The sequence below is a fragment of the Bos javanicus genome, chromosome 19, assembly GCF_032452875.1.
Source record: "Bos javanicus breed banteng chromosome 19, ARS-OSU_banteng_1.0, whole genome shotgun sequence".
Taxonomy (NCBI): domain Eukaryota; kingdom Metazoa; phylum Chordata; class Mammalia; order Artiodactyla; family Bovidae; genus Bos; species Bos javanicus.
The window spans coordinates 56,663,524-56,731,864 of NC_083886.1; the positions used below are offsets into that span (position 1 = coordinate 56,663,524).

A 68,341-nucleotide genomic window follows, 5' to 3' on the forward strand; every position below is an offset into this window, starting at 1 on the left:
AGAGTGTGAATCCAGGTCGGAGTTCTGCTGGGCGGAAAGCCAGGAACACAGAGAGAGTAGCTCTCAGATTATGAATGACCCCCAGGGGCCTGGCTGGAAAGGAAAGAAAGCTTCAGGGAGAGAACTGATGTGCCGGCAGACAGTGGAGGGGCGAGGACACAGGAGGCTGCAGACGGGAAGGAGAACCCCATGTGGTGGATAGGAAGCTCTGGTCTTAGTGGGGTATTACCTTTTAAAAATATATGTATATATTTCTTTATTGGTCTGTGCAGGATCTTAGTGGCAGCATGCAGAATCTTTTTAGTTGTGGCACAGGGGACCTTTAGTTGTGGTATGTGGTATCTAGTTCCCTGACCAGGGATCAAACCTGGGCCCCCTACATTGGAAGCTCAGCGTCTTAGCCACTGGACCACCAGGGAAGTCTTGAGGTACTTGTCTTTTAGGCACTGGAGATGGACCCAAATCCTTAATACGGATGTGCTTGTGTGCGTGTTAAGTCACTTCGGTGGTGTCTGACTCTTCACGACCCTATGGACTGTAGCCTTCCACGCTCCTCTGTCCATAGGATTCTCCTGGCAAAAGGCCTGGAGTGGGTTTCCATGTCCTCCTCCAGGGGATCTTCCCCACCGGGGGATCAAACCCCAGTCTCCTGCGTTGCAGGTGAATTCTTTACCGCCTGACCACAAGGGGCTGGGGGTAGGTTTGAGACTTAGGAACTTAGAGGTCTGATGTTTTATCAGCCCCTGAGGAAATGGGAGAAGGTGCAGATCAAGGGATAAGTAACAGAGACAGGTATTTGGGGGGTGGAAAACCATAAAGATTAAAAGACTTGAAATCATCAATTTAAGTCGGTCTGACAGGAGGGTAGCCAGGGGCAGCATTTTTTAAATAGTGTGAACTGAGCCTGAAGGACTTGCTCCTGCCGGAGAGCAGAGGCTCCACGAAGTTTTCCCAGTAAGCCTTGCAATTAGACAGATACCTGTTGCTGCACCCAGGCTTATCCTTTACATGAGAATTGGGGAGGGGTTGGGGGTGGGTGAGTTGCAGTTGCCTGTCATCCTCGCATTTGTTGACAGTTCAGGGTCTAGGGTATTTCACAGGTTTCTGGGGCCAGGATGATGTCCACTGGAGAATACAGTGTCTCATCTACCGCTTACCCCTGGAAAGGCTCTGCTTCCGGTGCACGGGAGCCCGGGCTTCCCCGGGCCTTCCTGATGACACCTGAGCCTCTGCTACACCTTTCAGGTGTCTCTGGGCTGCTGAGATCTCCAGGTTGCCCCGGGGTTGTAACAGGGACGCATAGTGACTGAGGGCTCTAGCCAGTCAATAAACTAGAGAGACGGACAACCTCAGCTCTCCCGCCCTTCCCATCCCGGGCAGGCCCCCTGCCCCACCCCCTCCAATTCCAGCCGGGGTCTGAGCGGTTGGGGTTTAACCCTGCATGCTCCCCGCCCCTCCCACGAGCCTCGGGTGCCGGGAAGCCGCGAGCCCAGGGGGCCCCCGAGGGCGCAGTGTGCGGCCCAGGCGGCAGGTGGCGGCGTCTCCCCGCGCCCCGCGGCCCCACAGAACCCCCGGACCGCGCGCACGCACGCCCTTCACGGTACCGGGAAGCGCCCTGCCCAACACCGGCTCGCGGCGTCTCTGGGCTGGGCCGTCCAAGTCCGGAGGACAGAGGGTAGCGCCTGAGAGGCGCGGGCAGCTCTGGGTGCCGGCGCGACACTCTCGCCTCCGGGACCCGCCGCACAGCCCCCAAGGGTGCGGCGGCGTCCGGAGGCCGGGAGCCGACAGAGGAAGAAAGGCGGGGCGGGGAGGGGCGGCGGGGCCGGGCGGGGCCGGACGGCCGACTCCGGGAGTCGAGCCCAGCGCACCCGGGCCTCTCCTCTCCGCCCGGGTCGGCTGCCCACGGGACGCCCTCGGGCCAAGGCTGCATGGGGCTCCAGCGTGGCCGGCTCTTCTGGCCGCTGCTCCTGCTCGCGGCTGTCTGCTCCGGGATCCTGGTCGCCCTGTACTCCTCGGCGGTGGAGTTGCACCTGGGGCCCCGAACCGAAGCCAGGTAGGAGCTGCCGCGCGGGACCTGTCCGGAGGGTGCAGGGGACGCGGGGACTCGGGCTGCGGCCCTTTGTACCCAGAGCCTCCACCCCGGCGTTAAACTCGTGCTGCCGGGGGTCCCACAGCTGCTGCTGTATCCAAGAGGAACTTCGCCCCTTGCTCACCGGAGATCCACTCCCGACAGCTTTCTGCTGACTTCCCTCCGGCCCTAATTAGAAACCCTTTCATCTGTCCTACTTTGGCTTGGACATCGGATTCAGATAAAATCAGTCCCGGCTTTCCACGGATTGTCCCTCGCTAACCTCACATTTCTCAGATTCTACTTTGGGGGCGGGGACCCAAGTCTCCCAGATCCAGCGTTGCGCGCGGCTCCTCAGTCCGGCGGCGGCAGGTCGCGCCTCTCCGGCTCGCTGTGGTCCCTGCCCTCCCCGCGCCCGGCTCGCTTCTCTCCTCCCGCTCTGTTCCGTTGTTTATTTTGATAAGCCCCGTCCGGGCGCGATCCGGTGAAGAGGTGGACTGCGGCCCACCTTGGGCTCCATCCAAGTTTCCCTCCCTGAGCTGCTCCTGCTGCGCTCCGCTCCCCCTGACCCTGGGCACCTTCCTTTCATTTGGTGCCCCAGGAGGAGAAACCTGAGAGCCTGCCTTTGGTAGGTCACGGTTCCAGTTACTGAAGAAACCTTAAAAGGGATTTAGCTTTACTTCTGGAAGGTGGACCGAGCTGTGCCCAGCGTTTGGATTTGTGAGGCCCCATGGGTACCTACAGTCTGCTGCAGAGGCCTCTGGGCCCTGGCTTTCCCTTCCCAGTGCTTTTCGATCCACACAGTCCTCACTAAAGGGAATGAAGTCAGAATTAATGTCTGCTCTCAGGAATGGGGCTCTCCAGGTGGCTCAGTGGTAGAGAATCTGCCTGCCAAGCAGGAGACCCAGGTTCAATCCCTGGGTCAGGAAGATCCCCTGGAGAAGGAAATGGCAACCCACTCCAGTATCCTTGCCTGGGAAATCCCAAGGACAGAGGAGCCTGGCGGGCTATAGTCCATGGAGTCGCAAAAGAGTCAGACACTCAGACAGGACTTCGCGACTAAAACACAAAACCAAAAACATTCAGGAAACAAAGTCAAAGGGCACCCAGTGTTACAAAACAATATGAAACACGCTTGCCATTGATTATGTGTCCCCTCCCTTTAGAAACAAAGGTGTTCTAGCTGGCAACACCTGAAGTTAACTTTGCCTCCTTGGAGTCAGACATTGCATAAGGAAAAGGACTGAAAAGAACTGAGGGTATTAAGAAAGGAGATCCGTATCAGTTTTCTGTAAAGATGTTTTGAAACACATTTATTTGAACATCCTTCAAAAGTAACTAATACCACTATAAATATGAGGTTGACTGAACATCCATTATACCTCAACAAAGCTTTTTTAAAAGACTTTTCATGTTTTAAAAATCTAGTACGACTTGTCCATATCCTTGATGTTTTGGTGATGTTTGCATTTTAGCTAAACCCCAGGGGCCAGGTCCAGACTCAGCCTCATTAGGAGCTGGACAAGCAGAGGGGCAGGTGGGATGGAAATCTGAGCAGGGCGAGTAAGCTATGTAACCCTCCCTCACCTGGGGATCAAAAGCAGCCCTCCCGGGCTACGGTGGGGAGTCCAGGGGAAGCCGAGTGCTGGGACCAGGCCTGGCACACCGGAGATGGGAGATGAGGCTCTCCTTGCAGGTTAGAGGGTGGAATCGGTCCAATCAGTAGTTCCTGGGCTTGGGATTTCTAGACTTGTTTTAGAGTGGGTTGCCATTTCCTCCTCCAGGGGATCTTCCTGACCAAACCCATTGTCTCCTGCATTTACCGCTGAGCCTTTGGAGAAGCCTTATTCCCACGGTGGTGTCTAAAAGCCTTTGGATTCCCGGGGTGGGGGGTGTCGGGGGAGTCTCTTGAGCAGAAGGGTTGCTCTGGAGAGGAGCTGGCCTTCCTGAGACCCGAGCGATTCAGGGCTCCCTCCTGTTTCTATTCCACGCATTCAGCAGTTCCTCTGTCAGATTCCAAGCCTGGCTGGCATGTTAGAATCACTGGGGAGGAAGGGATGGCAGTGGGGGGAGGGGGGTTGAATCACCGGAGACCCAGAACCAACCGATCAGAATTCTGGTGTTTTTCAAAAGTTCCCTGGGGGTTCCTGAAGGCCACCTGCGCTGAGCACCACGGTGCCAGTTCCTCCTCTGAGAGGAGCTACAGGGTTTTGTGGTTGGCTGATCTGGGTTGAGTGGAGGATAGGATCGCCCTGCTTTTTCTGGCCTGCTCTTCCAAAGTCTTTCACAAACCCTGAAGGCAGGTGGGTCCAGATGCCCTTGTGGCTCAAACGGTCTTGGTGCCTAGAAGCAAGTCACTGGAAGCCTTTGTTTCCTTCGAAACTGCTGACCTCAGATCCTCCCCACCTGCTCCCTCGGGGTTGTAGGGGAGGTGGGAGGAGTCTGGGAATAGCCTGACTACCCTCTTGAATGGATAGGGGCTCCTGTTCCTTCCTGTTTGCCCTCTGCCCAGGTGGCTCAGTGGTAAAGAAAGTTACTGCTATTGTAGGAGCTGCGGGTTTGATTCCTGGGTCAGGAAGATCCCCTGGAGAAGGAAATGGCAACCCACTCCAGTATTCTTGCCTGGAAAATCCCATGGACAGAGGAGCCTGATATGCTACATACAGTCCATAGGGCCGCAAAGAGTCAGACACAACTAAGCGCGTGTGCGCCACACACACACACACACACACACACACACACATTGGTGCAGGGACCACCTAGCACCTAGCAGGTGGGTGTAGGGCAGTAACCTAGACCCTTACCTCCCTCCAGAAGGGTCAGTGTCGTTGAGGCTGTCACAGGGTCCCTTCCCTTTGCCCTTTAGGTAACAATAGCTAATATTTAGAAGACACTTCTTACATAAGATAACACAGACTCTGTTTGAAGGCTCCCGACAAGAATGCAGGCAGGGCTTTACTGGGGCCCCTGCGGGCGGCAACGGGAAGGAAACCCAATGCCAATTTTTCTTGCTTGCTCCCTGGGGGTGGGGCGGGGCTCGGTGAGTTGGTTCCTTCTACAGGATGACAGTAGGGGTGGGTCCAGGGGGTCAGGCCAGAGAGGTGGCTTAGGTGGCCCGCCCACCCCCTTAGTGGTGCCACGTGCCAGGTCAATGTGCATACCTGCTTCTGCTCAGATTTTGGTCTTTCTGTATCTCTCTTGTTCATAATTTGCCCCAGCCACCGCATGTACTCAGTTACTTTTAGTCCCTTGTAGTTTATTTTGCATTTTGTTGCTCAAGGAGACGTTTGTCCAAGTGCAAGCACTGCAGCAAAGGGTCCCAGGCCCCAGCCTGTCTCAATCTGACCATCTGCATACCTGCATGATCATCCCTGCTGAACAGACACAGACACTGAGCTTCTGAGAAGTTCAGTGGCTTCCAGAGATCCTGGAACCCAAACCCACGGTGTCGGGCTTTGGCCCCACCCCTTTCTCCAGGTGAAGGGGGCCCAGGGCACTCGGGATCTAACACCTGTTTTGCGGGCCTTAACAGGGAGACCGCTTAGATGGTCACGAGCCCAGGCCGCTGGCAATCTTTCCTATTTTATATTTTCATGTCTTAACCACCATCTCGCTGTTCCCATACATTCCACATTTCAGCCACTTGCCAAGGGGCTAGGCAGAACATAATAAGGTGATAATATTTTGTGCCCAAAGAGAAAGAGATGAGCAAGAATCAGAGCATAGGGGAAAAAATAAAAAAATCAGACCCTGATGGACGATCAGCCTCCAGAGTTACCAGATGAGCACGCTCCGGGGGCAGGTCAGACCCCGGCTTTACTTCCGCCTTCTCCCCCAGGAACACCACGTCATCATCTCAAGCTTTCTTTGGACCCAAGGCACCGAATTCTAGGACACGAAAGGTACAGTGGCGGGCCACCCTGTGGCGGGGTACAAGGGGAAAGAAAAATGGGAATGAGACCATTCTTACGAGCCTACTGGGCGGGAGCTCTCTGGAAACCCCCCTCCCTCCTCTCCTCCCACCCCGGCTACATCCCCCTCCCCACCCAGGGAATGGAGCACAGAACTGAGGGGCCAGCCAGCGCTCTTTAGACCTGACCACTGAGGTCCCTGCACCCCAACAGCAGAGAAACATGGCCCCATCTTTACTCCCTGGGGTATAACCAGCAGAAAAGTTCTTGCAAATCTTGATTTATCTTTAAAAGTTCTCTGACTTTTACATTCTACACCTCAAAATGTCTTTTTACTGTAAAACTCACATTTAAACTGTTAGCATGCATGCGTGCTAAGTCACTTCAGTCGTGTCAGACTGTTTGCAACCCTATGGGCTGTAGCCCTCTGTCCATGGGATTCTCCAGGCAAGAATACTGGAGTGGGTCGCCATGCCCTCCTCCAGGAGATCTTGCCCACCCAGGGATCGAACCCGCATCTCTTACGTCTCCTGCATTGGCAGGTGAGTTCTTTACCACTAGCACCACCTGAGAAGCCCTGTAAACTGTTTACCATGAAGTAAACACCAAGCCCAGGGGCCTGTCTGCTCTGTCACAGAGCACAGTGACCGTGGCCTTACAGGCCATCTCAAGCACTTTACCTGCGTTCTCTCACTTACACCTGTCGGCAAGGTCGGGAGGCAGCTTTTGCAGTAAAATGAGGCACAGAGATACCCTGCTCAGGTTACCCATGGAAAAGAGGTGGCACAGGGATTCAGGCCTCTCTTGGACCCCCGGGCTGGGTCTGAACTCCCGAGCAACATGCCCTCACCCTCTGTGCAGGCTGCAGTCAAGCGGGATGATGACTATGTAGTTCTGGCCTGGTCCCGGTTTAAGAGTTGTTTTTCATGCCCAAGACACTGGAACTTGATAACTGAGGTCTCATGGGGGCAAGATCTCACCACATGCAAGACTGAGCAACTGCAAAGCTGTAAGCGGCAGAGCGAGCTCCCCTCGGCAGGTGATGGAGACCCCACCCCCCCCACCCCCCGCCCCAAGAACAGAGATCAGGTGGACACTTGGCGGACTGGCTAAAGAAAGTCTTCAAGCGTCTTAAAGCACTTGGCCAGGTCATCTTTACTTTTCCTAAAGTCCTTTCACCTTGAGCTGCTGCTGCTAAGTCGCTTCAGTCGTGTCAGACTCTGTGCGATCTCATAGACAGCAGCCCACCAGGCTCCCCCATCCCTGGGATTCTCTAGGCAAGAACACTGGAGTGGGTTGCCATTTCCTTCTCCAATGCAGGAAAGTGAAAAGTGACAGTGAAGTCGCTCAGTCGTGTCCGACCCTCAGCGACCCTATGGACTTCAACCTTCCAGGCTCCTCCGTCCATGGGATTTTCCAGGCAAGAGTACGGGAGTGGGGTGCCATTGCCTTCTCCTACTTGATGCTAATTGACATATTTCCTCACCTGGTTTAAAAACAAAAAGATTTGAGCTTTTGTCTTTTGGATATATATGACATGGGGGAAAAAAAATGAAGAAGTAGGTAAAGGAAAAATAAAGGTAAGAAAGTTAGACAATGTCAGATAAGTGCGTGAAAAATATGCCAGAGGGTGTCAGAGATGGGCTCTGAGCTTCCCTGTGACAACAGCAAAGAAGGAAAGCTTGCCACCCTGTCCATGAGATAAAAGCAAGCCAGCTGCCCAAGCAAAGTGCGCCTTTCTGGATATGGAGACCTGAAGATTTTTCTCTTGGAGCCTTGTAAAGGAGACCCTGGAAAACACCCCTATGATGAACTGAAGAGGAGTGAGACTGATGTAGTCAGTTCAGCTTAATGCTTGCTTTTAAAGCATGAATTTGGTCCATAAAGATTGCTGTGGGAGTAAAACAAGTTGAGCAGAACCCAAATTTCGTGTGTGTTTATCAGTGATTTTGTCAGCCAGAACACTGGTAAATGCAGAAAACCATACTGCACCAAAGGGAATCATGTAGGAATACCCAAAAGGCACGCACATGCACACTTCAGACAGCCATCTGCTTCATCGCATGTTTAATAACCGGCTTCCCACCACTTCACGATAACTCCCAAACTGCCACCCTTCCGAAGCCCACATCCCCAAGAATGTGTCAGTTCTTTTCCAAGGTCAAGTGCCATATTTTGAGAACTATTTATATATTTCTTGGGCTTCTCTGGTGACTCAGACAGTAAAGAATCTGACTGCAATGCAGGAGACCTGGGTTTGGTCCCTGGGTCGGGAAGATCCCCTGGAGAAGGTAATGGCTACCCACTCCAGTATTCTTGCCTGGAGAATCCCCTGGACAGAGGAGCCTGGTGGGCTACAGTCCATGGGGTTGCAAAGAGTAGGACACAACTGAGCGACTAACATTTTCACTTTTCTAGATGTTTCCTAACCAGTGAATGTGTGTAAAACTGCTTCTATCTTCATTTTATGCATCACTGATCAAGTTTTTTGAGTTTCTGCTGCTCATAGTCCCTTTTCCCAAAAGCCCTGTGGTTTGGGTTGCGGTTCTGCATGATGGTTTTTAGGCATTCATATGTCACATAACAGCAGAAATGACTGTACTCTTTCCCACGTTGTCCTTTGATGAAACCAACGTCTTAACCAAGACCCCCTTCAGTGGAAGAATAGCCCTGACCAGACCGGGGCTGCTCAGGAATCTAACACGGGGGTCTGGGGGTAGAGGGGGGCTGGGGCCTGTCTGGTACGCGTGCTCTCCTTCAAGGCCGCTGGGTGCGGAGGCCCCTGCGTGCGGAGGCCCCTGCAAGGCTTCCTTTGCTGCTGGCACCAATGACCACCAACTTGGGAGCCTTAAAACAAGAGAAATGGAGTCTCTCACAGTTCTAGAGGCCAGAAGTCTGAAGTCAGGTATCCAGCAGGGCCAGCCGCCCTCTGAAGTCTCCAGGGAAGAATCTCTCCTGGCCTCTTCCAGCTTATGGGGGCTCTAGCTGTCCCCTGGCTTGCAGCTTCATCACTCACTCTCTGCCCCCGACCCCCGCCATCAGCACGTGCCTTCTTTGTATGATTTTATTTTTGTTTATTTATTTTTGGCCGTGCGGCGTCTTCGTTGCTGCATGGGCCCTCCTCTAGTGGTGGTGAGCGAGGGCCACTCTCTAGCTGCGGTGCACGGGCTTCTCGTTGCGGTGGCTTCGAGGCAGAACACAGACTCTAGGGCGTACACACTTCAGCCACTGCGGCCCATGGGCTCCGTAGTTGTGGCTGCCGGGCTCTAGAGCACAGGCTCAATAGTTGTGGAGCACAGACTTCACTGCTCCACGGCATGTGGGATCTTCCCGGATCAGGGGATCGAATCCATGTCTCCTGCACTGGCAGGTGGATTCTTTACCCCTGAGCCACCACGGGAAGCCTAGCACATGCCTTCTTATAAGGATACCAGTCATTGAATTTAGGGCCCACCTTAGTACATTAGAAGTTATACTCCATTTATGTGTGTGGCTCAGTCACTTCAGTCGTGTCTGACGCTTTGCAACCCTATGGACTGTAGCCAACCAGGTTCCTCTGTCCATGGGATTCTCCAGGCTGGAGTGTGTTGCCTAGCCCTCCTCCAGGGGATCTTCCCAACACAAGGATCAAACCCGCGTCTCCTTCACCTTTTTGCATTGCAGGCAGATCCTTTACTGCTGAGCCACCTTACGGTATAATCTCACCTGACTGATTACATCTGCAAAGACCCTCTTTCCAAATAAGGTCACATTCTGAGGTTTGGGGCAGACATAAATTGGGAGAGGGGACATTATTCAACTCAAAATAGGCACCGGCTGGTCAAAGACATCACAGATCTTCCCAGTAGCCCTTTCCATGTGAACCCTACTGCAGCAAGGACGGCCAGGGCAAGGGTTTGGACCCAGGCTGATGGATTCCAAGGCCTGGGGTGGACCTCCTCCAATACAGGGCAGGCAGCTCTTACCCATTTGTGGGAAAGTGCCCTCAAGTTCCCCCCAAGTGTGAGGTAAAGTAGTAGGCCAGAGCCATCAGGCCCCAGAGACGTGGCATCCAGGGAGAAGGGCTGGGCAGGGTAAATCCAGAAAGCTCTCTGACCCCTACCAGGCCACTGCGTACAGGCCAGCTTGGCTGGCACATCTAGGGGGTGGCCCAAGGCTGGAGAGGGGAAGGGCAGCACTTCCCTCCCAGCCCTCTTGTGGGGTATGCGGGCTCCCTGGAAGGTTCCTACCCACCCTACCTTCTAGAACAGCCCTCGGGGACTTCCCTGGGGGTCCTTCGGCTTCCCTGGTGAGTTTGATCCCTGGGTGTGGGAAGATCCCACCCAGGAGAAGGAAATGGCAACCACTCCAGTATTCTTGCCTGGAGAATCCCATGGATAGAGGAGCCTGGCAGGCTACAGTCCATGGGGTCACAAAGAGTGGGACAGAACTGAGCAACTAACACTGGGGTCCAGTGGTTAAGAATCCGCCTGGCAGTGTAGGGCACGTGGGTTCCATTCCTGGCTGGGCAAGTGGGATTCCCACATACCTCAGGGCAGCTAGGCCCACAGTGCCACTGGAGAGCTCTCATGCCACACCTAGAGAGGACTGACCACGAAGATCCTACATGATGCAACTAAGACCCAAGGCGGCTAAATAAGTAAATTAAAAAAAGAAACAGCCCTCTTATCTTGTCACCCACAGAACCTGCTCTGTCGACATCCACTTTCTCTTGCCGTTCAGCGGCACCCTCGCTTCCGGAATCTGTTTAACCTCTCCACTCCAGTGCTGCTGTCGGGGGACCTCTTCACCCCGCAGCTCTGGGACAGCCTGAGCCAGCACAAAGCCCCCTACGGCTGGCAGGGGCTCTCCCACCAAGGTAACCTGCAGCCCTCTGGCCCTAAATAGTCCATTCCTCCTGCTTTGGGGCCACGGTGCCCCTTTCTCCTCACTTCCTCCCAGGCAGGCTTCAAGGCTCACCTCCACTGCTGTGAGACTCCCTGCCTCTACAAGCACCCTCTACAAGGGTCAAGGAGAGGGGCCTGGCTACTGCCCCACCCGACCCCTCTACCAGTGGCTCTTGCCCTCCTGGGGCCTGGCATGAAAGATGGCCAGTGTGCAAAGGTGGCTGAGGATAGCAGTTGTGAGCCCTCAAACAGCCCAATGATGGCTGCTTTTGGGAGAGACCACCCAGAGCCCCTTCCACTTTAAGTCGGCCCCTCACCCTACCCCCGAAGGCCCCAAATTATTTCCTTTTGGAATAAGCAAAGTCTTGGGAGGACTGGTTATCTGAGTTCTCAAGAAAACTGGGGCCACAGCCAACCCTCCCGCCCCACCACCCTCTTTGCAGGCGTCCTGCTCCCACGGACATTTCCCTGTCCTCCACCTTCTGTGCCTCTTGAGAGGGACCTGGTGTCAGGCCTCAGGCAGGTGCGGGTGCCAGGAATTCTCGGGAAGGCCCCAGTGCCCCTCACAGCACTCCACCTTGTCCCACAGCCATCACCTCCACCCTCAGCCTCCTGAACGGCTCGGAGAGCACCAGGCTGTTCGCCGTCTCCCGGGAGCTGCTTCCTGGCTGCATCCGGTGTGCCGTGGTGGGTAACGGAGGCATTCTGAACGGCTCCCGCCAGGGTCAGAACATCGATGCCCATGACTACGTGTTTAGGTATGTGGGCTAGGGGCCAGGGAGGAAGTAGGAGAGGAGCTGGGTGGAGAGCTGGTCCCCAGCCAGCCCCCCGGGGGGAGCATCGTAGGTGAGGGCGTGGGCTAATGGAGCAGCAGCGGCCTCAGGCAGCTCAGCAGTTGTGACGGGCGCACAGGCGTGGACAAGGGTGTTAGGCAGACAGACCCTGAAGACGCACGAGGCTGTGGTCAACCCAGGGGACCCAGGAGGAGGGAGCTGCCAGGGCTGGCTTCGCCCATTTCACAGGGCATCCTTCAGGTGCCCGGCTTCAGGATGGGGCTGGCGACTGGGCACTGGGGCTGCCGTGGGTAGAGCGAGTGCCAGAAGCCTGGGGATGGAAGTCAACATGCAGTACCGTGTAGCCACAAGCAGGCTGATGAGCCTCTGTTTGGACCAGACTCAACGGTGCGGTGATCAAAGGCTTCGAGAATGACGTGGGCACCAAGATCTCCTTCTACGGTTTTACTGTGAACACAATGAAGAACTCCCTCATCTCCTACTCGAACGTGGGCTTCACCTCTGTGCCGCAGGGACAGGTGAGGCTCCGATGGGCACCATGGTCCCTGACAGCCAGCACCGTTGTTTCCTGTCCGCCCCCCATCGCACCACAGGGCAGGCCACGGGGTTCCCACGCCCCAGCCCAGCGGATGGACAGGTTGTACGCCAGGATCTAGGGCCTGTGTAATGGGGCGCCCTGTAGCTCAGGACCAGGAAAGCTCTGGAGTGGAGCGTGAATGACTAATGTTTACTGAAGGCTTATGGAGTGCCAGGCACTTTACAGAGGCCACGTCAGCCCCCTCTTACTGGTGAGGGCACTAAGGCTCAGGGCCCCTTCGTTCAGCAGAGTGGCAGTGGAGCCCGACTCAAACCCCTGCTACCACCCTGACCCAGAGGTCAGCAGCACACAGCCAGCCAGAGGGTATTTGCTGAGTGTCTCCTCCATTCCAACCCCACACACACTCAGCACAGCAGCCCCTGAGAACTGGAACCTGAGTCTGTCTACTGCCTCCAGGCTCTTTCAGCCACACCCAGCTGCTCTAACACCATGCTTCCCCTTCTAGAGGGCTTCCCTGAGAGCTCAGTTGGTAAAGAATCCACCTGTGATGCAGGAGACCCCACTTCGATTCCCTGGTCAGGAAGATCCACTGGAGAAAGGAAATACTCACTCCAGTATTCCAGCCTGGAGAATTCAGAATTCCATGGACCATATAGTCTATGGGGTCATAAAGAGGCAGACAAGACTGGAGCGACTTTCACTTTCTTTCCCCTTCTAGAGCAGGCTGGCTACCACATGCAGCGGGGAGGTCCCAAGATAAGGGTGCTGTGGTGCTTGATAGGGCTGGTTTGAGTTTTCAGCAGCTTCCTCCTCTTACCAGGGACGTCAGGGGTGTCCAAGCTACAGCATCCATGCTCTGAGGCCTCTTTTAGCTCATGATGAAACAAGATAGCACAGTTTCATTTCTGGTGTAGCCACAGAACCTGTATGCATGTGTGCTAAGTCGATTCAGTTGTGTCCAACTCCGTGCAACCCTATGTACTGTAGCCCTCCAGGCTCCTCTGTCCATGGGATTCTCCAAACAAGAATACTAGAGTGGGTTGCCATGCCCGCCTCCAGGGCATCTTCCTGAACCAGGGATCAAACTCCCATCTCTTATGTCTCCTGCATTGGTAGGTGAATTCTTTACCATTAGTGCTACCTGGGAAGAACCTGTATGAGTTTTCCATAACTGCATGACAAATGACCCCCAAACCTCATAGCTGTAAACAACAAGTACTGCTTATCTTGCCGTTTTCATGAGTCAGGAATTTGGGAGCAGCTCAGTAGAGTGATTTTGTCCACTTCTTTTTTTTTAGCCTCCTCTGGCAGCATGAAAGTGTTAGTTGCTCAGTCACGTGGTCCAACTCTCTGCGACCCCATGGGGTGTACCCCACCAGGCTCCTCTGTCCTTGGAATTCTCCAGGCAAAAATACTGCAGAGGGTAGCCTTTCTCTTCTCCAAGGGATCTTCCTGACCCAGAGTCCAAGCTGGGTCTCCCTCATTGCAGGCCGATTCTTTACTGTCTGGGCCATCAGGGATGCCCTTCCCAGATGACTCAGCAAGTAAAGAATCTACTTGCAATTCAGGAGACACAGGAGATGCAGGTTCAATCCCTGGGTTGGAAAGAGCCCCTGGAGAAAGAAATGGCAACCCACTCCAGTATTCTTGCCTGGGAAATCCCATGGCCAGAGGAGCCTGGCGGACTACAGTCCAACGGGGTTGCAAAGAGTTGGACACGACTGAGCAACTAAGCATACACACACCAGCAGCATGTGGGACCCTAGTTTGCTGACGAGGGATTGAACTTGCACTCCTGCATTGGAAGGTGGAGTTTTAACCAGTGGACCAGAGAAGTCCCTCATCGGAGTGGTTTTGGCTCAGGGTCTCCCAGTAGTCACAGTCAGGCTTGACAGGGGCCGCGGTCATCAGAAGGCCCGCCTGGGCCAGGGTGAAGATGGCTCCCTCACAGCCCTCACCATGTGGGCCCCTCTGCAGGCTAATACACTGCCTCCCCGATGGGGTAGCTAGCTTGACCCAGAGCGAGTGATCCCAGAGAGCAAGGAAGCTCCTCCAGTGTCTTTTATGAACCCCTCTCCAAGGGGGTCACACACGCTTCCTTACTCCCACTTTTTCGTATCCATTAGAAAAATTCTTAGTCCCTCAGTCCAGCCCACACTCAAGGGAATGGCAGTTGAGCACGGCTCCTTGAAGGGAAGAGTATCAGCGGGTCTGAGTGCTGAAACCCTCAGTGGAACCCGAAAGAACAGGGCACCCAAAAGTGGAAAATACAGACTCAGAAAGGAGAGGCTCCTGCCCGGGCAGGGGCCGGACCGGGCGGAGGGCGGTCCACTCGGAGCAGGAAGCCCCCGTGGTCTTGTCCCCACCGGGGCTGCTTCTCTGTTGCCCCAACAGTACCTGCGCTATATCTTCATCCCCTCGGACATCCGTGACTACCTGATGCTGAGATCCGCCATCCTGGGTGTGCCTGTCCCCGAGGGCACCGATAAAGGAGACAGGTGAGCAGCCAAGCAGGGAAATAGGGCACGGTACTGGTCCCGGGTCCACCGTCAGATGGGAAAGGTGGCTGAAGGTGGCCAGAAAGGCCCCAAGAATCCACCAGAGCATTAGAAGAGTAAACTCTTCTTTTTTTCCTACCCTCGGGAAAGCCCAGGTAATGCTGCTGGTCCCCAGGGACCCTCCTGACCAGGTGGGCTGCAGGTTCAAGGGGCTCCTTTTGGAATGGGGGCCGGCAGGCCTGGCCCCTCAGCTTCAGCTGCGGTCCCCATAACCCACCCAGCCACCCAGCTGGCCTGTCCGCAGCTGTCCCTGCTGTCTCGTTGAGTGCATTGTGTTTGGGGACTAAGAGTGAGGGCCAGGACCCATGCCACTCCTTGGCGGGCACCCTCCCAAGACTGCCCATGAAATGGGAGAGCAGGGGACGTGGGCCCAGTGTCCTGCAGAGTGGGAACAAAGGGCCCTCTGTCTGTCCTCCCCCACCTTCCTGGGCAGCAGGCCCGTGTCCAGCTCTTTTGAACCATGTCCGGGCCTCATCTGAACCTTCTCCCTGTGGTGCTGAAGACAATTTCTTGTCCCTGAGTCGGGTCCTCATAAATCTGCACCAACCCCTGTGGCCGCCAAGGACCGACCCTCCTGTCTCGCTGGCTGGCCCCGGTACATCTCACCCACCCTCAAAGAGCACCTTCTGAGGCGTCCTTAGGGGTTAAGCCGTCGGGGGCCAGGCCGGCTACGCCAGCCCCGCCCTGTGCCCCGCCCCAACCTGCTGATGACCCAACAATCGCCTGGCAGCGGCTCCTGGGGGTGGGCTTTGCGACCCAGACGGGACTGGCTCCTGGGGGTTGGGGGGGGCTGGCTCAAAGACATCGGGTGGACATTAAGCCTCCCCAACACCAATGAGCTCCCCCTCCCATTCCCCTAATCCATCCCCTGCCCAGTCCCCCTCCCAGTCCAGATCCAACCATACCAACCAGCAGCCCTACGCCAGCTCTGGCGGCTCAGCTCCTTCACCATCCCCCACCCGGGGGTCTTCCCGTGCCCCCTCTCACCCTGCCACCCCAAATGCCTCACAGCCCTCTTCCCGGGCCTCCTCCCTGACCCCCAGCCCTCATGTCCAGCCTCGGGGGTCTTCCCAAAATGCCACTCCACCTGCCTCCAAATCTCCCTCTCAATCTGGCTTGAAATCCCTCTCCCGAAACTCTTCCCAAACTCCCCCCATACCTGGCGCCAAGTCCCCCGCCCACAGCCCCGCACCCTCAGCCTCCTACATCGGGCTCGGGCTTGGGCCCATCCGGGGCATCCCGTCCTACATCGCCCCCTACGTGCCCCGCTTCATGAAAGAGGCCCCCTTCTTCCAGCCTCCTACTTCGCCCCTCCCGCAGAACCAGTGCTTCCCCTGCTCCTTCCCCTGCCGGGCCCGGGACCGCCCGCGCAAGCCCCCCGACTCCCTGTACTTCCCTCTCCTCCCGCCCCCTCCGCACCTCCCCCGGGTCAGCTGCTCCTACCCGTCTCCCCCCGCCCTGTTCACGCCCCCCTCCTCCCTCTCCTACACCCCGCCCACCGAGGTCCTGGTGGGCGGGAAGCCGCACGTGGTGCCCACGGTGCTCCCAGCCACCTTCTACACCCCCTTCTCCCGCTACTACTCCCAGCCCCGCCCCTACCGGTCCATCCACCGCCACCGCCCCAGCGCCTTTCACCTCTCCTCACTCCACAACCCGTCGTACGACGCCTCGGGCCGCTCTGTTCACTTCTATCGTGGGTCCTAGGCCTCAGACCTATTTTGGACTGGACTCCTCTGCCAGCAAATTCAGGCTACTCCATCCAGACTTCATCAGCTACCTGACAGAGAGGTAGGTGCGGGCAGGGGTGGTGCTGGGAGCAACTCCCCTGCCCACCCCCACCATTTGCCCCACACCTACAGGCTGCTGCCGCTGCTGCCAAGTCGCTTCAGTTGTGTCCGACTCTGGGCGACCCCATAGAAGGCAGCCCACCATCCCTGGGATTCTCCAGGCAAGAACACTGGAGTGGGGTGCCATTGCCTTCTCCAATGCATGAAAATGAAAAGTGAAAGTGAAGTCGCTCAGTCGCCTCTGACTCTTTAGCGACCCCATGCACTGCAGCCCACCAGGCTCCTCCGTCCATGGTATTTTCCAGGCAAGAGTACTGGAGTGGGGTACCATTGCCTTCTCCGGCAGCACTGGCTTTATCCCCTGAAGATGAAACCCCAAGCTGGGCCATGTGCCGAGGACCACCGTGGCCGCCCCCACTCCCTGCCCCGCAGCACTTACACTGCTTCATTTACTTGTTGTTTAGTTCCTCAGTCCTGTCCCATTCTTTGCGACCCCATGGATGGTAGCCCCCCAGACTTCTCTGTCCATGGCATCTCCCACAAAGAGTACTCGAGTTGGTTACCACTTCCTTCTCCAGGGGACCTTCTGAACCCAGATTGAACCCGTCTTTTGTTATTGGCAGGTGGATTCTTTACCACTGAGCCACCAGGTTAAATACATTGATGGAGGTGATGTTCTATCAGTCAAGGTAGACAGGAAACCCAACAGGCTTACTTACCAAAAATGTTCACGAACGCTTAGGCTGGGCATAGAGGGACTGTAAGTGTGGGGCTGTATGGGGACTAGTGGAAGCCAGCGTTCAGGCCCAAACACAGGAGGACCCTGGGAGGAGCCTAGGGAACCCCTGCCTGCAGATCTCCACCCCCATCCCACCCATCAGTGGTTCTCAGCAGGAGGCTGGTCCACTGTCCTGTCTGAAGTTTTGGTTGTCACTAGGCGACCTGAGTGCCCCTAGTGGGCAGAGGCCGGGGATGCTGCTGAACCACCTACAAGACACAGGGCAGCCCCTGCAACGCACATCTGTCCAGCCTTAAGTGGTGACAGTGCTGCAGCTGGGAAACCTACTGCATGCAGCCCCAGGCTAGCACCCCAAGACCCAGAGCAGGCCAGGGGTGGCAGGGGAGTCTGGGAGGCAAGCTGAAGACCACTCAACAGATGAACAGGCTGAGAAGCTGGGTGGTTTGCCTGGCAAGGCCTAGATGAGAACCCAGGGCTGAGGTCAAGGCTCGTGGTCACCATACTGCGGCCTCACTTTGGGACCATCTGGGTGTCTGAAAGCGTGTACGTGTGCTTGCACACATGTGCGCCATCTCACTAGTGGCCCAGTCACAGGACCTACGTGTCCTCTGTCCTCATGTGTGGCTCCTGCTTGGCCAGTCCGGAGGTGAAATTTAGGTGTCAGGTTAAATAACTACGCCAACTATGCCCTAGACGTTGTGGTGCGGGAGGGTGTTGCAGAGAGGAAAAGCAAGTTAGGCTGGACTCAGGCTTCTAGAGAGGGAGAGAGGGAAGGGTCTCACCTATGTTTCTTCAGGAGGGCCTGTTCCTCCTCCTCACTGCTTGTTACCTAAGGTGTTATTTGAACCAAAGATTTTTGTGTATAATTCATCTTTCTCCAAATGGCAGATGGGTGAGGGCAGAAGGGCCAGAAAATTTCGCTGTTTCCCAACCTGCCTGAGTTGGTGTAATGGCACAACCCTCAAGCAAATGTGCAAGACCAAAAGTCCTGGGGTTTTTTGGCTGCCCTGGGTTTTCTTTACTGCACAGGCTTTCTCTAGTTGTGGCGAACAAGGTCTGCTCTTCACTGTGGGGTGCAGGCTTCTCATTTTGGTGGCCTCTCCAGAGTGCGGGCTCTAGGCACACCGGCTTAGTTGCTCCTCAGCATGTAGGATCTTCCTGGACCAGGGATTGAACCCATGTCCACTGGACCACCAAAGAACTCCTCTGGAGTCTTTGAGTTTTGACACTTCTTTTTGCTTCCAGGTTTCTGAAATCAAAGTTGATTAACACAAAATTTGGAGACCTATACATGCCTAGTACTGGGGCCCTCATGTTGCTGACAGCTCTACATACCTGTGACCAGGTAAGAGGTCTGCTCTTTCAGGAGCCCACAGCAGCAGAGCTGGTGTGAATGGAACCTTATTCCATCCATGAGATCCTCTACGTGAGGTCTGCTAGCCCAGACCTGGGACTCTGGGCCTCCATCCCGTGGCAGAAGGCTCCCCAGCTGCAGGAGCCACCTAGTCTAGGGAATGGGGTGGAGGAAGTGCTCTCGGTCCCGTAGGGGACAGCCTTCGGACCCAGTCTTGCCTTCCTCCCCAGGGCCACCTTCCCCTGGGCTTGTCCTTTCACCCTCTGCCCCAGGGCAGACGCTGCACATGGTGTTTAAGGGACATACGACCCAACTGCTCTTGTGAAAGCAAAATCTCAACCAAAGTGGGTAGGGACATGTTTTGGGAGGACACTCTCAAAATGAGGTGGGCATCCTTCCACACGTGGAGTCTCTGAAATCACTCCATGAGCCAATTCTTGCTGGGGTGGTACCCATGAGCTGCAGAGACAGAGGCTGAGAATCAGTTTTCAGGGAAAGGCAGTGTTGACCCAGGCACAAGAGCTGGAGGCCAAGCACCACTGGACTCTGGTCCCCCTTTTCCATGTTTAAAACAGGACTCTCCTGTCTGCAGTCACCATGAGAACAGGAAACGGGAGGTAAGGGGCTTTCTGCCTCCATCTTGAGCATAATGATCATGGCTTTGGTGTCACAAACCAGAGTTCAAAACCCAGCCCAGCTACTTATTAGCTTGTGACTGCGGACACACGTTTTGGTTATCTTTCTGAGCCCATTTCCCCATTTGTAAAACAGGGACAGTATCTACACTTAGAGTTGGGTGAGAAAATGTGCAGAAATAACACAGTGCAGATATGAAAACGTGGGTGAGAACGGTTGTTTATTCTCACCTCCACACAAGGCAGCTATGCCTAAGTTCCTTCCACTTTATAAACTGTGCTTAGTCGCTCAGTCGTGTCCGACTCTGCAACCCCATGGACTGTAGCCCACCAGGAACCTCTGTCCATGGGGATTCTCCAGGAAATACTGAACTGGGTTGCCATTCCCTCCTCCAGGGGCCACACTGCAGGCACGTTCTTTACCATCTGAGCACCAGGGAAGCCCTTTACACCAGGGAAGCCCTGTGTAAATGCCTTCTCAAATGCTAGCAGCTCATTATGCTAATGAGCTGCTTCTCATAGCAGCTCAAATGCTAACTGTCCTTCTCCAGGTTAGCGCCTATGGATTCATCACAAGCAACTACCAGAAATTTTCTGACCACTATTTCGATCGAATGAAGAAGCCACTGATATTCTACGCAAACCACGACCTGTCCCTGGAAGCCACCCTTTGGAGGGACCTGCACAAGGCTGGCATCCTTTGGTTGTACCAGCGGTGACCCAAAAGCATCCAAGACCTTTATTTTTGCAGAGCTGCGGCCCTGGGCCCTCAAGTAACTAAAGCTACCTTCTTGTGTGTTCCATCCTTGACACCCACCTACCCCTTCACTACAGAGGACAGAGTGGATGTGTCAATGTCACTCAAGACTGCCCTTTGTGGGACACCCTGCCTTGTCCTTAGCTCACCCAAGGAGACTCCTCTGGGCCCAGGGAGACAACCCAACCTTGGTCGAGGAAAAACATTGCTCTGCTGGGCTCATCTTTAAAACTGAAGACAACACTCTCAAGATGAGACCGACCAGCGCGAGCATGCAGGTATCCTTCAGAGCTGAGCGTTTTCCAAGCCAGCAGTGGCACAGACTGACTTGGTCAGTGGAGTGGCTCAGGGCCTCTCAATTAACGAAGGTCAAGCAGCAGTAGAAACAAATGCACTTTTCAGCCCAAATCCTCCCACTAGCATGTCCGGCCTCAGACTCCAAAGCAGTTCACCTCAAGGACATGTTGGAACAGCTTTTCTGAGAAAGGGAACAGACTCACTTCTGCCCCCTGATAAAGTGGGAGCACAAAGGGCAGAAAGTCATTTGAAATTAGTTAATTGCATAAATGACGGATAACCACTGTGTCTGTTTGTGTTGGGGAAAGTAGTGTATTACGCAGGGTATTAGCATGGAGAGTCTGAACCACCAGAAAGTCCTGGCCTCTGATTAAAGGCCCACTGAAGATGTATTAACACCCCATCACCAAAAGGACATTATTGGGTAACAAACCCTCATCACTGGACATTGACAATCAAGGCTTCAATAATTTGACTGGATACAGGCAGCTTTCTTTTAGATTATACGGGCTTCAAAGTGTAAATCAACTGAATGACCACTACACAGCTCCGCACACAAACCCTGGGTTTGACTGGCTGGTGTTACTATATCCCATAAGGCAGTGGAGCGGGCTGGGGAGGCCTCCCATCCAGAACCTGGCCTCTGGCCCCTGCTTCTGAAGGGTCATTCCTCTCCATACAACACCGCTGCCTTAGAAACTTAAGACGGGTGACTAAAAAAAACGACATATAGGATTTAACCACTATAGCAGCTACTTGAGAAAGCATGGCTTCCTGAGGCCTGGACCCCTTTCCCCCCATATTTTATTTTTTCCCTATTCCCATCACATCTGTAGTTAGCAAACCAGTCAATTGTATAAGATCGATTTAGTGAGAAGCTTTAAACTTTCATTTATAAAAGAATGTGCTGATGCACAGAAGAAATCATTGCTCTTACAACAGGTCTCAATCTGAAATCCACAAATGCTAGTAAGTCAACTTTTAAATGTTTTAATTTGCTTTAAAGTTAAGCCCAAGACACTGTAGAAACCCACTGAGAAATGTTTTTTTAGGCTCAACACCTGTTTCCCCTTAGTCTTCAACAGAGCGTGTACATGCAAGTTTCATTTTACAATCACTGCAGTCCCCCCACTGCACCAAGATCACCTAAATTCTGTGTGTGGTATTGCACATGTTCTTAGTTATACCTTAATTTACAAGAGGCAATCCTGAAGGAACTCATTCTAAGCCATCGATCATTTTCCTGTGTGTTTGTGTGTAAGGCAGGCTAGTGGGTCCCAAATGCCTCTTTCCAGGAGACGGTGCAAGGGCCCAGTAAAGAGCACCCACCAAGTGCTGGGGGCATTTATATTCAGACGCCCTCTGAAGTCAAACATACAGGTTCAGGGAATCCCCTGGTGGTCCAATGGTTAGGACTCGGCGCTCTCACTGCCAAGGGCCATGGTTCACGTGCGGCAGAACTGAAAAAACAAAACACAAAAAACCTCTCCAGGTTCACTTGGGTCCCGCACAACAGTCAAGTCTACTCAGCAGCAGACTGTGACCCAGCAGGCAGACCTTCCCACCTTCTGGCACGCCCTTTCACTATGTCTGCTCTAGGCTGTCGGCTGCTTGGACCAGTTTTCTAGTTCTTTAAATCCCACCCCAAATACAGCTTCCTTGGTGACCGAACAAATATGTGACCTTACATATGAAAAGCTGCACATACCTCCCAACTTCAGCGGAAAAGAGAGGCAATCTGTGCCCACTTCAAGCGTGGCATTTCAATGGGAACAAAGCCCAGTGCCACTCTGCTACTCTCCGGCTCACAAGCCAGCCATGCCATTCAGACAAGAGCTGGGCTAACCCCAGGAGAGTGCCCTGCATGAACAAGGCACCTGGAAACCATGCTAGTGCCATGGTACCCCTTCTTTCCTGAATGTCAGGATACAGTAAAAAGACGAGAGATCAGATAGCCCTGAAGTGTGCTCACTGCCACAGCCGGCATACATCTTCCATTGCCGTCTGTCTCAAAGAGCGCATTCATTTTCTTGAAATATGTGACAAGCACTCTTTCATTCCACAGTAAGAGCATAAGCCAAATCTGGGCCACTTGCCCATTTCTGCCACCTCTTATAGCCTGTGCCCTCAGAGCCAAAGGGTGACAAGGCAGCCCACCACTGGTTTTCAAGTGGCAGAGGGATGGGGCCCCAGGACTGGGGTCTTGGCAGGGTACATAAGCACAACTCCCTTTGGAGTGCGTTCCGTCTGATCCCTTGTAAAGCCTGAACTGCTTTTAAGAGCCCAGAGCCAGCCCCTTAAGCCTCAGAACAGATTGTTTTCCCTCAGTCGAGATGTTCAGACAGGGATAACTAACCATCACAGGCTTGCGGGGATTCTTTCGGACACGTAAGATAAAAACAGCTTACGTTACAAACAACGCGAGAGGAACGGTTTCACTTGCTTTAGGTAAAGCAGGTCGGTCCTGTTACACACGCTGTGGACACCTAGCAAAGAAAACAGACCTATGTCAAAGTCACCTTGCCACTCAGCACAACCCAAGGGCCGGGGGAAACAAAACGAACATCCACCCAGGCCTGTTCCAAAGGTTTTCTCTATTACACACAAGAGAAATTCCACATCGGGTCCAGGGCAGCCACCACAGCACTGCAGCCAGTGTCTTTTTCTGGAGTATCCTTTTCGGCCTCAAACTGAGGCTGTACCTGGCGGGGGGAAATTGCAAAGGAAAATTCAAGAAGGTCTACACAAGTATCTCTCGGATAGCTCATTGTTAATTCAGGCATTAAACAAACAAACAAACCAAATAAACCAGGCCTCAATTTTCTGTAAAGCAAACCTAGGAAACTGAGTCTCAGATATCCAGATTCCACACTCAAAGGCCTTTTTTCGGCCTTCAGACAGGGATAACTTCACATCATCATGGACTCAGCTCCCCACCCAGCTGCCAGTCCACAGCACTGACATCCACAGCACAAGCAAACCATGTTCTCCTTACCAAATTCCTTCCTTTCTCAGGAACTCATTCAATCTTATCTGCTTTATTAGAACGTGCTTTCCCTCACGGGCAAAAACTTTATATCTAGTGCCTAGCTGTACCCAGCGTCCCAGACCTGACACGGTGACAGTTCCTGTCCTTTTAAAGCCAGGGTCTCCCTGAGCACAAAGTGTCTAGTAGCCAAGTAAATCTTCCAGCATCTTTGAGCTGTCAGTAAAAATGTCTCAAACAGTGCAGATTACTTCTTCCAGCCAGACCACTGAAGGCCAGCTGCGCAAAGGGTGCCTGATGCCAAGAAAAATCAACACCAAGCAAGGTCACTTCTCCTTTGCTCACCTCTGTGTGCAAAACGATACTGCAGAGCGACCATGTGGCTTTCAGTTCTTTAAGATAGGGATTATAGATCTGCCCTGAGAGCTACTTAAAAATAGCCAGTACTATAACCTTGCTGTAATAAAAATCCCTGAGCTAAAAGTAGATCAGATCATCTCACTGTTCCTCCACATCTGCTCTTAAATGGCCACACGTGATCCTTGGGCCACACTCGTAGAGCCATCTCACCCATCTTAGCATGGCCGGAGGTGGGGTCCAGGAACATTCTATGGGTGCAGAGCCAGATCTGAAAAGCACCACTCCTGTCTTTTAGAGATGAAGAAACAAGGTTCTGGTGTGGTTACCTGCTAACAGGCTGAGACTGGAGTCTCAATCTAACAGTGGGTTTCAACTTTAACTCTACATTTTGGGTGGGGAGTTGTCGGGGTGGTGGGGGGCCTGTCATGTGCACTACAAGGCAATTAGGGGCATTGCCTGGATCCCAGCAACACCCTCCACCCCTAGTTGAGAACCACTAGTCGAACTCAATGACCAGCTGTTCAACTATATCTCACTAAAGCTTAATAAGAATGTCCCCCTTCCAAAATCACTTATAGCTATATTTTTATGGCTCTTAAAAAAAATAACCTAGTTGTGTAACTTTGGGCAAGTGAGCTCATTAATTCAGTTTACTTACTCGGGAGCAACATAGGGAAAACATCTACCTCATAGTGCTGTAACAATCACTGTGAGGGTACTTGGTGAGGGGTCTAGGAAAGAGTTCATACTACTTCTCTGGGCACTAAAAGGAAAAACTATTCAAGAAGGTCTACACAAGTATCTCTCAGATAGCTGTTAATGTCTGGGAAGACCCACACATCTCTGAAATCTAACAAGCCAACACTTAAAGGAACCATAATCTATGCAATTCTGTGAAAATTAAAACTCTTACCATTTATCTCATCACAAGGATCCTTACATCCCTGGATGATGGCTTTCTTGTGACTTTTTCAAAGCCCACAGCCTACATCTTTATTCTAAAAGAGAAATATGGATAACACATTAACAGGAACAAACTTATTCATTCCCAAGAACATAATTTAAAACGTTGAGCCTCAGCAAGTTAGAATTCCTCACAACAGAAGTCTTTTCAGACAGGGATAACTTTAAATCATCCTCAGCTCAACCAGTAAGGAACATTTCTAAATCTCAATCAACTTTAAAGCTCAAGTTCCAAGTCTCCCTTTTACCCGTGAATGCAGTGGCATCCACTTTGGTTTCAAAGAGCGACACCTAGTGGCCCCAATTACACTGGCACAGAGACCATCCTCATTTCTGGATTCTGGGTAGGACCCCCAACTGGTCCTGAGTCAGCCAGGATTCAGAGCTGCGGTGTGTGGCAGGCTTTAAGACCATCTCGGCTTTCTCATTTCTGTTGCCCACCCAAGTTCCTGCCTACATGCATCCTTACCTATTTCAGACTTCCATTCGTTACTTCTAAGCAGGTCTGCTGCTCACCGTCTCTGCAGATGCCAAAGAAAGCCTGTGGAGAATAAAAACGTAAGCATGTTAAGGGTCGCTATAAAACTGCAGCCTTCCAAACAAAGTCTACCACGCCACTGATTATCAGCTGTAGAATTAAGTGAAAATTGATTGGGGCTGTCCTCTACGCTCTCCAACAGGAAGCCAAGTATTTAGACGTTAATACCCTGGATGCGAGCTTGCCCCGTGGGAGGACCTGGGGGCCAGCAGGGCCGCTGAGCCTGGAAGCTCAGCGCTTGGGTGGCCGTGAGGCCTGGGAGGTGCGCAGGATGGAAGAGACGCTCTCCCCCAGGAGGGACGCTCCGATGCCAAAGGTGGGCTTGGGCTCTCTCTCCCTTCAGTAACAAAAACTCACACCCTTTGGAAAGTGTTTTCTCACCTCAGTTAATCCTCCCAACCACCTATGGGGGTGGGGGTTGGGGGAACCAGGCCTAGCGTCACTATTTCGCCTTCAAGCAGCGGAAGGCCAAGTATGCTAGCGCCGTATCAAGGAATAAGCTGTTTACCCACCTCCACAGCCTTCCCTCGGCCAAAGAGCCGAAGTTGCTGGCCTTGCTGGAACCACAGCGAGGAAGCCATGACTTCCAGCCATGCAGCCCGCATCGGAAGAGGGGGCGGGTTTCCGCCTGCGCGCAAGTCTTCACGGAAGTCTCGCGCGAACTCTCGCGCTATTGAGAAAGGGCTACTGGGAAATGTAGTGTGATCGACGGCCGCTGAGGGGCGCCCGAGGTCCCGAAGCCCGGGTAAAATGGTGGCCGCCACTGGGGACAGTAGAGAGCCCAGGGCGGGAGGCTTGCTCTGTATAGAAACCCCGGCGGCTAGAAAACGAAGACCGACGGTCGTTTCGGTCACAAAGTCGCTATCTGTTGAGTGAACAGGCTGTCCCTGGCCGAGACTGGCTGGATGGTGGAGGCCGCAGAAAGTTCGAGGGGACTTCCAGAGGAACGACTGAGGGAGCTCGGGCCCCGCCGGACTTCGTAGTTAATTGCTCGACGGATTTTATTAGAGTCATGGAGGGGGTGGTTACGTTAGTGAAGGAAAAGGAGATTCCCGGGGAATTCGTTGTTCGACGTCCCGCTCCGTTGCTCTTAGTTGGGGCGCGGGCGGCAGAGGGCGCCCGAGAGCGACGCATCGGGCCGGGCCGGGCCGGGCCAGGCTCGAAATTCCCCTGAACCCCAGGGGCGCCATGCAAAAATAATTATACTTTACGAAAAGAACAGAGTAGTGTAACACCGTCTGCTACTGCTGAGGGCTGTTTTTCAGGCAGTCACCCCGGCTTTAGTTTTGAAATTGTAAAAGGGCAAAACAACGACTAGAGTCAGAGCCAGAATGTATACCTATTTGGAAATTAAATGTGAGGACTTCCCTGGCAATCCAGTGATTGACTCTGGGCTTCCAGTGCAGGAAACACTGGTTCGATCCTTGGTCAGGGAACTAAGATCTCACGTGCCGCATGTCCTACGACAGATAGTAATAATAATCATAATAGTAAAGTTGCAAGACCACGAAGCCTTTTCTACATCACCCTTTCCCCATTCTCACCAGCCCTTTAGCAATGATCTCAGTGGCATTTAAGTCTGGATTAAATTGTTCTGTGTGTAGTAATATGTTTCGGGGACTTATTTTCAAGTTACCACATTTGTTAATGTTTGCCTTCCTTAATTTGATTGTAAGCTCTTCAAGGCAGAAGTCTAATTTGTTGTTTTTTTTTTTAATTCTTCACAGACCTAGTTGGTATTCCACTGCCTCTGCTCACAGTAAGTACTCCACAAATACAATCATTAACTCCGCAATAGCTCCAATTGTGTGAAATTGGCCCCTAAGTTTCTCTGTTTTACCCTTGAAGACAAATTATTTTGTACAATACCAAAAGAAAGAATGAGGTCTCTCCCCGCAGACTAAATGTATTTCAGGCTCTAAGTGTGGAATTTGCCAAAAGCTGCTTGTGTGTAGGCAGGTGATCTGCTGGCAAAACAATAATGATAGCTAATGCTTTATAGCACTTACTGTGAGACATTCACTCCTTGAGTACTTTATGGATATTAATTTGTTTCATCCTCACCACTGCATGGTGAAGTGCGTTATCACTACTCCTGTTTTTACAAATGGGGAAAGAGGAACATTGAAATGTTATGTAACTTGCCCCAGTTCACACACTAGTAACTGGTGGAATTGGGGTTTGATCCTAGCTTGTAGAGTCTGTACTTTTACAATGAAGTTATACTGCACTGTGAGTATGTATATATAAATTGATCTTATATAGAAGGGTTTGGGGTTGTGGGGGAGGGGAAGGAAAACAGATTTTGTGTGTTTCCATGGGCGGTTAGGGATGAAACTGACAAGTGGGATGTGGATGATGGGCACCTGTTCCAGTTCCCAGCCATTTTCTGGCAGGAAGAGTGAGGATGAGAGACTGCAGGAGCTGATCTGTGAAAGACCGAGGGCTCTGGGCTCCTGCGGGGCTGTCTGAAAAAGTGAAAATGTTAGTCACTCAGTTGTGTTGACTCTGCAATCCCATGGACTGTAGCCTGCCAGGTTCCTCTGTCCATGGGATTTCCCAGGCAAGAATACTGGAGTTGGTTGCCATTACCTTCTCCAGAGGATGTTCCCAACGAAGGGATTGAATCCGGGTGCCCTACATTGCAGGCAAGGGGCTGTCTTGGGTCCCAGACCAATTGCCACCCAGTGTGCAGTGAGGGCTGTTCATCCCAGCTCTGGAAGGGCCACTGTGCCAGAGGACACAGTGGAGCTTTCACACCTGACAGGGCCCTTGGTAGAACAACAGCAGGCTCACGGCGGATGGGGTGTCACGGGCTGCTGGGCTGTGGCCAAGTGCCTGAGCAAAACGCAGCGAGCCCTTGTGCCCGAGTACGTGTCAGGTGCACTGCACAGGCCACCCGGAAATAACCGGGAAACACACAATGCGCCAGCGTTCCTGAATGAGGGCAAGGGCTCAGAGCTATTGAGAGGGGAATGCTAATGTTGTTGTGACTTCATTTGCTGGTGAGCTCTAGGACATTTGAATTTTACATTATTCAAGGCCAGTGTAGACCTATATTTGTTACATGGAGAGTCACACAGTCTAGAGATAAATGACAGAAGTAGATCAGAAGCTTTACAGGGCAGGAGTCCCCAGGGCTGTGCAGGGACCTTGGCTCTGATTGCAGAGGGGAAATCTGGTCAGCTGACCTGCTGCGCTCAGGCAGTCAGCTCACGGAGTTCCATTCACTGATAGGATTTCAGTTCAGTTCAGTCGCTCAGTTGTGTCTGACTCTTTCCGATCCCATGGACTGCAGCACGCCAGGCTTCCCTGTCCATCACCAACTCCCAGAGTTCACCCAAACCCATGTCCATTGAGTTGGTGATGCCATCCAACCATCTCATCCTCTGTCGTCCCCTTCTCCTCCCACCTTCAATCTTTCACAGCATCAGGGTCTTTTCAAATGAGTCAATTCTTCACATCAGGTGGCCAAAGTATTGGAGTTTCAGTTTTAGCATCAGTCCTTCCAATGAATAGTCAGTACTGATTTCCTTTAGGATGGACTGGTTGAGTCTCCTTGCAGTCCAAGGGACTCTCAAGAGTCTTCTCCAACACCACAGTTCAAAAGCATCAATTCTCCGATGCTCAGCTTTCTTTATAGTCCAACTCTCAACATCCATACATGACTACTGGAAAAACCATAGCTTTGACTAGATGGACCTTTGTTGGCAAAGTAATGTCTCTGCTTTTTAATATGCTCTCTAGGTTGATCATAACTTTTCTTCCAAGGAGTAAGCATCTCTTAATTTCATCGCTGCAGTCAACCATCTGCAGTGATTTTGGTGCCCCCAAAAATAAAGTCTGACACTGTTTCCACTGTTTCCCCAAATATTTGCCATGAAGTGATGGGACCAGATGCCATGATCTTAGTTTTCTGAATGTTGAGCTTTAAGCCAACTTTTTCACCCTCTTCTTTCACTCTCATCAAGTGGCTCTTTAGTTTTTCTTCACTTTCTGCCATAAGGGTGGTGTCATCTGCATATCTGAGGTTATTGATATTTCTCCTGGCAGTCTTGATTCCAGCTTGTGCTTCATCCAGCCCAGGGTTTCTCATGATGTACTCTGCATATAAGTTAAATAAGCAGGGTGACAATATACAGCCTTGATGTACTCCTTTTCCTATTTGGAACCAGTCTGTTGTTCCATGTCCAGTTCTAACTGTTGCTTCTTGACCTGTATATAGATTCCTCAGGAGGCAGGTCAGGTGGTCTGGTATTCCCATCTCTTGAAGAATTTTCCAGTTTGTTGTGATCCACACAATCAAAGACTTTGGTGTAGTCAATAAAGCAGAAGTAGATGTTTTTCTGGAACTCTCTTGCCTTTTTGATGATCCAATGGATGTTGGCAATTTGATCTCTGGTCCCTCTGCCTTTTCTGAATCCAGCTTGAACATGTGGAAGTTCACGGTTAATGTACTGTTGAAGCCTGGCTGGGAGAATTTTAAGCATTACTTCACTAGCGTGTGAGATGAGTGCAATTGTGTGGTAGTTTGAGCATTCTTTGGCATTGCCTTTCTTTGGGATTGGAATGAAAACTGACCTTTTCCCAGTCCTGTGGCCACTGCTGAGTTTTCCAAATTTAAGACTTGGTATTATTCAAAAACTGTCTTCCCAGGTGGCTCAGTGGTAAAGAATCCACCTGCCAATCTGCCTCCAGGAGACCCTGGAGATGTGGGTTCAATCCCTGGGTGGGGAAGAGTCCCCTGGGAAAGGAAATAGCAACCCGCTCCAGTATTCTTGCCTTGGAATTCCCGTGGATAGAGGAACCTGGTGGGCTATAGTCCATGGGGTTGCAAAGAGCGGGACACAACTGAGCAACTGAGCACACACATTTGAAACCCACATTAATAGAAAAGAGTCTTTAAATATTGAGGTTAATGTCTTAACTGGAAAGTTGTGTTTACTTTTATGAATAAGAACACGAAGGAGGAGCAGTATTTCCCGAGCAGTTGGCTGCTTACATGGGGAGCAGTTTCGCCAGTGATATTCCCACCTGTGTGGCAGGCACCCTTAGCCCCACCACTGCCCGTCCTCCATGTGACGAACACCGCAGAGCTGCTGGGAGGCAAGCCCCGTCTCTGCCCCAAGGAGTGAGTCTTGAATAGTCTGCACCAGGCCCATGAGAAATCTCTTCCCTTCACCAGGAGTTGGTTTAGAAAATGATCTGCAGTGCAGTTCTGCCACATTTGGGAAGGTTTTCTAGTTTTGAAAAACAACAGCCTGCCTTCTGGTTTTGGGACCCCATGAAGTAATGCCTGAGAGCATGGAAGCCATCCTGTGTCCGAAAGGGCTGCTTCCTAGGAAGAGCGGAAAGTCGGCAGTGATGGACAGAACAAGCTTGAGTCCTGGAAGATGCTTTTGAGCTGCTGGAGAAGCCAGTCCCGATGTCCCCAGCCTTTAGACCTTTAGTTTGATTCAGAGACACATGTTTTTACATGTCAATATTTCTAAATGTGGGAGGCATCCTGTGAGCACTGGCATCTTAGTTTGAGTGAAATACAGAGTGGGAGATTTTAAAAAAGAAACCTCCTTATTGTTTAAGCCATCTTAAGCTGGGTGTTCATTAGAATGATATGACTCCAAATGATAGGACTGACATATCCCAAATCATCCTCTCTTTTTTGTTGGTAATTATTCTCGGGAAGAATGGGCCATGGCAAAATAAAGACGAACTGACACGATCAAATTACCATCCTGAAAAAAATAATAGCTGGTGTACAGTGTTGACTCCATGCTAGGCACTGTTTTAAGTGCCTTTAAAAAAAAAAAAAAAAAAAACACTTTATATACTGAACCTCTGTAGTGGTCCACTGGATCTGCCTGCCAATGTAGTAGACACAGGTTTGATCCCGTGTCTAGGAAGTCTCCACATGCCGCGGGGCGACCGAGCCCATGCACCACAACAGAGTAGCCCCCTGCTCGCCACAGCTAGAAACAGCCCATATCCAGCAATGAAGACCTAGCACAACCAAAGATAAATAAATAGAAGAATATATATATTTTTAAAAACCTCTTTAATTGAGATATGAGTGACATACAAAAAGCTGCCCAAATTTAATGTATAAAACTTGATGACCCTAACCACCTTCAGTTGGCTATTTCATTTGACTCTCACAACAGCTCTGTCATTATCCTTCCGTTTTTCAACTCAAGTGCAGAAAAATGAAAGTCATTAGTGTGTGAAGGCACTGGGAACTCAGTTGAGCCTCCAGACCTATGGTCCTAACCATTGTGCTGGGTTTCCTGGAAAGATACACTGTAACAGTGGCTCATGTTTTGCTAACTCCAGTGATTTTAATTCATCCAGCTCGAAAGCATATCCTCAAAGCACAGAGGATATTTTCCACTTCAGTTTCTCAGGACTGTGAAAGAGGGCCACAAATCCCGTTCAGCAGAAATCTGGAACCATTGCACAGAGCTTTTAACTTTCTGGAGAAGAAACAGGACAACATGTACCCTGTTTATTGAGAATGGATGACCTTGAGTTGCAGTGGATTCCTTCCTGTGGTGACCAGTAGCACACGTTTCATTTGCCTGCTCTGCAGATCTGTTGCCGCTCATAAAATTATTGCTTAATAGGCTCTTTAAAAATAAGTGAATTTGAAGGATACATAATATGCCATTGACCTTTCCTCCTGTTTTCTGGACATGACTCCCCTTCCCAGAAACCCCTTCTCATAACTGCTGCAGCACCTGCTCTCATGCTGTTTGTTTCCTTTGCCTGGACATTTCCTTCCCTTTGTCCTTCCCTTTGTGCGTATCAAGTCCCGACTCATGCTTCAGCATCTCCTTTGCAAAGTCTGACCTGAGATGCTCAGACAGTCCCCTAGCTCCTTCCAGTGTTCCCACGGTTGGCTGATGTAGCACATGCTCTGCGACCAAGCGGACCTGGAGTCGGGTCCCAGCTCTGCTGATGTGAGCTAAATAACCCCTGGCAGATGACTTCACCTCTCTCTGATAAGAGGCTCCTTATCTGCAGCAGGAGGAGGTGGAGGCTCTCACGAACCCGGTAGGACCGTTTAGGACTGTGCGTGCAAAGCACCTAGCATGTGCAGGGAAGCACACAGTGAGTGGAGCTCTTATTATGTGAACATCCTTCTTTTAATACCCAGTATTTTATGATCCCAGCACTTCATGGGAAATAGATGGGGAAACAGTGGAAACAGTGTCAGACTTTATTTTTCTGGGCTCCAAAATCACTACAGATGGTGACTGCAGCCATGAAATTAAAAGACGCTTACTCCTTGGAAGGAAAGTTATGACCAACCTAGATAGCATATTCAAAAGCAGAGACATTACTTTGCCAACAAAGGTTCGTCTAGTCAAGGCTATGGTTTTCCTGTGGTCATGTATGGATGTGAGAGTTAAACTGTGAAGAGAGCTGAGCGCTGAAGAATTGATGCTTTTGAACTGTGGTGTTGGAGAAGACTCTTGAGAGTCCCTTGGACTGCAAGGAGATCCAACCAGTGCATTCTGAAGGAGATCAGCCCTGGGATTTCTTTGGAAGGAATGATGCTAAAGCTGAAACTCCAGTACTTTGGCCACCTCATGCTAAGAGTTGACTCATTGGAAAAGACTCTGATGCTGGGAGGGATTGGGGGCAGGAGGAGAAGGGGACGACAGAGGATGAGATGGCTGGATGGCATCGCTGACTCGATGGACGTGAGTCTGAGTGAACTCCGGGAGTTGGTGATGGACAGGGAGGCCTGGTGTGCTGCGATTCATGGGGTCACAAAGAGTCGGACACGACTGAGTGACTGATCTGATCTGATTTTATGATAATTTGTTTTCATGTCTGGCTTTTCCACTAGACGGTAAGCAAGACAAGAGTCAAAGCTTTATTCTTGTTTGTTTGCTTTTTTAACTCTTTAAGTCATCTTTATTGAGGCATAATTTACATACAATAAAATGCATCCATTTAAAAATGTACAGTGCAGTAGTCCCATAAGTGTATACACCTATGCAGCCACGACCCCTTCGTGGTTTAGAACATTTTCACCCCCCAGAGATCCCCTTCACACCCTTTTACAGTCAATCTCCATCCAGCCCTGGCCCCAGACAGCCACTGATCTGCTTTGTGTCACTACAGCTTCGTTTTGCCCATTCTAGAATTTCATATGAATAGAATCCTACAGCAGGTACTCTTTTGTGTCTGGTTTCCCTCAATTACCCATGCTGTAGCTCGTAACAGTCGTTCATTTCCTTTTTAATTACTGAGTATTAGTCCGTCAGATAAATATACCTCAATATTTTTATCCATGCACATGTTGATGGACATTTGGGCTGTTGGAACTATGATTAATAAAGCTGCAATGAACATTTTTATACAGATCTGTCTGTGGACATAAGTTTTCATTTCTCTTGGATAACTGCAAGGGAAACTGCCAAACTGGTATCTCCAGTGGTTTGCGTTGCTTACATTCTCCCAAGCAATGTGTTTCAGAGTTACGCTGGTTCCGCACCCTCAGCAGGACCTGTTATGGTCAGTCTTAACGCTAGCCATTCTTGTGGGCGTGTTGCAGTATCTCACTGTGGTCTTAACATGCATCTCCCTGTTGACTGTGATGTTGAGCATCTTTCTGTGTATATTGGCCCTACGTATACTTCTTTATGACGAGTCTATTAAAACCCTCCCTTTTTTATTGGCCTATCATGTTACTGACTTGTGAAAGTTCTTTATATATTCTGGACACAAGTCCTGTCTCAGATATTTGCTTGGGAGATACTTTCTCCTAGTCTTTCCGGTTTTGATTTAGTCCAGTTTACCCATTTTGTTTTTATGGTTAGTGCTTTCTATTTTCTATCATCAAGATTTCCCTTTCTCTGTTGAATCACCTTTGTCCTGTCTTTGGATCCCATCAATCTGTGTGTATGTCCTTTGGAACTGCCTCCTCCGCCGCCCACCCCTCCGCCCTGCCACACTGTCTTGAACTCTGATGGTGCCTCCTCACCCTAGTAAGACCGCCGTGGTCTGCATGTTCTGCCCCCTGCCCCCCCGCCGCAGGCAGGGAACTGTCTGAGGCAGATGCCCAGGAAGTCGTGAGGTCACCATCCTGTGTGCTGCCTGTCGTCAAGTGTCTGTTTCTTATATTTTGCTCAGTTTTCTAGTTGTTTGTGGCAGGAAGTCTTAATTCACTTTGGCATCCACAGTGCCTGGCACACAGACACTCCATAAATGTCTGTTGAGTGAGCGAGTCCTTGTTAGCACCTCCAGACACAGTCCATTAGAGTCTCTTGATTGGGAGAAGTTCTGGGGCCCCCAGAGGTCATCTGATTGGTCCCCTTCATCTTAGTAGTTCTTTTCCTGAGGACAGCCGTTAATCCTTTCCGTCGCCAGTGCCAGCCCACCTGATTCCCACACATGCCTGTTAAATGGGGAGGTGGAGGTCCAGAGAAGGAACCGTCACGTGGTCAGGCAGTGTCTGGCTGGCAGAACTGGGCCTGCCAGGCCGAGGTCTTGGTCTTGTTCTAACTGGAAGGGCAGGCACTGTCTCTTTCTTCGCTGTCTCACTCCCAACACCTAATACAAGATTTGTATGTTGCAGGCTCCCAATATGTGCTTGTCAAATAAACAAGCAAGTGAATACATTAATAGTCTCCTTTAATGCTTAATTCAGCTGGCTTCTGCACGTGACATTAAGTGGATGTGTGTGTCTTCACCAAAGAATGGGATTGGCTCTTCCCACTTAGGCTCACAGGTCATAGTCATGGGTTACTTCTGTTTTCATTTTCTGTCCACCCTCTAGGCTTAGTCCCCACTAGGGGGCATGTGCATCCCTCAGAGAGGGTCTATAGTCCTTATGTACCAGGACTCATTTCCAGTTTAAGTCAGGGGCTCCCTCTCAAAGCCACCTGCTCGAAGCCCTCCCCCTCCTCCAGCTCCCCCTCCAGCCAGGCTGCTGGCTGTGTCCTCTCTCTCTGCCCTGGTTGAAGGGGACAGCAGATTGGCAGTGGCTTTGAGTGCTGGCCTGTCTGTCTGTCACCCCTGCTGGTGGCCACTGCCTCCTCCCTGAGAGGATGACAGATCCTGCAGAGCCCGCTCTCCTTTCCCCTGTCAGCTGGCAAGCAAGGACTAGCCATTTCAGAACCATGGGTTGAACCTTGAACCATGGGTTCCAGAAGAGAGAGCACACAGATAATCCTGGCAGAGCCCTCCCGGCCCACCTGCAGAGGCACCGCCCAGGCCAGGCCACGACTGGTTCCCTGGGCCTGGAGGCCGGGTCACCCTGGCTTTCCTCAAGACTCAGGCCCTTCCTGCCCTGCCAGCTCATGAGCTCCGGTATCACATTGCCCGAGCGCAGGTCCTGGCTTTGCCACCAGCTGTGAGTGACCTTGAATGAGTTCTGTGAACCTCACTTTCCTTATTGGGTCAATGAAGTTAACAGCAGTTCCTGCCTCATAAATGAGACAGTGCTTATAAATAAAGCTCTTGGCACAGCGCCTGGCACAGAGTGTTTGAGACCTATTAGCCATTATTATTAATAGTAGTAGTATCATTATCATCATCAAAGTAAATCTCAGTATCAGCCACTTGGCTCTTCTTCTGTTGAGGCTCTATCTCAAGGTCTTGAGCTTCTCTAGCAGTGGGGCGCCTGCAGAGGGGGCCCGGGAGCAGCGGGGCCAGCTGGACCCCCTGCTGTTGTGTCATCGTGGCTGCCTCAGATGGGGCCGTGTCCCACCAGTCTAAGACTGGGCCTCTGCTCTCTGCCCCCGCCCAGGACCGTCTTGTCCGTAGACATACAGTCACACATTTGGGATGGGCCGGTACTCTCCCCGGTTGCTTCTGCACCCCAGGGTCATGCCAGACGCAGCTGCTGCGGCTGCCTCCCTTGCTCCCCCGCCCCACCCCCGCTGCCTCATAAGTTCTCTGGTCGTGTCCCAGTCTCCCAGGCTCCAGGAGAGACTGGCAGCGGCACTGAGCCTCAGCTGCAGAAGTCGCAGACGACAGCACCTCCTTGCCTCCTGCTGCTGCCCTCGGCTGCCCTGCAATTCCTAGCAGCCTTTTCCCTGTCACTCAGGCTTCCATGGCAGGGAGATTAGCATTCAGACAGAGGGTAGAAGAGCATCAGGGCAACTGCCGCCTGTCTTCTCTGGAGCTAAGAAGCGGAGCCTCTTGGGGGGCAGGTGTCCAGGCCAGGACCGTCCCTACCCCCTGGAGGTTGGGATGGGGTTCTAGGTACCCAGAAGCGACAGCAGCAGGCTCTTGTACCGTCTCACTGGGTGCTGGGTCTTACTTGGTGGCCCCCACCCAGCAGTGCCACCCTCTACTCTTTATTTCAGAGTTGCCAAGTGCCCGGTGGTCGTCTATGTGGAAAGACAGGCCAGGAGGGCTCTGGGAAAGAGGGGAGGGACTCTAGCTGTTAGATTTACCTAATGATTGTTCTATAATTGTTCAGTAACTGACAGTTTACAAACACAATCCCACTAGCTCACATATATTGAACACTTAGTAACGTGGTAAGCACGCTACTGCTGCTGCTAAGTCACTTCAGTCGTGTCCGACTCTGTGCGACCCCATAGACGGCAGCCCAGCAGGCTCCCCTGTCCCTGGAATTCTCCAGGCAAGAACACTGGAGTGGGTTGCCATTTCCTTCTCCACGCTACACACATTATCTAATTTAACATCAATCCTGTGAGACAGGAAACTAACACTATTACCTCCGTGCTATAGATGAGGAAACAGGCACAGAGACGTTCAATAACGTACCCAAGGCCACAGAAGTATGAAGTGGCAGTGGAGTCAAGATTTCAACCTGGTGCTCTGACCCTGGGCTCCTCGTTCTCAAATCCTTGATCATTATTTACTAACAGCCCACACCCTGGACCAGGAGGGACCCAGCTCTCTCTCTTGAGTCTCCCCTTAATCCCCTCCCTCTTGTTACAGCTGATCTACCAAGCCCCTGAACTTTTCTGCTCTCATATCCAAGCAGCAGCTCTTACCAAGGAAATGGGAGAGAGACGGACTCAGCTTCTTGGGAACACTGGGTCCACACACCCCCGCCCCCCCCCTCCACGGGCTTCAACCCAGCTGCTGGGACGGGAGATAGTGGGCCGAGGAAAGGGCGCCTCGGCCCCGGGCAGCCTCCTGAAGAGGAGTTCTCGGCCGAGGGTGGCAACTCTGCAATAGGAGCTGCCAGCATGCAGACTGTGCAGAGCCCAGGGGTGGGAGAGCCCTGAGAATAAGAGGCGAGCGTGGGCCGGGCGTGTGGGGAAGGTGTAAACACAATCTGCTCCCACCAAAGCCAGCCTGCTCCCTGGGGGAGAGAGCCCCTCCCAGCCAGCCCACATGGCACCCCAGCTGCCAGGGCCTGGGCAGCCTCCAAGCCCGGCAGACACCTCCCCCCACCTCCAGCAGCCCCTTCCTCTTGCTTTCCCTCCCTTCTTCCGGCTAATGGTCCCCAGGGGCGCCTTCACCTCCTGGGCAGGCTCTGAGAACAGGGCTGCAAAGGGGTGTCACTCTGTGGATGTGTGTCTGGGCGGTGAGCCAGCCCCGGTACAGGGAGCCGACCTTGCTCTGACAGTTCCTCAGCCCAGTGGAAGGAGACAGGCAGAGAGCGGCAGCCAGGATGAAGTGACAGGAATATGGCAAAGAGATTAGAGAATGAACGCAAAGGTAGGATCGGGGAGCACAGGCCAGGTCCTGGGAACAGTGCCCTCTGGCCCTCAGCCTGTGAGTCCTGCCACCAGGACGCTGATGCCTCTCAGAGAAAGACAGGCTGACGAGAGCTGAGACAGGTGGTCACGAACTTGCGGCCCATATCAGGCGGGCAGTGGGGCTCTGACTCAGCTCCAGCACGGAGCTCCTTCCCCTGGTGCGACCCTTACCCTGCCTCCGCCCTGCCCTACTTTTTGAGGCTCCCACGGAACTGCCAGGCTCCCTGCAGCAGGCTGTGCCTCCTCCCTGTCCCTTGAGAGTGGGTTCCCCGAGTCTGCTGCATCTCAGCCTTCCCTGCTGTCTACAGAAGCTCCTCTTTCTTGAAAGTCAGGGAGCAGGGCTGGCCAGGCAGAGGCCTCGCTCCTGGTGGGAGGGTGAGCAGTTGGGGCTGGAGAGGGAGGAGAGATGCACGTGGGAGGAGGGGGGCTTAGGAAAATGAATGGCCGCAAGGCAGTGGGCAGCAGCTGCCTGCCGGGTCTGCGCCTGGATCTCAGGGAGCAGAAGCGGAAATCTGCTTTTATCTCCACTCGGGATCAGGCAGGATCGTAAAGAGAGAGAAACGGCAGAGCAGCTGGGGGCAAAGGAGGCCACCGCCGCCGCTACTGAGCAGTCAGCAGACTGACAAAAACAAGTGTCACGCTTCTCCCTTCCCACACGCTACTGCCCAGTTGGAACACAGGCTCGCATGCATGCGCGCGCGCGCACAGAACAAGCTGTGGGTTGCTTCCATCCAGCTGCAGGCAGACACCTCATAGACCCAGCTGGCCCTTCCTAGTGATCGGTTCAGCAGAGCCGCCAGCAGGGTGAGCTCTGGGGAGCTCTGGGGACCGGGCAGCGGCAAATGTCACAGGACGTGAGTGCCACTGCCGCCAAGTGACACCATACAGCTCTGGACGAGCTGAGCTGCCAGCGATGGGTGGCCAGGCCAGCGAAACCGCTTCTTCCCCTGAGCAGCTACAGGTTCCAGGTGGTTTCAGGAGGCTTGCACCCCTCCTCCTTATGAGCCTGGGGTCCCCCACTTTCTGGCTGAGTGACGCTGGGTAAGTCAGCGAACCTCTCTGCGAGTTTCCTCTGTTTCTGAACCGTGGATGATCGCGTGACCAGCCTGCATGGGTTATTGTGAGGGTTCAGCAGAGGACGACAGGCAGCCCCTCCTCGGCAAACGTGAGCCATGGCTGTCCCTCACTTCTGGAGTCCCCTCACTCCTTACTGTTCCCTCCTGTCACCCCCTAGGTGGCAAGAGTTGCCCCAGAGTTAACAGGGCTGGGGCACCCCACTGAGTCCCTCTCTCTGGGTCTTCTCCGAGGAAGGGAGCCTGTCCCAGAGCTCAAGACCTCCGGCCCTCCCACCTGCCTGACCAGGCTCACTTCTCCAGGAGCCCCACACTAGGGCCTAGGGTGGTGCAGACCAGTGGTCCGGGCCAAAAGGGGAGTCTACCTTCTCGACAACTGCTTTCCCTGGTTCCCGTCCTGCAGCTGCTGCTTCCAGCACATCGTCCTTCCGGGGTGGGGGGCACGCTGGGACTTGAGCTGAAAGAGAAAAACCAGCTGATGGGCTGGCTCTCCCATCCCAGAGCGGGGGCTTGCATTACAGAGTGGGCATCCCAGAGTGCCACCTCCCTAAGAAGTCCTCTAGACAGCCCTCAGGCCCCCAGCAGGACCACCACCTCATCCCCAGGCCTAGAAAATGCTGTTGAGATGACCCCTCATTCTCTTAAAACTAACCCTTACGTTGTGACCTGGAACACAACAGGCTCCGGGAAGGAGGCACCGGAAGGAGTCCACCCTCCTACGCTCAACCTCCGACGTGACCACAGCCTGACCCACTCCCATGCGGCCAGGCTTTGTGGACTCTGTGTCCTTCTCGCCTTGTCCCCAGCCCTGCCCTCTGCCCTCGAGGCTGCAGACCCTGCCCTACCTGCTGTGGCCAGCTGATCCCAGGCCCTGGGGCTGAGCTCCGCCTCAAGAGACCAGGGCTTACTTCAGAGGCTCTTTCTCCCTAAACAGGAAAGAATATGGAGTCAGAGGACTGGGGGGGATGACCCGCCCCTGTTTCCAGTCTTTTTCTCCCAGCCCTGCACCTAGAGATTCACCCTACAATAGAGGAACAGGAGCCCCCCGCTCCCAGAAGCTAGTTGGAATTAACAACAGTGGAATTGGAGAGCAGAAATTTCCCATCTACCACCGCCCCCCGCCCCACTCCCCACTTCCAGGCGAGCCTTCCGTGGACCCGCTGTCTGCGAGAGGGGTAGATGGGAGGCCAGTTTCTCCAGTTAGCTGAGTCCCGAGGAGTTAACAGTCCTGGCAAGGCCACAGCAGACCAGGCCCGGCCAGATGGTCCCAGATTTGGCCTTTTCTCTCCTGACAGGAGCTCCAGGGGCATTTCATGTGGAGGAGGTGGACTCTGAAGTCAGAGACCTGCCAGTCCCACGTCAACCACAAACTGGGCGGACAACCTCTAGCAAGTCCTTTCCATCTCCCTCTCCCTCCGTTTCCTGCAACACTGACAAAAGCCAGAAATACTTGAAGGGCCGGACCTCTGGGGCCAGGGACTCTTTTGAGTGAGTTAATGTATGAGAGCCCCCCAGGGAAGAATAAAGCAGTGATGTCATAACAGCAAGAGAGAACCTGGTGTTAATTGAGCAGTTACTCTGTGCCAGTGCATTATAATGGTTATCTCACTCAAACTTCACAGAGACCTTGCAACCTCTCTGTTATTAATCTCAGTTTACATATAAATAAAAGATTACATAATTCGCTCACAGGCTCTCAGTAAGAGGGGAGGTGGGATTTAAACTCAGGCTGCCCCACTCCAGGCTTCCCTGGTGGCTCAGTGGTAAAGAATCCACCTGCCAATGAAGGAAACATGGGTTTGATCCCTGGGTCGGGAAGATCCCCTGGCAGAGGAAACGGCAACCCACTCATTGCCCAAGAAAGCCCATGGGCAGAAGAGCCTGGTGAGCTACAGTCCATGGGGCTGCCCAGTGTCGGACACGACAGCCACTGAGCATGCATGCCTGCCCCACGCTAGACCCAAACCCCACAGTGAGGACCAGGGCACTTTCCTGGAGGACCAGTGGTTAAGACACTGCCTTCCAGTGCAGGAGGTACAGGCTGGATCCCCAGTCGGGGAACTAAGAGGAAGGGCATCACAGAAATGACTCCGCTTCCTGCACAGGCCCTGGGCTTCCTGGGGACCAGGGGAGGTCAGAGAGATGGAGTTGGGGGTGGGCGGGGAGCCAGGGAACATGGTTCTGACATTCCACACCTAGGGGAATCCAAAGATTGAGAAGTAAGACCCATGTTCTATTGCCCATCTCGAGCTATCTAGGGGTCACAGCGCAGGCACGTTCCCCACACCCTGGACGAGGCATGGGGCGTCCAGACAAGCGTGCGAGTGCATGCTGTCTGTCTCAGCCATCGGAGCCTGTGGGGAGACAGCCTCCTCCCAGGGTCCCCCGAAGCCCAAGGCCATCACACTCTGTCTTTCACGGGGAGTAAGAGGAGCAGTGCTAGGGGCTCAGAAGAAGCTGTTACAGGAGAGAACGTCCCTCTTCAGCTAGGCCCCCACACCAGGTGGGCCCGCAGGCACAGACCAACATCTCCCACAGTGTGTCCCTAACAAATATTGGTCGATTTTTCAGTGTTTATTGTTGGGCATAGAGCCCCTCTCATCAAAGGACACTAGTCACCCGGGGAAGGGAAAGTCCAGACGTTACCCCCCCCCCGCCCAAACTTCACCCCTTCTAAAGGCCGCATGGCTTCAGAAGAGGGAAGAGTTAATTTTCTGGCCACTGGAGACAGCGTCCTGCCCGCAGGGGCTGCCCAGCCAATGGCACTCGGTGGCGGTGACGTCATGCGCCTCCCGCGCCTTCTATTGGGGACCAGACAGCGAATCCTGCTGGAGGTTCGGGCAGTGGAGCTGCCGAGGCTGGGCGGGGCCGCGGGAGAAGAAGGGGGAGGGGAAGGCAGGCCGAGCATCACAGAGCTGCTGATGCCTCCTCCCTCTCTCCTCTCCCGCTGCGCTTCCCAACGGCGGGGCCCTGGGGACCACCCCACTCTCGGACACGCAAGACAGAACAGTTTGGGTCCACAGGGGAAGGCTGGGACTCCCATACCCATCTGGAGAAAACAGACGTTCAGCCTACCCAGTAGGCACACAGGGAACAGGCGAGCTGGGGTGAGGGGCCAGCCTGGAGCACACACACGTACACACACACACACACACACACACACACACACACACACACACACACACGTACACTCCAGGGCCTGGGCAGGGAGTAGGGACAGTGGCAGCCTCCTTCGTGACGCCCTCCCTGCTCCACCCGAGGCTCTTCTGCCTTACCTGCCTGACGACTGGAGGTCTGTTTCCAAGCTGCTGCCCGAAACTGCCCCATCGACTCCATTGGGCTCTCTGCGGGAGGGAAAAGAGGTCGGCAGAGCTGTGGGTAACACCCAGATCCCAGAGCTCAGACCCCAGACCCCTCTCCTGCTTCTCTGCAAGACCTAAGCCATATTGGGTTCTGGGGACCGGAGGCCGCAGCCAGCACCTTCGAAGAACTCGGAGTGCCCCCTACTCCAAGGGGAATCCTCTTAGGGCTCCCCGGCAAGCCCCTCCCAGCCTCCCTGTGAGTCCAGGCAGCCCCTGCCCGCCTTCAGCCCAATCATTTTCCCCCATCCCAGCCCGGGCCCAGTGATTTTCTCACGGTTGGACCCGGTTGGCAAATCGGCGGCGCCAGAGCATGGCCAAGGTGCTGAGCAGGAAGAGGGTGGTGCACATGTCTCAGCTGCCCCATCCCCTCCAGACCGAGTCTGCAGGAGAAGGCCAAAATGGCCCCCACCAGCTCTCCCGAGCCCCTGCCCTCCGTCCTGAAGTTCCTGCTGGCGATGGATTAGGAGGCTCAAGCTGATTAGTGGGGTCAGCAGACCCGACCTTGTGAAGCCTGATTAACCTCACTGGGCCCAGGTTGTCCCCCCAGTGGCCGGGTAAATCGCCCTCTGTCTGTTGTGGATGTAGATATGACTAAGCGCTGGGCCTGGCCCTCTAGGGGCTTAGAGTCTAAAACAAACTCCCTGGCAAGTTAAACAAATGGCCACCACCCACCGCGAAGAGACTCAGGCGATTAAAGACGCCTACAGAACTCTCTGGGAATTACAAGCATCAGGAGACACTTCAGAGAGAAGTTGGGCTCTCTCATCTTGGCTGAATTTGCAGGGGCTCAGGGAAGAGTGGGCCCCCAGACAGAAGACTCTGCCAGGGCTGCAGGCGTGAAAACTCAAGGCATGTTCCAGCAACTGAAATTCGAGTATTGGTGGAGCCGTGATGTCACAGGGGAGATGTCAGGAGGGGAGGAAGAATATAGATGATGAAGCCAGAAAGACAAGGGAGGCCAGGGAGTGAAGGGCTGGCTAAATGGTTCACTTCTAACCTCTGGACAGTCCTCACCCAACGCTTCCGATTACATACCCTCTTCAGTTAGAAGCAGAATTTAAGTGTGCACTCATGAAAGAAACATATAGGTACACTCATAAAGGAATTATATGCATCCACTCATGAATTATACACCATATTACTGTGCAAATGCAGTCCTGCCACCAGAGACATGCATAAAGCTTGTAAAGATTGAGATGAAAGTAAATTTCTCCTACTTTCTGTCCACATCCCAGGGGAACCTCTTGGGCCGCCGTTTGGAAGGCCACTGCACTGGCCATGGGAAGCTCTCGGAGGAATTTCTGAGGTGGCCCAGCACAGCGTGCTCTGCCTTGGTCCAGGCAGCATGCGCAGCACAGATCAAAAGCGAGGACACAGGTCTGGAGTGGCCTAAGCGACGAGCCCACCCATTCTCCTCTATCCCTCTCCAAGACCCCCAGAGGAGGGCACTGGCGCTGCCCTCCCTCAGCTGAGACCTGATGGCAAGAGACCTCCTGCCAGGGTTCCAGCGAGGTACCTGGATCCTGAACTCCATCGAGGCCCAGACCTGGGGCTGTGCCAGGGCACTCTACTTGGAAACATGATTTTTTAAAGAAGCACATCAACCAAAGCTGAAGAGCCAAGCTACACCTCTTGCAAAACTTGAGCAGTAGACACAGAGTTGGAAAAGCAGGGTCACCAGGAAGCCTTAGGGAGAAGTGGACACACCCGACAAGTGCCCTCGCAGCTTTCAGATGCTTGCAGCCTCTGGCTTCAACTGGGAGTCAGAGGTGGGACCCCCACCGTAAGGGTGGCTCTCAGAGGTACCATCCCTACTCTGGTCCAATCGCGCCTCCCTGAGAAGCCCACCAGGACTTGTCTTCTCCACCCACAGAACCCCTCCCTAACCCAGGCCCTGGCAGCTGAGATGGCTCCGATGTCCTGGCCCTCCCCAGGACTTCTTGACATCCTGCCATCCCCACCGCAGGGCCCTTTTGCCCAGTTGGCTGCCTCTCCTTCAAACTTTGTTCCTCCAGGGCCAGCATTAGGGGAGTCCCAGGTTTTGGCCTGCCTGTGTCATTGGTAAGTCACCCAGGGCCTCCAGGGCCTTCTTTCTGAGGCCACGTGCGTGCACCGAGGGGGAGGGGTGCTGGCGGGAAGCAAAGAGGGGCTCAGACCTCTTGGCCGCTCAAGTTCGACGGCCGCCCTCCTGTCCCCGCACCGGGGTTTTCCTGTAAGGTGTTGGAGCAGGGAGATGACTCCAGTCCCAAACCCTTCGGAGTCTGGGGTCCGGAGCGCTGGGGGTGGCGCCAGGGCCCCGTGGCTGGCTCGGGGAAGGCGGGAGTCGAGCCGGAGCTCAGCTCCCACCGCGGCGCTGCCGGAGGGGCTCGCCTCCGCCCCGTCGGGCTCGCGGCCACGCCGCAAATGCCCGGGAGTGTTTGACTCAGAGTCAGTTCCCTTTGGCGGGAAGGGTGCACACACGCCCCCAGACCCGCACCAGCGCGGCGCACTCCTGTGCGGCCCGCGCAGCCCCGCGCCCGGTGACTGCCAGCCCCCTCCTCCCGGGACCCCCAGTACCTCCGCCACACCTACGCCCCTGCCCCGCCCGGCCATCAAACTCCGGTCTGGAGGGCGGGCAGGCGCCACCCGCGTCGCCCCCACCCCGCCCATCCTTCACCTTGCCGGAATTGGCTCACGGACACGGGTTTGGGGGTTTGGAGCAGATTTATTTTTTTTCACATTTTTTCCAGCAGACCACATCCCCGCCCCCCGCTCGCGGTCCCCCGCCCCCTGCACATATACCCTACACACGCGCACACACACACACTCACACACACACCCGGCGCGCACAGACAGACACGCTCCCTCCCTCCGGCGCGCTCTACCACTCGCCGCCCGCCGCGCACGCAGCCGGCCCCGGCTCCCCGCGCCCCGCGCCCCGCGCCCCGCCGTCGCCGAGCGAAGCCGGGCTGGGCTTGGAGCTGCTCATGGAGAAAGTGCCGGGCGAGATGGAGATTGAGCGCAGGGAGCGGAGCGAGGAGCTGTCCGAGGCGGAGAGGAAGGCGGTGCAGGCGACGTGGGCCCGGCTCTATGCCAACTGCGAGGACGTGGGGGTGGCCATCCTGGTGAGGTAGGTGTCGTCCCGGCCCGGCGACGGGCCCGGGGGAGGGACGGCGGCAGCGGCTCCGGGCAGAGGCGGGCTCGGCCCGGGTCCGAGCTCGGGCGCCACCTTCCCAGCTGCGACTGGGGCCCGGGCCGGTCGGGGGATTGCGGGTAGCCTGGGGCGGCTTGGGGTGGGCGAAGCCCTGGCCGAGCCCTTCTTAGCTCTGGGCGAGGGGCTCACCAGGAACTAGGAACCAGGCACAGAAGGAAGGCACCTCCATCCCCCTCCTCTCCCGGGCCTCAGAACTCCTGGTTCAGCCAGCCTTGCCTACCTCGCCGCGACCTCAGCCACCCGCAGCTGTTTTGGACACACGTTTTACGGCCTTTCCAATAGAGGTCGTGGGGGCTTCCCATTCTAGAGACAAGAAAACTGAGGATCAGCCAAAGAGGACAAAGAGGAGCAAACCCTTTTCTCCAGCTCAGCCCCTTCCCGTATGCAGAGACCTGGAAGGGCTGCGCAAAGGGTAAAAGAATAGAGGTCAGAAGAAGTGGACCCCAGAGGTCCCGCTTTCCCAGCTGGTCCCTTCCTGCCCCTGGGGCCAGGCCAACAGGGAGCTCCCAGGTGAGGTGCAGGTGAGTGGAGAAGTAAACAGTCCCCGCGGATACAGTCCCTGCTGAGTTTGATGGAGGGAAAGGGAGAAGCTTCAGGAACAGGGCCCCATCCTGAACCCCAGGTCTGGGGAGGAAAGGTCATGGGTCTTGGGCTCAGGGGTCATTCAGGAACCACATGCCCCCAAGGGATGCACACACAGAGTGACACTGTTATTCACACTCCTACACACTAGTCAGTGCACATGCATGCCATTCCCACAGAGTGCATAAGCTAGTACCTGACTACTGCTCCAGATCACTGCTCTCTTCCCACACATGCTTGTCCCTGGGGGGTGCAGGCAGGGAGGCCCCAGACCCACACTCACCCCCAACTCTCTGTCCTGGCAGAGGGAAGCTATCAAATCTAGGACAGATCGGGGCAGTCTTTTGGTTTAAAGATGGGGTGAAACCTCCCATTGGAAAGGACAGTTGAAGTGCATGCCTGTCTCCCAGGCTTGGCCCCATCTCTGGCTCCTCTTTTTCTCCCACACTCTCTCCCTTCTGCCTCCCCCAAGCCTGGGACCTACCCAGCTCCATAATGATGTGCCCTGATTCCAACTTAGAAACAGATTTTGGAGGAAAAAAAGAGCAAGCAGCACTCTTGAGGAGTTCCAGGAGGGCGCCCAAGGAAGAGACAGCTATTTGGGCAGCTCCCAGGCTCAGAAACAACCAGGGTGGTGGAGAAGGCAAGAGGGGATTTCAGGTTCCCAAGCCATCAGACATGGGAGGTGCATCTCTGCACTATCGAGCACCCACACGGTGGGTCGCAGAGTCACAGATGCGCCAGACTGCATCCTGCGGGGGGGGGGGGGGTGGCTTTTAGCACTGAGGTCTCAGGATGCACGCGGAGGATACCCACACGGGTCACCAGAAGGAAATGAGGTGAGGTTAACAGGACCATGGCTATTTTTTGTCCCGACACCCTGCCATTTGCCAATAAGGACATGAGAGGAGGGCATGGCCACCCACTCCGGTGTTCTTGCCTGAGAATCCCATGGACAGGAGCCTGGCGGGCTGCAGTCCATGGGGTCACAAAGAGTCGGACACGAATGAGCGACTAAGCCCAGCACAGGAGATGTGTCCACAACTCCACTCCTGGGATCCCACCCAACTTCCCCAGGAAAGGGGGGTAGGGAATTGCCGAGGAAGCAACTGAACCCCGAGGTGTTTCTGGAGGGTCTGAGCTCTCAGCAAGGTTTTCTTTCTCTCTCTGTGCCCCTCTAGTTCCCTGGGGGGAGCTGGTTTCTCAGAGGGGACTGGGTTGGGCTGGGGAGGTGTTTACCAAGTGCGCAGGCCCACAATTAACCCAAGAAGAAGACCAAGATAGCAGTTAGATCTGGCTTGCTGATAACCCCCGGCTACACTTCACCTGACCCCACCTCGGTTGCCCGGAGCCCAGCCCAGCCCAGCCTGGGAGAGAAGCTGGCGGAGCAGACCCTCCCCCAGCCCCTGTTCCACCAGCCTCCCTTTTCTTTCACTCCTGCACCTGCTATCTGCCCCAGGGTGGGCGCTGTTAGGTGGCAAGACTGATAAGCTTCTCAGATCAGGCCCCTCCCCAGATCCTACACCCCACCAGTTTTGTCCTGACCACCTCCTGTTTTCACGGGCCATCCACAGGCCAGGTGGAGCCTGAGACAGTAGCCCTGGGGCCAGTCTCACCCCCTGAGGAGGCAGCAGCCACAAGAAGGTAGCAGAGGGGCCGCCCAGACCCCACACCTCCTTTCCCTGCAGGAAGAGTCCCAGAGGGAGCACCCATGCTCCAGGAAGGCTCCCCTCCCAGTTGTAACTGCCGCCTTCCCCCAACGCAGACAGGCCTATTTCAGGCTCTCTTGGAAGCCCAGATGCCTCTGGAAGCTGAGAAACTCCCCAAGGCTGGCCGCTGAGGCTTCTCCCAGCAGCAGCGCAGGCCGGGACTGAGAGGGTCAGGAGTAAACACAGGGGCCTGGGAGAGACCCCAGGATGAAGGGGCAGAGTGCAGGCCCTTAGACTCTCACGGCTCAGAAGAGGGACCTGGCAGGACCGTCCTTCCTTGGGGCCATAACGTGGTGCTGGGTGTTGTTGGGCAGCGGACCCGCTGGGTCCCAGGCCACCATCCCCAGCAGAGCAGCCTCTGAGATGGACTGGGGAAGTCATCAATGTGGGAGCTGCTCCGGCTCCTTCCTGGTCCTGCTACCCACTCTGCTGGGCAGCCTTGGGCAGCAATTCCTCATTGAGGATATGGAGATAAAAACAGTGCCAACCTCAGAATGGTATCCCAAGGATTTATGAGATCCTATAGTAAGTGCTCAATAAATAGCCCCTGTTACCTCCTCATCATAATACCCACCTGGTTGTGGCATTAAAGGAAACCCGACAAATGGACATGCTCTGCATGTTGGTGTTCACCAGCCAAGTAGAAATTAGTATTCTTATTGCCGTGTAAGATCTCCAAAGTCAGAGATTCCCCATTTAAAGCCAGATTGCGTTTTTCATAGCTGTCCTGCACTATGATGCTTTTTTCCAATGTATTTTCAGACCCATCACCTCATTTGTCCTCACCAGTATATCTGTGAAGTAGCGAGCAGTGGTGCAGGGACTCCTCTCACACTTTTGCAGACAGAAGGTTGTGAAGTGATTTGTCCAGGGTCACACTTGGCCTCTGAGAGGGGCCCTCCCAGCTCTCCATGTGGACTGTGTCCCGGTCACTCCCCCGCCAGCCTCCGTCTAGTTGCCTGCAAGGGTGGCGGGGGCCAGCTGTTCTCCCTGCATCTATCCCAGCTCTCAGATCTGAGACCTGCCCCAAGGGTCATTTTAGCAAATTACCAGTTCTCTCTGATCACAAAGGGGAACACTCCAAAGGTGTGAAAACAACCTGAAAAAAACAGGTCCAAGACGGTCCCTCCTTTTTCTGAAGTTTCAGTTAAGTTACATAAGTTCTGATCGAGTCTGGCCACGTACCTCCCTGTCCCTACTGGGAGAGAGATGGAACGCGAATGTCATCACCATCCTGCAAACCGCAGGGCCCTGGGCCAGGGTGAAGGGTCAGAGGGTGCGTGAGACCCGGGCTCTGCTCTGGGGCTGTGGGACCGAGACGGGTAGAAAGGGAAAAAGCCGTGAAAGGTGGCAGGGAACCCACTGATGGCCTTGGAAGGAAAACAGTCCCCCTGGCCCGGGCTGTGTGCTCCTGGAGAGGCCCGACTGACACACGGAAAGAAGGAGGGAGGTGGTCCATTGTGTGGAAGGGCAGGCCAGCTCACCCGAGGAATCTTTTACCGATGCTAAGTGGAGCTGTTGGGCTGGTGCATAGGGACAGAATATGGACCCCGTGTTGGAGAAGCAGGTGTGGGGCAGTTTCTAACAAGCCTGGAATCTTAAGGAATTTTGACTGTGTCCGGTAGGACAATGGTGAGCAATGGGATGTTTCTGAGCGGGAGAGCGACCCAGTGAATGTGACGTGCTGTGTACTTAGTCGTGTCTGACTCTTTGCACCCCCTGGACTGTAGCCCACCAGGCTCCTCTGTCCATGGGGATTCTCCAGGCAAGAAAACTGGAGTGGGGTGCCATGCCGTCCTCCAGGGGATCCTCCCCACCGAGGGATCGAACCCAGGACTCGTGCATAGTGGATGTGATATTTGGGGGGAATTAGACAATTGCAGATAAACCCGAGAGGGAAGGGGTAGATCACCCTGGGGTCTGCCCCAAGGTGTGCACAGGCTGGCTGGAGAGGTCAGATGTACAGACAGACTGGAAGGACTTACAGAACCACACCAGGCAGGTGACATCAAGTGATATCTTTAATTAAATCAACCGATGACTGTTTACTGCAGGCTGAGGAGGGAGGCAGGGAAGGGACGAAGTGAAGAGGGAAGGGACGGCATTGGGAGGAGGACTGAGTCTCATTTCTTCCCTTCCCTTCCCTTCCGTGACAGGAGTTAAGTCATGGTTGGGGCCCTCCTTTGTTTAGGAAGAGAGCTCTGACCTTATCATAACAAAGGCCTTCACTGAGCACCCTGCGTCCTCACTGCCGGGAGCTCTCTCATTGCCTCCTCCCAACATCCCACAAGGACTCTCAAGAAAGGAACAGCGGTGCCCGTTTCGTGGATGAGGAACTGAGGCTCAGAAAAGTTAACTGCCCCCCAGATCAGCACCAGCCCATGATTCCCAGAAGGCAGGCTCTTACCCTGTGACCTGCAACTGGAGCAGGCCTTGAAAAACGTGTGGTGTCTGGGAGGAAGGCAAGAGGCAAGGGAGCAAGGAAGGCAGAGACCTGGGAGAGGACATGCAGATCTGACTGCTGGAAAAGGCTGGGACCCAGGGAGGGGCTTCATGTCCACCAGCTCGGCCAGAGGAAGGGCCGGTGTTTGAGGGACGGCTGTACGTGGTGGCATGGGAGTGGGTCCTGCCTCTCCCCCTCACCCTCTCCCACCTGTGGGAGCTTTGGGGACCAGACACCCTCAGGACCCAGCCCCATCCTGTGCCCCTCCTGGGTCCTCCCTGCGCTCCCCCACCATCCGAACACTTCAGGGTGGGGCCCAAGGCCGCCCCCTGCTCAGCACCTGCCTGCTGCCTCCTGCAGGTTCTTTGTGAACTTCCCGTCGGCCAAGCAGTACTTCAGCCAGTTCAAGCACATGGAGGAGCCCCTGGAAATGGAGCGGAGCCCACAGCTGCGGAAGCATGCCTGCCGGGTCATGGGGGCCCTCAACACAGTGGTGGAGAACCTGCATGACCCCGAGAAGGTGTCCTCTGTGCTCTCCCTGGTGGGCAAAGCCCACGCCCTCAAGCACAAGGTGGAGCCCGTGTACTTCAAGGTGGGTCCCCGGATGGGCGCTGCCACCCAACACCAAACCCCATTCGGCTCCCGAGCCCCACAGTCAGCGACAGCCCGGGGTGCCACCCAGCCTCGTCCCCCGGCATGGCTGTCCCTGGGAGGGGCAGCAGGATGGGGCTGGGTCCTGAGGGTGTCTGGTTCCCAAAGTTGCCAGGTGCTGTGTCCTGAATGATGCCCTCAGCCAACCACAGGATTCTGCGGGCGGCTGGGGGCGGGGGGACCCCAGGGTTCACTCCCCGCTTCCTTTTCTTCGTTCTCAGATCCTCTCTGGAGTCATCCTGGAGGTGATCGCTGAGGAATTTGCCAACGACTTTCCCCCCGAGACGCAGAGAGCCTGGGCCAAGCTTCGCGGCCTCATCTACAGCCACGTGACCGCTGCCTACAAGGAAGTGGGCTGGGTACAGCAGGTCCCCAACGCCACCACGTGAGGAGGCAGCCTCCCTGCCGTGTCCTCCCCTGTCCCCCGGCCTCCCACCTCTTCTGACTCCCAGGGGCTGACCACCCTCCAGGGCAGGGACACTCCCAGGGAGGGTGGCTCTGGAGTGGACAGAGAAGAACAGGCACGATAGGAAAAGGCCCACTCATGCCAAGGGCCCCAGACGGATTCTCCCTGGGTAGAGCCTCCCTTCCCCTAGAACTTGGGGGGCACACAGAGCACCCCAAGACCGAGGCTGCCCCAGGCAGAGAGGCTCAGAAGGTTCCTGGCAGGAGGCTGGCTCATCAGGCCCAGAGGCAGCCCAGGCCAGCTCTGGCCACTTCCTCCCCGGGCACCCATCACATGGGGCTGTTTTTCATCTCGTGCTGAGCAGCGCTCCCTCCCGCCTTGGCCTCCAAGCAGGCCGGAGCCAGGAGAATCACGGGGATGCACGCACGTGCCGAGCCCACTCGGGGCCAACGTGGGTGTCCCTCCCACGCACACCAGCAGGGTGGGTGTGGGGGAGGGTTGCTTCCGGGCTGACTCCGGAGTCCACGTTCCCAGTTCTGGGGTGAGGCCCTGGGGACGGGCTCTGAGAGGGTGGCCAGTGGTCTCCGGGTGACTCCAGCTGACTTGGAGCACTCGGGGAGGGCTGGCCCCCAGACGTGGCGGCTGGGAACACTCCAGCCTCCCTGGGCCCCCTTGGGGCTGGGGCTCTGGGAGCTCAATGGAGGGGCGGAGGCCAGGCCAGGCTGGAGGCGGGAGGGGGGAGAGGCGCGGGGGCGGGAAGGGAATGGGAAGCAGGGGTCAGCCAGAGGCTCGGGACACGCGTTGGAGAGAAACAGTCCCAGCAGTTTCCCAGGGAAGAGGCGGCGTTCCCCCTGCCCCCTCCGGGGCTCCAAGCTGGGAGCTGGCCCGTGGGGCCGGCCGGACCTCTGCTCGCAGGCGTCCCTGCGCAGCTCAGGTCCTCCGAGGGCAGCCTGGCGAGGCCCTGCCTCCCGGCCTTCCTGCCACTGACCACCCTGGCCCCCACCTTCTCCTGCTGCCTTCCCTGCCTCAGCACCACTCGAGGGAACGGAGCCCTCGGGGACTGCTGGCAACAGCCAGGGGGCCGCTCCAGATGTTTGCAGCTGGGCCCTGGCCGGCCCCAGACCTCAGAGCAGATGGACAGGAAGCCGGCAGGCGGCTTTTTACCTGCTCAGGAGGTGCTGGCAGGGCCTGCAGAGCTTCCGGAAGTGCCGGAGGGGCCAGGAGAGGGTCAGAAGGAGGAAGGGGGTTTGCCCTCCCACGCCTCTCCCCAGGCAGGCTCTGCCGCCAAAGAGGAGCTTGTTTACAGCCAGGAGAGGAGACTTCCTGCTTCTAGAGAAAAGGGCTTTTTTATAGGGGCCTGGAGGGCCGGGGAGAGAGAGCTGGCCGGTGCGAGTGAATCAGAGCCACATGGACAGCATTTCCCGACACGAAGCCCCGTCGCCTCCCCTCTCTTGCCTCAGCCGGACCCCTGGGACCGAAATCTTGCCAAACCCTAAACATTAGGAAACCGCCGAAATCTCCCGCCTCCCCCGTTTCTGCTCCTGTGGGCTCCGTGGAGATGGGCCACCATGGGGACTGGCCGGGGCCCTGCACCTTCCTGGGCCCCAGCACCCCACGTTTCTGGGGGAATCCCCTCATCCCTTTCCACACTCTCGTCTCCTCGGGGCACAGATGTAACCCCCAAGAGAGTGTGTCTGCCTGGGCCCAGGGCCTGCAGGCCCAACTACTGCTGAGTCCAAACGGGTTCAGAGGGTGGGACGGAGTTCCAGGGCAGAGTTCTAGAAGGCCTCCATCTAGCTTCTCTTATCAGAGACGCAATATTGGGCCAGATGCCACTGTTTATTGAACTGTCTCTGCTTAAGGGTGTGTGTGGGTGTGTGAGTGTGTGTGTGTGGGTTTGATGGGGGCAGTCAGGAGGTGGCGGTGGGGGTGGGGGGCGGTGAGTGCCAAGGGGACACCCATGGGTGGCCCGAGGGGGTACCACAGGCCAACCTGGGAGTGTCCGCATCTTACAACTGAGGACAAGCACTCATGTCTATATGGTTCATTGTAGTTTGTGAAACACTTTCAGGCAGTTCCATCACTCAGTTCTCATGGAGGTGGGCGCTGCAGGCAGGACTCAGGATTTAGAGGAAAAGAGCTGAGGCTCAGGGGGCTGGCGGAGGTCGTACCGCAGGTTCCTGGCAGAAGAGGGCCTTAGAAGCTGGGTACAGTGGGCTCCTTTCAGGGGCCCCACATGGGTCTCCAGGAGGGTAGTGTCTATCTCACCAGTCCCTGACCCCTGGCCCCTCCGCAAAGGTCCCCTGGCCCCATGCCGAGGCCCTAGTAACCTGTCACCTCCTTCTGTCTCATCCACAGCCCACCGGCCACGCTGCCCTCTTCGGGGCCATAGGACCCTCTTCTTCTCCCCCGTCCCTGGCAGCACCTTGAGCAGAAGGCCGAGTTCTGAAGACCCTCCATCTCTGGGTGCCAAGGAAGCTGGAAGAATCCCTGACTCATCTTCCTGGAAAGAGGCTGCCTCCGCCTGGGCCACAGTCCCCCCCGGAGCCACCGGGAGGTGATACCGGCTACCCGGATGCTGACTCCAAGGGCGCCAAAGCGGGTGGCCTGTGGGGATGGGGGACCCTCCCTCCTTGAAGAGCCGGGCACACCCTTCTTAGCTTTTCTACTCACTGTTAGAGACCGGCGGGGATCAGGGACAGGTCTGTGAGTCACTCGAGGAACGAAGAGGCCTGTTTCTATCTGCCTGGCCACACGCCGGTCTGGTCTCCGCATCACTTATCTAGAGTACCATGCACATGTCTATTGCATATACAGATATATTCTATATCCAATCTCTATATAAATATATATATATATACATACATATCTTATAATGTGTACGGTGGGGCCCAGAGGTACGTATGAGGCTTCGGTTCTGCCCACCTAGGGATCCTGGCAGCTTCTGGGCAGAGATCAGAGTGTTCTGGAAGAGACAATGGGGGTCCCACAGATGCACAGAGAGGGCCACATGGCAGGGCGGAGGCAACGCAGCTCGCCAGCAAAGCCCAGACCCTTCTCTCTGACCAGCTGCCCACATCCCAGCTCTCGAGACAGAAGGGTTTTGGCGCGCCCTACCTCTGCCCCCTACAAAAGGAGGTGGCTTCCTGACTTGCCCCCAGATGGGCCGGGGCAGGCAGAGGGGGCCGGAAGTTCTGGACGGGGTGACTGCAGCCAGCAGGGGAAGGGCCGTGGTCAAGAAACCTGGAATGCCAGGTTCCATCTGCCTTTGCCGCTAAGACAGTGGGAGGGAATCCAGGCTGCTTATCTGCCAGGCAGGGCAGTGGTGATGGGACCAGATGCCTCTGTCTCGTCCTGGCACTCTGAGGGCCACGGGCCTTCCCTCCCCTGCCTCGCCTGGCTGCTGGCTGGTGGTCGGGCCTGTCCATCCATCCAGGTCGGCATTGCTGGGATTCCCCCGCCCATGTGTGCCCCTGGGTTGTGCGTGTCGTCCTCAAGGATGCTTCGCTGCTGTGGTTTCCATGCTCGCCTCCTCCCGTCCCGTCTTCGTGCAGCCGTCTGTGTAACTGCCTGTCCTCCTTTTGTAGTTTCTGGCGTTTGTAACCAGACCCAGCCGTGTCATTAAACAGACTCGTTCTTCCCGTGTCTGTGCACACTCCTTTGGTCTTTTCCTGCCATCTGCCCCTCGCCTCTGTCTCCCCATCCTGAGTTAAAGACCGGGGCATTTTTCTTGGAAGGTGACCTCCCCACCAAGGGCCCCCCTCACCTGCGTCTCAGCCTTGGCTGGTCGCGGTCCCCTCTGACTGGGGCTCAGGACGGTGGTGCGGATCCCCCTGGTGGTTCAGTCGGGATCACAGAGCTGCAGACTGGAAGCTGGGCTCTTGGGGGTGGGGTGGGGCAGAAAGGGAGTCTGGGCTTGTTTTAAAATGTCCGGGAGACTTTTCACCTTTTGTTCTGGAAATCTCCCTGGTGCGGATAGGATAAGCGAGGGAAGACTCCAGGGAGAGATGTTCGGAAAGGAAGGTCCTGCTAGTTTAGTGAGCCAAGCAAGCCAAGGGCGAGGCCTTGACCTTCCAGACCTGAGCTGGCTGTCCCATACCCTGCTTGCCGCATGAGGTTCATGGGTGGGGTAGCCTGTGGGTGTTTGAGAAAGTCTGCCCTTATAAGCCTTATCCCGTAGGACCACCCTGAACCCTCAGCTCCCAGCCCCTTCTGTCTCCCACTCCACAGCCTCAGGCCAGGCCTGCCCAGCCCCCACCCCTGATGGCGGCAACAGTCAGTAGCACAACTCCCCGAGGAGCAGAGCGACCGGGAGGTCACCACCCCCGGGGTGGGCTGCAGGGGAAGCAGGAAGCAGCGTCTGCCTCTGGGGAGGGCTCCGGCTGCCTGGGAAGATTCAGCTGACACACAAGGAAAGTCTCATCTCTCCAGGCCGTGAACTCCTTGAATGAAGCCTGAGCCTCCACTGCCTGGACCTGGCACAGCCGAGGTGCTGGATAGCAATCCAGGGAATAAATAAACTCCACTCTTAGAAAGCAAGACCAGTACCTGGGGCCAAAAATGAGCTGGGCGCTTCACCGATATAGGAGGCACGTGCAGGCTGGAGAGGATGGAGCGAGGGCAAGGCTATTCCAGGGACAGAGCGCCCGGCTCTGCAGGGACTGTCTCCCTACGCTGTGTGACCTTGGGCAAGTCACTCAGACTTTCCGAGCCATGGGTCACCTCTAATTTAAAATAGGAGTGAACATGAGACCTGTCTTGCGAGGCAGGTATGAGGAGACCGAGGATGCATGCCATGGTCCTGGGGATGTGGGAATGCTCAGGACAAAGTGACCGCCAGGTCATTGGAAGCAACAAAGAGAAGGACGGCGGGGGTGGGCGAGGAGCTGGCTAAGATGAGTGACTGCCAGACTTCCAGGTTCCGGGCCTCATGGTCCCTGGTGGGCTCAGACTGAGCCAGAGCCAGAGGGCTCTGGGTGGCGGTGGGGACCGCGTGGCTGTGGTCCCCACAGTGGCTGTGGCTAAGAGAAGGGACATCTGTGGTCGGAGGTGGGGGGTAGTCTCTAGAAAGAAAAATCCCTCCCCATTTCACTTCTCTTGACCGGAGTGTGGTGAAGGGGCCTCGGAGATGGGAGTTTTTCTGGAATGCGGCTCTGGAGAAAGATTCTCTCCACTGCCCACCCCACAAAGAGGGGACATTGGCAACTGGTGATTTACCCTATAGTTGGGGGAGGGGTGTTGCTTGAGGAGGGACCTGATAAAAGTCTGAACAGAGGCGATGATGCTCGGCAGGGCTCACCGGGTCCTGGTGGGTGGCAGGCTGGAGGCAGGAGGCTACCGGGTACAGGAGCAGTGACTGGCGTTTTGTTTTGTGCTCTGTGCTGAGGAATAACCTTGTCGCCGACCGAGAAGAGCAAGTGGGTCAGCTCCCCTTGGCGGTGAGCGATGGGGTGTCAGGAACGCGAGTGCAGAGGCTGTCTCCTTCCCTGCCACGCGGACCCAGTGAGGCAGCCCCACAGTGACGCCTGCTGGCCGAGGCGGGAACGTCACGCGGGAAGAAGCCTCAGCCTGAGCGGGCGGGCCAAATTATTCCTATTTTCCTTCCTCTGGGGCTCACGTTCCTCCGTCTCTTTATTTATTTTTGGCCGCGCGTGGCTTAGTTCCCCGACCAAGGATCGAACTCAAGTCCTCGGCAGTGAAATCCCAAGTTTTAACCACTGGACCAGTGGGGAATTCCCTCTCCCTTGCTTTAGAGGAAGTGGTGCCCCAACCAAGCCTAAAGCCAAAAGAAAAAATGTACACCCCATGTATATTTATGAAAATATCCTCCCCTGTTTTGACCCAAGTGGGAAAAAAGTAATTTTTAAAAGACTATACACAAAGCCCCACATTTGCTAAGCTGTTAGGTTACCAACATCAACAGATAAACTCACTTAATTGGAGACACAACAGCCTAGCAGGGGTTACCAAAATAAACAACAGGGACTTCCCTGGTGGTCCAGGGGTTGAGAATCCACCTGCCAGTGCAGTGGGCGTGGGTTCGACCCCTGGTCTGGGAAGATCCCAGCCCCGTGCCACAACCGCTGAGGCCCTCATGCCCTAGAGCCCACCCTCTGCGACAAGAGGAGCCACCTCACTGAGAAGCTCGGGCACCGCACCTAGGCAGTGGTTCTGCTGGCGGCACCTGGAGAAAGCCCGTATGCAGGAGCAGAGACCCAGCGCAGCTGGAGGGGAAAAAACCAGTGGCCTTTGTTTAAAATTTTTAATTGTTTTTGTTCATCATGGATATTTTTGTTTTAATCAAGTTTTCTTTAATATTGTATTTATTTCCTTTGATTACTGCTCCCACCCTTAAATATTGCGTCCCAGGCAAATGCCTCACTCATCTCACTCTATTCTCAGCCCTTTCTCAGTACATCCTTTAAGACATCCCAACTGAAAAACACTCATCTTTGGCCTCAAAAGTTTCCCTCCTCCAACCTTCCAGGGCAATGGGTTTCAGAGCGGCTCATCTGATACATCTGGTAAAAGCACTGTGGCATCAAGATAAGAGCCTGGACCGGGATGGTCCCTTAGGGTTGGTGACACTGGGTCGGAGGTTTTGGTGGCGGGAAACAGAAGTCCACTAAGGCTCACAGAATAAGAGGGTCTGGGAAATGTGCCGGTGGTCCAGAGGTTAGGAGTCCACGCTTTCACTGCCGAGGGCTGGAGTTCGATCCCTGGTGGGGGAACTAAGACCCCACAAGCTGTGCAGCGCAGAGAGTCAGGCCTCTGGGAATCAGGAAAAAACCACACGGCCCAGCCTCGCTGGAAACAAGGACCCCAGCACAGCTGCCAAGGAGTCTGTGAACCGAGCAGGGGCCTGGGAGAGGGCAGCTCCAGGTCCAATGATCCTTCGGGAGCAGACTCACGTTTCCATGCTCTGAGGCTCTTCTCACCCTCCCTTCTTGCCTCAAGCCCCCTGAGCACCTCATGCGCACTGGCTTCTCAGTTAATGACCTTAACTCTCGCTTCATGGAGACGCCTTCGCCCCCCCCGCCCCCCGCCCCGATCTGGTCTCCCACCAGAGGCACAGCCCACCTCTCCATCTTCCCAGGTGAGTCCTGTAAGAGCCACCCCCTCCCTCTGGAGCGCTTCCCTTCTGCCATCTTGGCCCTTGCCCTGTCCCCACTCTCCTGACTCGGGGTCCCCCACCCCATTCCATGCCTCTTGGCTTCTGCTCCTCCACCGGGGGTCAGGCTCCCCTGTGTCCACTTTGCATCTGTCTTAACCACTCTGGACGCTGGCCAGGACCCCCAGGAATACTCTCTGGACAGCTTCTGGTTTTGTCTCACCCCCTCAGCCCATCCCCCACCCACCATGGCCCCTTCTCGGCTCTTCCCTTTTCCCCTGACCTCCGGGGTGTCTTCCGATACTGTCTCATCGGTGAGCTCACCCAGGCCCCAAATTTAAGCCCCAGCTCTGACAGCACCATTGTGCTGCAGGCTGCAGTGGCCAGCTGCCCCCTGAACGCCCTACAATTTCACCTGGATGAGCCAGAACTGTTGATGCTCCTCCTGCCAAATCCTGTTCTTCCTGGCGATTTTCCCCTAGAAAGTGGCCCTTCCACTCGCTAAGGTAAACAGACCAGAAACCTCAGACCCATCCTCACTGTCCTCTCTTGCAGTCCCTCACATCCTCACATCCAATCCCTCCATGAATCGTGTCGGACCAACTTCAAAACTAGATCCCTACTGGGTCTCCTCCCACCACCTCTGCTGCTACCCCGGGTCCAAGCCTCTGCCCCCTCCCTCTGTCCCCTCCACGCCGCTTCCCGCAGCCATCATCGTCTCCGCCACCAAGCCGCGGCTTTAAAGATATTCTGCCACTGGGACTTCCTTAGTGATCCAGTGGTTAAGAATCCACCTTGCAGTGCAGGGGATCAGGGTTCGATCCCTGGTAGGGGAACTAAGATCCCACAGGCTGAGGAGCAACTAAGCTGGAGCGCCACAACTACTGATCAGGAGTCCATGTGCCGCCACAAAAGATCCCACAGGATGCTGCTAAGATCCAATGCAGCCACATAAGTAAGTATTAAAAAAAAAAAAAAACCAGCAGATTTTATTCACAACTATTGCAGTTGGGGGAAAGAGAGCTCAGTTTAGAACCAGCTCAACTCTAACACCTGGTGGGTGAGTGGAAATTTCCAGCCAAGGAGCGAGAGTGGGAAGGGGCGGGGGGGGGGGGGAGGGGGGAGGGTAATGTAAGACTGTACATCCACTGTAATGTGGATGTAAGACTGCTAGGGGGCGACACTGGGGGGCGGGTATGGCTTCAATGACGGGATCCTTGGGGAAGGCAGGCGGGGCCTCAGACATCATGGAAGGCGGGGCCTCAGACATCAAAACGCGTTGTGGAAGATGAGGGTGTAACGGATTCTAGCTAAGCCAACTGAGCTGGAGGCTAGCTAAAATTGGACAATGCAGATGAACCTAGAAGTCCAGAGGTCAAGCCTAGTAGTAGAAAGATCGGGAAAGTCTGAGTTACAGCTTCTTTGTCACTTTCTCCCTCAGCCCCTGATGGCTCAGTGGTAAAGATTCCGCCTGTAATGCAGGAGAAGCGAGTTCAACTCCTGGGTCAAGAAAATCCTCTGGAGAAGGAAATGGCAACCCATTCCAGTATTCTTGTCTGGGAAATCCCACGGACAGAGGAGCCTGGCCAGCTGCACTTCACAGGGCTGCAGAAGAGTCTGCTATGACTTAGCGACTGAGCACACACAGCCTCAGACCATAGGGGAGCACCAAGTACCACCACGAGCCAGGGATGAGTCCTGAGTAACTGCACAAGGGCAGGTGGGCAGGCCTAGCCCTGGGTCCTCCAAATGGACTGGTCTCATGGAAAGAGGCAACACCCTCACAGCCCAGAGTGTCCTCAGAGCCCCTCCTGTCTCACCCATCCCTCCAGTGTGGACGTGGGGAGAAGGTAGTGAGGAGGGGTGGGGGAGGGGAGGAAGGAGGGGGAGAGGTGGGCAGAGGGGGAGGGGAGGAGCCTCCAGGGGCAGGTGGGAAAGTGAGCCCTTGACCTCATGTAAGTCCAAAGACAGAACGTGCAATACCATTCCTTGTTAAAAGCAACAGTTTTATTATGCAAAAACCAAAAAATTTAAGTGCGCTTCAGAAAATGTAGCCTCACCCAGAATCCATCACCCTCGCCCAATCTTCCAGATGTCTTTTGTACACATTAAAAATTTTATAATGCTTGAAATTTTTATACATAGCTTTAAAAATAGCATTCGCGAGGGGGGTGTTGTATGATTAGGAAAGCAATACATGATCATTGCAGGGAATTTGGGGATGAAAGGAAAACACAAAAGAAAAAAGTCACCTGTGATCCCTTCAAGCAGAGGCAATTCATTACTGTCAGCGTTTTGGTCTAAATCCTTGCAGCCTCTTCCCCGGGCTGACATACCTCACACCTGCCATGCACGTATTGCGTTGTACGTTAAGTTGGGATCCTATGGTTCACGTTGATTTCACCGAGATCTCTTTGCTAAATCGCGCCTCTTGGAGTTTGTGCAAATCAATGCTTCACGTCCGGGTCACATGGTGACGATGACAGCTGACTCCACAGCGGCACATGTGCCAGACGTGTTTCCAGGGAGATTCTGGCCCTTAGTTTGTGTGTTTGGTTTCTTTTGTTTGCTTGTTTTATTTTGTTTTAAATTTATCTTGGCTGCACTGGGTCTTCGTTGCTGCGCACAGGCTTCTCTAGTTGGGGCGCTCAGTCTCTAGATCACATGGGCTCAGTAGTTACAGCACGAGAGCCTAGTTGGGGCTTGTGGGATCTTAGTTTCCCAACCAGGGATGGAATCCGAGCCCCCTGCACTGGGAGCGTGGAGTCTCATCCAGTGGCCCATCAGAGAAGTCCCTTGGTCCTCAGTTTGAAATGAGCCAGGGAAGGAGGCCACCGTCTCCTTCCAGGCAACCAACCCCAGCCTGCAGTTTCCACTCCCACCCCGGTGTCTTCTTCTCCACTTAGCACCCAGAGAATGAGTAAGACTGTATCAGCCCTCCACTCACTCCCATCAAACCCCGCCCCCCGCTGCCCCCACAGCTTCACACAGTCACACTCAGAACGCAGAGTCCTGGCCCGGCCCGCTGGATGGCACCGTTTACCCCAGGGCCCATCTCTCCAGCCTCGTTTCCGTCTCCGTGCTCCAGCCCCACTCACCTCCCTGATGCTCCTGAGAGGCACACGTGCCCACTCCCGCCCCAGGGCCTTTGCACCTGCTGCTCCCTGTGCCACAGTGCTTTCCTTCTGCCTCATCTCATGGCTCCATCCTTCCCTTCACTCAGGTCTCTGCTCAAAGCTCATCTCCTCAGAGAAGCCTTCCCTGACCACCTCTCCAACACAGCGGGCCCATCCCATCCATCTCTCTGCACCCTGGTCGAGCTTTCCTGTGGCTCTGACCATGACCTGATATTACACTTTGGCTTGTCTGCTTCCCTCATTGGCACAGCCTGCCATGGGGGCATGAACCTCACGTGTCAGATCCGGAGTAGGATGAGGTGAGTGAGGCACTCGCCTCAGGGGCAAAACTCACGGGGCATCTCAAAGCCCAAAAATCAAGAGAAATCTTTTTTTCTGTCCACACTCAGAGGCATGTGGGATATTAGTCCTCCAGTCAGGAAACAAACCTGCATTGAAAGTACGGAGTCTTAACCAATGGACCACCAGCGAAATCCCAAGAGAAACCATATTTTAATGCATTTCTTTTTTTTTTTTTTTCCGGCCATGCCCCTTGATTTGTGGGATCTTGTTGTCTGACCAGGGACTGAACCCTTGTCCTTAGCAGTGAAAGCACAAAGTCCCCTGGACCACCAGGGAAGTACCCCCTGCAATATTTTTGTTGTTGTTAGATAGAAGTTAATGCCCACAAAATCCGTGATGGAAAAAAATCAACATTTTTAATTAAGTCAGGATCCATTTTCCCTGCCCTTCTGTCCTGTTTAGAGCCGTCCAGCCACAGCTGACGCTGGGAAACATTCCTGAATGAATTAAGAACAGCCGGGGAGAAAGCAGAGTCGGGTGGAGGCGAAAGACCAGCGGCAGGTGGACAGAGGGAGGAAGGACAGAGAGGAGGGGTCGCCCCCACAAGGGCCAGGCCGGCAGTCCGGAGGAGCCCCCTGCCGGGAATGCAGCTGGGGAAAGAGGTTATTAGGTGCAGTCCTGAGAACGGGGCAGGGATGAGAGGCAGGGAATTTGTTACTCGAAAACTGGGCTCGACTCGGTGGACGTTGCGCCAAGAGACACAGTCAAGCCAAACAGCGGGAGAAGGAAGCATTTATTACTTGCAGCAAGTAAGGAGAAACACTGGGGAATCTTTCCCAAAGCAGCAAAAATGGGGACATTTTTTAAGCTAAGGGTATGCGTATATTCATGAAGTGGGGTGGGGGGTTGTGTGATATATGTATATTCATGAAGGGGTGGGGTTGAGTGATATATGTATATTCATGAAGGGGTGGGGTTGAGTGATATATGTATATTCATGAAGGGGTGGGGTTGTGTGATATATGTATATTCATGAAGGGGTGGGGTTGAGTGGTTATATATATTCATAAAGGGGGTGGAGCAGAGGAAAATGAAGCATCGAATTGGGGCAAAGGTCAATAGAGACCAAACTTTAGCTGACTGAAGTCATGAGGGTCAGAAAAGGTCACCAGCATCATTCTTGAGGTTCTGGTTGACATTGTGGCTGAGGGGTTTAAATTCTGTAAAACAGTTCAAGAAAGGGCTCCAAGCTAATCTTTACCATTGAAACAAAACCCAAAGTCTTTACAACTGATTTATTATCTTTGCTATTATTACTTCTCTTGCCTGATAACTTTTTTTTTTTTTTTTTGGCTGCATTGGGTCCTAGTTGTGGCAGGCAGGATATAGCTCCCAGACCAGGAATCAAACCTGGGCCCCTTGCATTGGGTGTGCAGAGTCTCAACCTCTGAACCACCAGGGAAGTCCCTTGCCTGCATCCTTTTGTTCTCTTAAAATCACTAGTTACTGAAACCTGTTCAGCAAGCACTGTGGCCAGGCTTAGATCACAAAAATGACTTTTTAGCCAAAAATAGCATCTCTTCTGTCAAGAAAGCAATGCCTGGTTCTGGGGACCCCCTACCCTATCTACTAATAAGCTGGGCTTCTTAAAGGAGTGCAAGAAGCTCTGACAAGGAGAGTCAGAGCTAGAGCTGGTGGTGTGGTTTTGGTGGTGGTTGTTGTAGAACTTGAATAACTCAATGTGTTGGTTTCCTGGGCTTCTAGAACAAATGACCACAAACTGGGCAACTTAAAAAAGCAGAAACTTTTCTGCTTCTCTCACAGTCTGGAGGCCAGAAGTCCAAAAGGAAGGTGTGGGCAGGGCTGCACTCACTCTGACAGCTCAGGGGAGAATCCAGGTTATTGCTGTTGCTGTTCAGTTAGCCAGGCGTGACCGACTCTTTGCAACCCCATGGACTGCAGCATGGCAGGCCTCCCTGTCCCTCACCATCTCCTGGAGTTTGCCCAAGTTCATTTCCATTGCATCAGTGATCCTGTCCAGCCATCTCATCCTCTGACGCTGTCTTCTCTTTCCACCCTCGATCTTTCCCAGCATCAGGGACTTTTCCAGTGAGTCGCCTGTTCTCATCAGAGGACCAAAATACTGGAGCTTCAGCTTCAGCATCAGTCCTTCCAGTGAATATTCAGGGTTATCTCCTTTAAGACTGACTGGTTTGATCTCCTTGCTGTCCAAGGGACTTTCAGGAGTCTTCTCTAGCACCACAGTTCGAAGGCATCAATTTTTTGGTGTTCTGCCTTCTTTACAGTCCAGCTGTCACAACCGTACGTGACCACTGGGAAGACCACAGCGTTGACTTTACAAACCTTTGTCGGGAGAGGAATGTCTCTGCTTTACGACTCATTGTCTGGGTTCGTCATGGCTTTCCTGCCAGGAAGCAATTGCCTTTTGATTTCATGGCTGCAGTCACCATCTGCAGTGATTTTGAAGCCACGATATAGGGTCCCCTCCAAAAATCCATATGTTGAAACCTGACCCCTCAGGTGCTGGTACTTGGAGGTGGGGCCTTTAGGAGGTGATTGGTCATGAGAGTGGAGCCATTCTGATGAGACTAGTGTCCTTATCAGAGGGATGCCAGAAGCTCCCTTGTCCCTCTGCCCTGTCACGTGCTGCAGCCTGTCTCCGCCCAGCAACACTTTCTTAATCATGTGGCCCCAGTTCAGACCCAGATGAGTCCTGAGATCTCACAGAAGAAGCAGCTGATGGCCGGGGAGGGAGGGGAGTTGGTTAAGGAAGTGGATTAGGGACCCTGGATCTGAGAGTGAGGGGAGCTGGTGGGAGACAGCAAGTGTTTGTAGACGTCATGTGCTCAGCTTCTTCTGATAGCATGCAGGACCCTGTGGGCTTCTGGGCACAAGGCCTTTCTGTGTTCCCCCACTTCTTTGATTCCAGGAAACTGCCTTTATTCAGCCTCCATGATCTTTCCTGTTCCAATGGGCAGATTCAAGCAGTTGTTGATAAGGGGAGAGGATGGGAGACCAAGGAGAAACAGTCAAGAGCAGCCCTGGGACAAGATCCTGTTTCTTCATTAAGGGACACACACAACAATGTCTTTGAGCTGTTTTGCAGATACTAAACCCCCCTCCAGGTGGGAGAAGTCCATGATTAAAGAAGTCATGTGCTGCCCACAAGTATGGAGCCCCCCAGCCAGTTGGACCCAAAGGTTGACAATGCTGACTCCTACTTCCCTCACCACCAACCCATCAGAAGAATGTCCACAAGCTGATCATGCCCCTTTTGGGCAATTAATATAAAGCTTCTCAGTGTGTCCAAGTTGGGATACATGGGGATACATGAATCCATTGTGTCCCCCTTCGCCTGGCAAAGCAATAAAGCTATCCTTTTTTATATCACCCAAAACTCTGTCTCCAAGATTCGATTTGGAACCAGTGTACAGAGAAGCGGAGCTTTCAGCATCACTTCTTGTCCTTCTTCTTCTTTTAATATTTATGTATTTATTTGGCTGCACCGGGTCTCAGTTGCAGCATGCAGGATCTAGTGCCATGACCAGGGATCAAACCTGGGAACCATGAATTGACAGCATGGAGTCTTAGCCACTGGATCCCCAGGGAAGTCCCCATGTGCTCAATTTCTTATTCCCAAACTGAGATCTGGGCTGATAGTGAGGGGATCCAGGTGTTTACACACACACACACACATACATACACACACTCACATCTTAGCTAAACAAAATCATACTTGAGGCATTATTTTGCAACTTGCTTTTTCACTTTGAATATCTTAATATGTGTTGCAGATGGTCTTAGATCAGGTGCCAGGTTCTGGAAAGAGCCCTCTTCTGGGGTGAGAAGTTGGCAAACTTCTCATTGTAACCTCCTGTGGCAGAAGGGGCAAGGGAACTCGGGGCGGGGGCTCTTTTCATATGTACGTATTTATCTGGTGGTGTCAGGCCTTAGTTCCAGCCCATAGGATCTTTCATTGCCGCAAGCAGGCTTCTTGCTAGTTGTGGCACACGGACTTAGTTGGCCCATGTCATATGGGATCCTAGCTCTCCAACCACAGGTCAAACCCACATTCTCTGCATTGGAAGGCCGATTCTTAATCACTGGACCACAAGGGAAGCCCTCTTAATACAAGGGCACTAACCCCATGGATAGGGCTTCCCTGGTGGCTCAGTGGTAAAGAACTTGCCTGCCAGTGCAGGAGACATCAGTTTGATCCCTGGGTCAGGAAGATCCCCTGGAGAAGGAATATTCTTGCCTGGAGAATCCCATGGACGGAGAAGCCTGGCGGTGAACAGTCCCAGGGGTCGCAGAAGAGTCAGACAGGACTTAGCAACTAAATAACAACAACAATCCCATGCAGGAGAGCTCTGCTTTCATGACCTAATTATTTTTAAAAAGCCCCACCTCCAAAGCCTCTCCTTAGGAGTTAGGTTTCGCTATATGAAAGGGGGGATGTGCAAACAATTATCTACAGCAGAAGTCTTTCTGTCTCAGTGGGTGGAGCCCTGCCACATTCTTCATGCGTGCTCTTTGGTACTTCCCTGTGTGGATGTGTTTTAGGAAAAACTCACTCACTCACTGTTTCCTTCTGCTTACGCTTGCAACAGTTCTGACACCAGATGTGTGGGTTTTCACACCAGGCAATTCTGACCCTAACAGCCTGGGTTAGCGGAGACCCCATAGGTTCAAAGTCCCAGCCCCACAAGACTGTAAGCCATGGGTCCTTAGGTTACCTACAACTTCCATCTGACTCGGCTACCAATCAGAGGCTTCAAGGACCCCCTCTTTGGGTTTGATAATTTGCTGGAGGGTCATAGAACCCAGGAAAAGAGTTTACAAACTGTTGCCGATTAATTACAAAGGATACATTATTTTCATTTTATTTTTCACTTTTTTTTTTTTTTTTAAAACATTGGAGTATAATTAGCCCTGGGACATTGGACACCCTAATACTTCCCCTGAGGAGCAGGTGATCGGTCCTTGATGGGGGTTCACGGTAGAAATGGCTCATGATGTTGACCTTGCAAACAAAGAATAAAATCACAATAACCCTTGAGACTGACCAAATTGCCCAAACGACACTCTGTTTTGCTGATGGTGCCTACCTTCTCAAGGCTACAAGACCACTGGATTCCAGACCTCCAGCTACGTGACTGCAGGACTCAGCTCCAGGCTAAAAATTAACCATCCCTTCAGAGCATTCTTCATTGGCGGGTTGTAAGAAAGACCCCGTCAGAAAGGGAGGACACTGGTTCTCTTTAAGGGCCAGTCACCCTCTCGTTTTCCCTCTAATAAATTTCCTTTTCTTGCCTGACTTCCCAGTTCGCTCTGTTTTTCTTCACCCTTGCCTTCCATTCTGGGAGGGAAGATCCACCTCAACAGGGTGGGCTCCTCTCACGAGCCCACCTCCGGCGGCCCCCTCCCTCGGACCTTGCCAAGACACCGAGACGAGCTCCAGGACAGGACTCTCCACTTGCCTTCTGGACTGACATCCACGCACTGGCCCACATTTCATCCCTCAGTTGCAAGGGTGAGTGAAATCCCATTATCTCGAGTTCTCTCTCTCTCTCCCCCACCCCTCTCTCGTTTCCAAGTCCTAGAGCTAGGCGGGAGGATACCCATGGACCTCATTTTGAAATAGGGGACACCCATTTCAAAGCAGACTATTATTCTTCTCTGAGAAGGTCCTGAGAATGGAGATACCTTTTGTCTGGGCCCTTTCTCCTTGTTTTCTCTCGCCCTCATCTAACCTCCCTATTCGGCCACAACGGGAAATTCTCAATCCCAGCCCTCAAGGATTACTCCTCTAGGATGCCTTCTCTGAAACCTAAAAGCCTTGGGCTTCCAATGGGAGATAAGACCAAAAAGCCTTATTTACTGTTCTAACACTGGCCACATTACAGACTTGAAAACAGGTCCCAATGGCCAGAAAACGGAACTCCCGACCTCGAAAAACCTCTGCAAGCGGTCAGAGATCCCTTCTGTTCAGGCATTCTTCGCTCTCTCCACTCTGGACCCTCCCTCTGTGAATCCTGTTCTACTTCTCAAATACTCAGCTTTCTCTGGGCCACATCCTCCGCACATAGTGTCTCCCATCCCTGTTCAGACTTTCCTTCTTCCTTCAACCTTTCGGACCACAGCCCACCCCCTGTCGCTCCCAATCCCCTTGTAGCCGCTCCAGATCCAGTTCCACAACCTCCACTTTACGGTCCCTTCTCCCTCAAACCCCCTCCCCTGCCTGTTCCAAAGGCAAGCTCTGAGACCCCAGCCCCACCCTCTATCCCAAGGGTCCCAAGGCTCTACCCCAACCTCCGTAGATGCCCTCCCCGTAGCCAGTCCTGAACAACATTAAAACAGGAAACTTCCCCTCAGGACCCCGCTCCTTCCCCTGCCCGACTCCTCTTTTCCAGGAAGCAGCTGGAGCAGAAGGCTTTGTTTGGGTTCCTGTCCCAGCCTCCCTCACTGATCTATCGATCTATCGCAAATCAAAAAGCAGCATCTT

General features: G+C 54.1%; 2 protein-coding genes, 3 long non-coding RNA genes and 2 other non-coding genes across 15 annotated transcripts; 3 read left to right on the top strand and 4 right to left on the bottom strand.

Annotated features, from left to right (window-relative positions):
- The first annotated feature begins 1,426 nt into the window (after positions 1-1,426).
- Positions 1,427-20,612, top strand: ST6GALNAC2 (ST6 N-acetylgalactosaminide alpha-2,6-sialyltransferase 2). Of its 6 annotated transcripts, none has more exons than XM_061392746.1 (9): positions 1,826-2,053; positions 5,907-5,970; positions 10,663-10,837; positions 11,455-11,623; positions 12,039-12,177; positions 14,592-14,695; positions 16,460-16,543; positions 18,527-18,626; positions 19,822-20,612. In XM_061392746.1, exons 1-9 carry the CDS (start codon positions 1,929-1,931, stop codon positions 19,987-19,989), a joined length of 1,128 nt encoding a protein of 375 aa, XP_061248730.1. In that variant the 5' UTR covers positions 1,826-1,928; the 3' UTR covers positions 19,990-20,612. The 6 variants fall into 6 exon arrangements, with proteins under 6 accessions (XP_061248726.1, XP_061248727.1, XP_061248728.1 ...); XM_061392745.1 differs by having other exon boundaries at positions 1,843-2,053; positions 16,343-16,543; XM_061392742.1 differs by lacking the exon at positions 5,907-5,970 and having other exon boundaries at positions 1,427-2,053; positions 16,343-16,543.
- On the bottom strand, positions 5,640-16,166 carry LOC133232835 (uncharacterized). 2 transcript variants are annotated; one of them, XR_009731487.1, is made up of 4 exons: positions 15,366-16,166; positions 14,595-14,664; positions 11,997-12,106; positions 5,640-5,988 (listed from the first exon to the last, which is right to left on the bottom strand). It is a non-coding gene; the product is annotated as an uncharacterized LOC133232835 (long non-coding RNA). The 2 variants fall into 2 exon arrangements; XR_009731486.1 differs by lacking the exon at positions 15,366-16,166 and adding an exon at positions 15,177-15,356.
- Positions 20,613-21,298: 686 nt separating the features above from the next.
- LOC133232834 (uncharacterized) lies at positions 21,299-25,794 on the bottom strand. 2 transcript variants are annotated; one of them, XR_009731485.1, is made up of 6 exons: positions 25,684-25,794; positions 25,103-25,174; positions 24,584-24,668; positions 22,930-23,026; positions 22,681-22,810; positions 21,299-21,784 (listed from the first exon to the last, which is right to left on the bottom strand). It is a non-coding gene; the product is annotated as an uncharacterized LOC133232834 (long non-coding RNA). The 2 variants fall into 2 exon arrangements; XR_009731484.1 differs by having other exon boundaries at positions 22,733-22,810; positions 25,684-25,793.
- Positions 23,169-23,253, bottom strand: LOC133233123 (small nucleolar RNA R38). The gene has a single exon (XR_009731599.1). It is a non-coding gene; the product is annotated as a small nucleolar RNA R38 (small nucleolar RNA).
- Positions 24,740-24,817, bottom strand: LOC133233121 (small nucleolar RNA R38). Its single transcript, XR_009731598.1, has one exon. It is a non-coding gene; the product is annotated as a small nucleolar RNA R38 (small nucleolar RNA).
- Positions 25,795-26,936: 1,142 nt separating the features above from the next.
- Positions 26,937-40,482, top strand: LOC133232838 (uncharacterized). The gene is made up of 2 exons (XR_009731488.1): positions 26,937-37,825; positions 40,235-40,482. It is a non-coding gene; the product is annotated as an uncharacterized LOC133232838 (long non-coding RNA).
- Positions 40,483-44,737: 4,255 nt separating this feature from the next.
- Positions 44,738-54,930, top strand: CYGB (cytoglobin). Of its 2 annotated transcripts, none has more exons than XM_061392748.1 (4): positions 44,738-45,410; positions 50,589-50,820; positions 51,101-51,238; positions 53,644-54,930. In XM_061392748.1, exons 1-4 carry the CDS (start codon positions 45,268-45,270, stop codon positions 53,713-53,715), a joined length of 585 nt encoding a protein of 194 aa, XP_061248732.1. In that variant the 5' UTR covers positions 44,738-45,267; the 3' UTR covers positions 53,716-54,930. The 2 variants fall into 2 exon arrangements, with proteins under 2 accessions (XP_061248732.1, XP_061248733.1); XM_061392749.1 differs by having other exon boundaries at positions 45,031-45,410; positions 51,101-51,264.
- Positions 54,931-68,341: the final 13,411 nt, after the last annotated feature.

Excerpts from the sequence above, each read along its gene's own strand:
- ST6GALNAC2 (XM_061392742.1), top strand. The coding sequence starts at position 1,442 with ATGCTCCCCGCCCCTCCCACGAGCCTCGGGTGCCGGGAAGCCGCGAGC. Across the intron at positions 2,054-10,662 it reads GGGCCCCGAACCGAAGCCAG|AACCTGCTCTGTCGACATCC; the intron begins GTAGGAGCTGCC and ends TGTCACCCACAG. Across the intron at positions 12,178-14,591 it reads CCTCTGTGCCGCAGGGACAG|TACCTGCGCTATATCTTCAT; the intron begins GTGAGGCTCCGA and ends TTGCCCCAACAG.
- CYGB (XM_061392748.1), top strand. The coding sequence starts at position 45,268 with ATGGAGAAAGTGCCGGGCGAGATGGAGATTGAGCGCAGGGAGCGGAGC. Across the intron at positions 50,821-51,100 it reads TGGAGCCCGTGTACTTCAAG|ATCCTCTCTGGAGTCATCCT; the intron begins GTGGGTCCCCGG and ends CTTCGTTCTCAG. Across the intron at positions 51,239-53,643 it reads CCTACAAGGAAGTGGGCTGG|CCCACCGGCCACGCTGCCCT; the intron begins GTACAGCAGGTC and ends TCTCATCCACAG.